This window comes from Castor canadensis, chromosome 4 (genome assembly GCF_047511655.1).
Source record: "Castor canadensis chromosome 4, mCasCan1.hap1v2, whole genome shotgun sequence".
In the NCBI taxonomy this organism is placed as follows: Eukaryota; Metazoa; Chordata; class Mammalia; order Rodentia; family Castoridae; genus Castor; species Castor canadensis.
Window position 1 is genome coordinate 69,288,508 of NC_133389.1, and position 72,089 is coordinate 69,360,596.

Here is a 72,089-nt window from a genome sequence, read left to right on the forward strand (position 1 = left end):
GGGCTCCCCTTTGTGTGTACACAAAACTAAAGGTTCTATCCACACTAGTGTTGGTCATACATGCCTTGATCAAGATTTTCAAAAGGGGTACAGGGACTGGGGAGAGAATTTTAGGCATTCCTGGCATTTTTCTCAGACCTGATCTTCTGTGGGATCTGGTAGAACCTCACTGCATCCCCTTTGAGTGGCCTCTCCCCTTCCAGTACTTCTTTGCTCAACAAAGTACACTCTCTCTTCTTACTTCTTAAAACACACCTCCTGGAAGACTGTTAGTTAGCTGCGACACAGTTCCACAACGGTCTTGGAGGGTAGCAGAGATGGTGATTGCGTAGGTGGGAAAGGCCTTCATACAGAATGTCAGACATCAGGATTCTTGCCCAGAATGGTTCCTTCAAGGCCTGGCTGACCCTGAGGGACTCAGGGACTCCTTTGTCTCCACCTATCCAGCTGGATTCTGTCCAGAGGTCATGCCATTCACAGCAAAGCTTCCCTTCAAGGTTTGTCTTTTTGAAAAGAAATAAGTTCTGCCTTCTTCCTAGGCCACTAAGTTCAAAGTAACACCAAGTTTTCATTCCAAAGCCAAACTCTGATTCACACTCTGGTCTTCCAACTGGAGACAGAGGATGTGACACTCAGTGGTCACCTCTGCTAACACCCAGTTAGGGCCTGAATGGCAGTCAGAGACGAGTGACTTACACAGATGAGTAGGAGAGACGATGAAACTGATATCATCCTTCTTACATTTTGATTTCATTTTTATTTTATATAGGGTGTGTGTGTGTGTGTGTATGTTTGTGTAACATGCTGTTTCAATATACTTGTACATACTGAAATGCTTCCCATAGTCCTGCAAGTAACCTTAACCATCACTCCACAGTCACCTTTTCCGTGAATGCTAGGAGCAGGTAAATCTGTTTGCTGGCATATTTCCAGCATAATCCCGTACTGTGTGTGGATCTGCAGACACAACCATACTGCATAACTTCAGGTTTGGACCCTTTGGCCTCCTTCTCACTGTCTCCTTCATGGCAAAAGTTCTTATAATATATCATAGTTCAATTTATCCCCTCCATCATTCTCCTTTATCTCCTCCCATTCCTGAATAGTCAATAGGTCTTATTTTTCCGTTTCTATGATGAGTACATAATATTTCCACCATACTCACTTTCCTACACCTTTTCCTTATATCCTCCCTGCTCAAACTGGTACCAGACACCCAGTAAGGATGTGTTTTGCCTTCCTCTTCTCTATTATTGTTTAAAAAAAGAAAAGACATTTTTGTTTGTTTAAAATAAATACACAGGGAGAGTCCTCTTGACATTTCCATGTATACACGTATTGTAATATGAATTGGTGCATCCCCTCCATTCTTCTTCTTTCTACCTTAGTCCCTTCTTTTGGTGATTTCAGCAGGTTCATTCCTACAGGAAGTGTATCAACCATATTCAATAGGAAGGGATTTCTACTTTAATGGAGGGTAACTTTAATGGTCATAATAGGCTGCCCTCAATCCCCATCTTCACTCGCCTGGCGTCAGTGTGGGTGCCAAGCTTGCCTAAGTGCTGACAGTCATCTGTTCTGGGAAGCCCGGGTGGCCGGGATGAGACCTGACAAGTGCTAAGAACTGAGCTGATGCCCTTCTCCACAGAGCAACGTTCCAACACGGGAGAGCATCCACCTGTACTACCAGAACCACATCATCAACCTCTCCAGAGAGTCGGGGCTAGACACAATCCACGAGCACCCCGGAGCCGCCTCGGGGACCCCAGCAGCTCGCAGGATGGATAGCTTAGATTCCCAGGACAGTATCTCCAGGTATTTCACTTTCTGAATGGTGGGCTTGCTTTTGACACAGTGAATGAGGTGACGTCAACATAAGAAATGAGGGTGTGAGGTGGAGGTGAACTGAAAACTTGTGCATCCCAGCCGGTTCAGGCTGTCTCCACCTGCACACCAGTGTCCAAGGATCACTGTCCCCTGGGCCAATAAAAGCAGACACCAAAACACATGATTTGAAATAATCATCCACTTTACAGAAACAGGATAGAGGTTTCCAAGCTTGAGGCAAATAAGAAAGGTCCTTCCCATCCCCCGAATTACTATTTGTGTCAAGGACTACATGTTTACTGCCTTTCAAAATGGCTCCTCCATCAAATATCTTCTAGGATCTTCCACCTTCTGTTGTTCTCCTTAATCTTTTTCCTTTCAGAATTGGTACTTCAGGGTTTAAAACAAAAATCTCAGAAATTCTCTGTGAGCATGCTCTATGATCACTCACATGCTTGATGAGGGTCCTGCCTTAAGTGGTTTGAGCTTGGGAAGAATGTCTGAACCCAAGCCACTACCTGTCACAGCACTGGCTGCAATCAGGAAAAACAGATGGTCCCCTTCTACCCACACACCCCAGGCGCTGAGGAAGCCCCCAAAGCCTGGAGCAGTACTTGTCCTTCACAAATACTGACTTTTCAGATGAAGTGGGGGAGGAACCTGAGAACATTTTATTGATGCCAAACCCCAAATAGAAACTGGAAACCCAAATTGCAATGTATGAAGAGAGGTGGTTAAGGAAAGGATTTTTTTAATCATGAAGGTAACTGTGACTGAATTGCTATACTTGAGTTTCTCTAATTGGGCCTGGTCTTCTGCTACTCCATAATTGTTTATTAATACAGATCTATATTTACTGGTATGGAAAGATAATTGTCATATGTATACACATATGTATGAATTTATATGTATATAAAAACTAAAGTTTCAAAATAGCATGTGTATTAAAGTCTCATTTTTATTTTTGAAAAAATATGTGTTCATGCATCTATTGATTTAAATGTAATTTTTTTATACAAATGAAATGTTTGTGGCTATATTCCTTTCTGTCCTCCCAAATAGATATTGATATTTTAAATAGATACTTTAAAGTCCTTCTTTAGATAATAAAATTACATTATATTTTTCCTTTAATTTGAGAACAGTCTTTGCTTATTTTTAATTTCCAGGGTAATAGGTATTTCAGCTAATATGTATTTTTTTGAGAAGAGGAAACATTTGAGACAGAAATCAAATGTTTATTTCCTGAGATTGTTTAAGATGTTTTTGATTCTTAGAATAAAATAATTGATTGTTAGAAAAATGTGGCACAGTACTAAAACTTTCTTTTTCAATCTCTTTCTACCCAAGCATTTGCACATTTCCCATCCAATAACTTTTGAAAAAATAAGTAATACCAAAAATTACAAAGATTAAATTTATATGGTATCCTTCAATTGGTGATTGTTGTGTCTTTCAGAATGCAGTCTGCAAACTAACATTTAGAAAGGGAAAGTTTATTCTCCTCTGAGTCTTTAGTGTTTAGTTTGATTTTCTGCAAACAATTGTACCTGCCCTATTTGGAAGCTGCCAATCTTAAATTTGTTCTAGTTGTCACAAGTCTCTCTACATCTGTAGATCAATGTATTTAAATAGAATCATTTACCTTTTAATTCACTTTAATGCCCAAACTTGAAACCCATTTTACTGCCATTCTTCCTAAGTTCTCACGTATTCCACCTTCTCTCTTGGGAGCTCCTCTTTCTGAGTGGAGACTGGGTTGAGGATGTACGCATTCAGTGACAGGGTGCATGCGGAGTATGAGTGGGCTCATTCCCTATCACCATAAGAACAATAATGCAGCAGTGATAAGAATGGGGATAACAAGACTGTGTGGCAGGTGAGCACAAGTGTGCAGGTGTGTGCGGCAGGATGGTGGGGAAGGCAAGGCAAGTCTGAATGCATTGGGCACTCCAGATGTTGACTAATACTGCTTCCTAGTTACAGGAGTGAATGAAGAAGAATTGAAGGATCTAAAATTCCCCAAATCCATCTGCCTTAGGACCTACTTATGACCAAATAACCATTTTGCAAAGAACAAAGGAATGATCGAATGAGGAAAAATGCTGAGATTCTCTGGACACACATTTCCCAAGTGATGCTCCATCCATCCACCTGTCCATCCATTCGTTCATTTTTGCTTAACATTTACAAATGTCCTGGTGCCACTCTGCATGTATGGAATATGGATGACATCTAACCAAAACTCTACTCTTACTTTTTTTAGTCCTAAAACAAAAACTTCAGATTACTGTGGCTTATTTAGGTGAAGCTATGTTCACTTCCACCTGAAAGTTTTTCCTCTCACATAGTGAAAAATACAATTATATACATGCATAGTACATGATTCAATTACTATACCTTTGCATCTTTTCTTTAAGAAAATATGCTGTCTCTAGTGTGACTTATAATATTTCCTAAAATGTTCTTTCTTTAAAATTTTCTTGCCTTGTTTCATAATAAGAACATATTTTTTTCCCACCTGAATCTGTAAGTTTGGCAATTGAAAAGGGAAATAAATGGAATTGACTTTGTTAATTAGTTATGACTTCCACAGTGATTTTAACATGAACCAATATAGTAGATACTATCTCCAAAAGTGGAAAATGCACATAAAAACAACACTTTTCCATAAACTTTATAGGCATCTTAGACTTCCTGAATATAATACATGAGCCTGGCTAAATATTCCCCAAATTATAGTCACTCAGTCAACAAAGTTTCTAGAAAGCCAGTATAATTAAAGTTAGTCTTTAATGTATTTTGACTGATTTTTAACCCAAAGAAAGGGGAGGTATTCTAAGTCCATTTTGTCGGGAGTCCAGTGGGTTTCTCTACTTCAGAAATTTCAAATCTCCAAGTAGAAATAGGTCTACACTATGGTCTCCAAGAAGCCATAACAGTGCCAAAAGAGAGTCCAGAAGTGAGTCCTTGTGTGGCAACTGGTGCCAGATACTTGTATCATTGGGACAGGTCTGGTGACCATGAGGGTACCCTCCTGTAGTGAGGACAGCCATTTTGTGTAGCTGTCCCTCTGACATTCATGTCACGAATTTTTACCTGTCCTGGGGACAGGGTGGGAGCCTAACAAAGGCATCTAGATGTCCTTTAATGCAATAGTCATGATTTCCTTCAAATACAGAGGGGAAGTGGCAATAATTTTTAATGGTCAGTTTATGAAACCAGCTATCATCTACCTTACAAAAGTTAATATAGCAGCTTAAACTGTTGCAAATTATATAAGTTGATTCTGAGGAGCATGCCAGCTATGAAGGGTGGCTGTCACTCAAAATATGCCACCTCAGAGTTGTTGTATGCACCAACCATGAAGAAGGCTTCTCACTTCTGTCCTCCCAAATTAATTCTTCACTGGTTAGCAGGAAATGCAATTTTAGCTAATGGTTCTCTCCCTTATGACATCTGCGAAGACCTAAAAGTGATCTGAAGCAAAAATTAGGCAAAAATGAAACTATCAGACAAAATGAACCTGGCATGGATAGAATTCCGTTGTTATTTTCTTTGTAGCATTTTGTTTTTTTTGATGCTGTTGACATCTACTCGCATATCAGCCCAGCATCATTTTTACAATTTTATAAAATTATAAAATTTTATTATTGATTAACTGAATATCACTGAGAAAATGGGTGGAAAATTCAGTTTGTTGTGTCTTTCCTGAGCTTCCCATTTTAGAGACTGTGTCAAAAAATAATTATCTTCTTTTGTCCAAATTGTATGAGCAGTTATTTTTGTTTATGCAGTTAGGTTAATAAGTCCTCTTAGGGTGATGACTCCAAATATAGCATATTTTCTTCAGCTACCAAAATGACTTCTACTGCAAACTTATAATGATGTAAGTCCTGCTTTTTGAGAGAACAAATGGGACTTGTTACTCTGCTTCCTCATTCCACACAGGGAGTGCCACTGGGTGGTGTATCAGTAGTCAATATACATTTTAAACTCCAGCCTTCTTGTGTTTTATTATCCAGCTAAACAGGTCCCTCCCTATCCTGGAGCCCCCACTGCAGTGGTCATCCTTGTAGGTGGTGTTGGTGTTGTGTGGTCTGCCGCATGGCAGTGTGTTGGCCAATTGACTGTGTAAGCTGATGGACCAACAGCATTTTAACTCTGTGTTTCTGTAACTGTTTGCACTGTTAGCTGCTACACTGAAGCCACCCTGCTGTTCTCAAGGCAGTCCACCCTTGATGATTTAGATGGACAAGACCCCGTTCCTAAAACAAGCGAGCATGCTCGGCCTAGGCTCCGTAAAATGCTCAGCATGGACATGTCCTCTTCTTCAGCTGACAGTAGCAGTTTAGCATCAAGATGCTTAATTTGTGAATGCTGTGTTCTGTAATTTTATCTCCTATCCCCTTGATGTCATTGCACATATAAGTTCTTGTTCTGTATGTCGTTTTTCTTCTGTGTCTTTAAGAATTTGCATGACTAACAAAAGCATGACCACGACAGCCCTTTCTGAGACATAATGATTCCCAGGACACTGTTCATGAAACTAGACATTCCTCAGTTTTGTCATTAGGAATTTCTTTAAAATCTTTATTTCACATTTTCCATTTTCAAAGACTTGACCATGCTCCCTACATTTAGTTTACACATTTTATAGGCAGCCCTCATGGGGAAAATGCAAGAAAGAATATTTTCTCATGATTTTACCAAAAAAACTCATACTGCACAAAAAACAACCTGAAAATTTGCCATTAAAGAGTCATTTTTTAGTTGATACAGAACAATTCTATCTATGTTTAATGTGCGTGGGCTAATATAAGTCAGAATATATTTTACCATTGACTTTTCAAGAGAATATTATTATGCAGTAGAATATGTCACCCTGTAAACTGTCACTTGTGCTGTTTGGCAAGATTTATTCTGGGCTTAAGTTTCCTCATTGAAACCTATCATAAAGCAATGAAATTATCTGAACACAATCCAAAATCTCTTTTATTAAAATCTGTCTTAGAATGGCCACAGGTGCTAGCTACATAGTGCTTATCTTAACATGAAAGGACCCAATCCAAAATCTGACAGCTTGTGGTGGCAAATTAGAGTGTTCTCTGCATTTTGCTGGTAGTTGTGTGTATTACCACGTGCTACAGGATGCTTGACCCAGCATCGATAAAAATGCCTTGCTATGAATTTGCTGAGTCCTGAAGGTACCCACAGCCCTCAGGCCCTTGAGTGATCCCAAACCTTATAGACTGTGCTCACCATCACTTACAGTCACACAGAAAGTCAGATCTGGTGTGGAGTTGGCTCTGTGACCTGAAAGTCCCCTGAGGCAATGGGCCAATGTCTTGCTCCCTAGGAGGTTATATCTAATTGAGCAAGCTTCTGGTTAGGCCTAGCATTCCCAGAACCTTCTACATGATGTGCACAGCTTAGGTCCAAAGACCTGGGGATGCTCAGCATTTGGGCAGGCATCAAGGTTTCATCCAGACCTGGCTCTTCTGTCACAGGATGCCATGGAGGGTCTGCCAATCTCATTCATCCATCACTCATTGACATGTCTACTCTGGTCTCCATGACAAGTAAATGAATACAACCTGTGACTTTGAGAATCTCAGTGTTTAAGGGGACCTACTTGCTCACTTATGCCATTCAGATAGCAGTAAATACTCAGGGTCTAACAAACCACACTCCCATTCTCCAGATCCCAAATACCCCTCTCTCCTCAGAGACACAATGTTTCTGGGGTACACAATACTGAAAGCATGCCATGAATTTCATGGTGTGGCTGCTGTTTTTACTTCCAATCTTTCCTTCAGGTACCAAACAGGGAAAGCTAGAAATAATGGATAAAAGGAGGAGGACACAGAAAAAAAAAAAAAACACTGGGTGACAAAAGTAAGGAGTAATGACAAAGACAGAGAAGCTTGTAGAAAAGTAAATCCAGAGGAGAACTACAGAAAAAGTAAACAGAAGTTGTTGGGAAGGTAGAGAACAGAACACTCTGGGTGGGGAGCAGGCAACTGAAAAGGAGACCAACCTGGGAGGAAAAGATGAGGGCTGTCCCTGTGGCAGATGAAAAACTCATGAGAAATGGCTGTGAGTTGAAGCAATGGTGGAAATTCAGTCAGATTTGCTACGTACCACAAGAAAGTGGCAAAAGATGAAAAAATCAAAGAGGAGAGCCATACTGACTGCTTGAACCATGCCAGTGATCATTCCCATCACCCCTAGAAGATCTGGGTAGGTCCCTTGTGTGGGACTGAAGGTGGGAGACATCTTGGTGAAAAACCTATGGGACTAACTAGCAAGGCTTCTCATTTCCATATGCATTCTTCTTCAAAGCACTCATAAGGGTGGGTATGCTTATGCTGACTTTGTGTTGATTTATATGTAGACGCTGGAGCTCATGCCTGTGAATATTGATCCTGTTTCAACACCCTTATGTATAGGCGGGGTTTGCTCCTTGCAAGTCTTGCACCTTGCACTGGTTTTAAGGGTGTGTGTGCCTGCTGTTCCCTTTTGCATCTGAAAGGCTACTCTCTGCAGTTTCTGTAGCTCAGGAATGAATATCCTAAAGGAACAAAGCAAATGGAATGTAGAAAATGGAGTACTTTGCTCTCTTCACTTGCTTGATGTTTTCACTTGGGAGTTCTGAGATGGTGTCTTGGGAATTTGGGTCGGTTGTGGATGTGTGGATGCTAAGTGCTCTGTGCTGTCCCTCTCTCCTGGCAGTGAATCAACACAGTGCACCATGTTGTACTCCCACCAGGGGACCATGGAAACCATCAAGGAGGTGGAGGCTGAGGCAGAGGAGGAGGCTGTGGGCCTAGAGCCAGAGCTCAGAGATGCTGAGGAAGAGGAGGAGGAAGAGGATGAAGAAGAGGAGGCTGACTTTGATGCACGGTCAGAGGAGGTTGGCCTCACTCCGGAGGAGGAGTTGCCACAGTTCTCCACAGATGATGGGGATGTGGAGGCCCCACCCTCCTGCAGCAAGGCTGTCAGCTTTGAACACTTGTCCCTCTGCTCTCAGGATGATTCTAGGGGCAAGAACCACATGGTGGTCAGTCCTGATGACAGCTGCACTGACAAGCTGAAGTCAAGCATTTTACCGCCCCTGACTCATAAGCTGACAGCCAGTGAGCTGTTGCTGAACAAGTAAGAGCCCAGTAGGCCCAGCACCCTGTCTAGAATCCATCATATACATGCATCCTCTGATTTCATTAACAGACCACTCCCAAGTAAAGAAAACTTCTAGACATGTAAAGGAAACATACAATTCCAGGACATTTTACACTTCAGTGCTTCTGTGACTCAGTTACAGAACCAGCCCAAACTGCTCCCAGACCATGTGTGGCCATCTCTCTATATAAGAAAGTCTAGATAGGTTGAATATCCCTAATGGGAAAGCCCAAAATCTAAAATATTTTCAGTACCCAAATGATGCGTGAGGTAGATCAACTCATACCATGAAACATGTTTCATGCACAAAATTATATAAATTATTTTTTAAATTACCTTCAGGCTATGTGGATAAGGTGTCCATGAAACATAAGAGAATTTCATGTGAAGACTGGGTTCCAAACACAAGATGTCTCTTTATTATTTTTTTTATTTTTATTTTTATTGTTTTATTATTCATATGTGCATACATGGCTTGGGTCATTTTCCCCCATGACCCCACCCCCTCCCTTACCACCCACTCTGTCCCCTCCCTCTCCCCCCCACCCCCTCAATACCCCGCAGAAACTATTTTGCCCTTATCTCTAATTTTGTTGAAGAGAGAATATAAGCAATAATAGGAAGGAACAAGTGTTTTTGCTGGTTGAGATAAGGACAGCTATACAGGGAGTTGACTCACATTAATTTCCTGTGCGTGTGTGTTACCTTCTAGGTTAATTCTTTTTGATCTAACCTTTTCTCTAGTTCCTGGTCCCCTTTTCCTATAGGCCTCAGCTGCTTTTTAAGGTATCTGCTTTAGTTTCTCTGCGTTAAGGGCAACAAATGCTAGCGAATTTTTTAGGTGTCTTACCTATCCTCACCCCTCCCTTGTGTGCTCTCGCTTTCCTCATGTGCTCAAAGTCCAATCACCTTGTTGTGTTTGCCCTTGATCGAATGTCTGCATATGAGGGAGAATATATGATTTTTGGTCTTTTGGGCCAGGCTAACCTCACTCAGAATGATGTTCTCCAATTCCATCCATTTACCGGCGAATGATAACATTTCGTTCTTCTTCATGGCTGCATAGAATTCCATTGTGTATAGATACCACATTTTCTTAATCCATTTGTCAGTGGTGGGGCATCTTGGCTATTTCCATGACTTGGCTATTGTGAATAGTGCCACAATAAACATGGGTGTACAGGTGCTTCTGGAGTAACCTGTGTCACATTCTTTTGGGTATATCCCCAAGAGTGGTATTGCTGGATCAAATGGTAGATCAATGTTTAGCTTTTTAAGTAGCCTCCAAATTTTTTTCCAGAGTGGTTGTACTAGTTTACATTCCCACCAACAGTGTAAGAGAGTTCTTTTTTCCCTGCATCCTCTCCAACAGGGGTGAGGTGGAATGTTAGTGTGGTTTTAATTTGCATTTCCTTTATTGCTAGAGATGGTGAGCATTTTTTCATGTGTTTTTTGGCCATTTGAATTTCTTCTTTTGAGAAAGTTCTGTTTAGTTCACTGCCCATTTCTTTATTGGTTCATTAGTTTTGGGAGAATTTAGTTTTTTAAGTTCCCTATATATTCTGGTTATCAGTCCTTTGTCTGATGTGTAGCTGGCAAATATTTTCTCCCTCTCTGTGGGTGTTCTCTTCAGTTTAGAGAATATTTCTTTTGATAAACAGACGCTTTTCAGTTTTATGAGGTCCCATTTATCTATGCTATCTCTTAGTTGCTGTGCTGCTGGTGTTTCGTTGAGAAAGTTCTTACCTATACCTACTAACTCCAGAGTATTTCCTATTCTTTCCTGTATCAACTTTAGAGTTTGATGTCTGATATTAAGATCCTTGATCCATTTTGAGTTAATCTTGGTATAGGGTGATATGCTTGGATGTAGTTTCAGTTTTTTGCAGACTGCTAACCAGTTTTCCCAGCAGTTTTTGTTGAAGAGGCTGCTATTTCTCCATCGTATATTTTTAGCTCCTTTGTCAAAGACAAGTTGGTTATAGTTGTGTGGCTTCATATCTGGGTCATCTATTCTGTTCTACTGGTCTTCCTGTGTGTTTTTGTGCCAGTACTGTGCTGTTTTTATCGTTATTGCTTTGTAATGTAGTTTGAAGTCAGGTATTGTGATACCTCCAGCATTGTTCTTTTGACTGTGTATTGCCTTGGCTATTCGTGGCCTCTTGTGTTTCCATATAAATTTAATGGTAGATTTTCAATCTCTTTAATGAATGTCATTGCAATTTTGATGGGAATTGCATTAAACATGTATGTTCCTTTTGGGTGTACAGACATTTTTACTATGTTGATTCTACCAATCCATGAGCATGGGAGATCTCTCCACTTTCTATAGTCTTCCTCAATCTCTTTCTTCAGAAGTGTATAGTTTTCCTTGTAGAGGTCATTCACATCTTTTGTTAGGTTTACACCTAGGTATTGGATTTTTTTTTGAGGCTACGGTAAATGGAATTGATTTCATACATTCTTTTTCAGTTTGCTCATTGTTAGTGTTTAGAAATGCTAATGATTTTTCTATGTTGATTTTATATCCTGCTACCTTGCTGTAGCTATTGATGATGTCTAGAAGCTTCTGAGTAGAGATTTTTGGGTCTTTAAGGTATAGGATCATATCGTCTGCAAAAAGGGATATTTTGACAGTTTCTTTACCTATTTGTATTCCTTTTATTCCTTCTTCTTGCCTAATTGCTCTGGTTAGGAAATCCAGTACTATGTTGAATAAGAGTGGAGATAGTGGGCATCCTTCTCTGGTTCCTGATTTTAGAGGGAATGGTTTCAGTTTTTCTCCATTAAGTATAATGCTGGCTGTAGGTTTGTCATATACAGCTTTTATAATGTTGAGGCACTTTCCTTCTATTCCTAGTTTTCTTAGAGCTTTTATCATGAAATGGTGTTGGATCTTATCAAAGGCTTTTTCTGCATCTATTGAGTTGATCAAGTGGTTTTTGTCTTTGCTTCTGTTAATGTGGTTTATTACATTTATTGATTTTCTTATGTTGAACCACCCCTGTATTCCTGGGATGAAGCCTACTTGGTCATGTTGAATAATCTTTTTGATGTGTGGTTGAATTTGGTTTGCCATTATTTAGTTGAGGATTTGCATCAATGTTCATCAAGGAGATTGGCCTATAGTTCTCCTTTTTGGAGGTGTCTTTGCCTGGTTTTGGGATAAGTTTAACACTGGCTTCATAAAATGTGTTTGGCAGTTTTCCTTCCCTTTCTATTTCATGGAACAGTTTAAGGAGGGTTGGTATCAGTTCTTCTTTAAAGGTCTGATAGAATTCAGCAGAGAATTCGTCAGGTCCTGGACTTTTCTTTTTGGGGAGACTCTTGATTGCTGCTTCAGGTTCATTTTGTGTTATAGATCTATTCAAGTGATTAATTTCCTCTTGGTTCAGTTTTGGATGATCATATGTATCTAGAAATCTGTCCATTTCTTTAAGATTTTCAGATTTATTCAAATATAGTATTTATATAGGTTTTGAAGTAGTCTCAGATGATTTCCTGGACTTCCATGGTGTTAGTTGTTATCTCCCCTTTTGCATTCTGGATTCTACTAATTTGGGTTTTTTCTCTCATCATTTTAGTCAAGTTTGCCAGGGGTCTATCGATCTTGTTTATTTTTTCAAAGAATCAACTTTTTGTTTCATTAATTTTTTGTATGGTTTTTTTGGTTTCTATTTCATTGATTTCAGCTCTTACTTTTATTATTTCTGTCCTTCTATTTGTTTTGGGATTTCTTGTTCTTGTTTTTCTAGAAGTTTGAGATGTATCATTAGGTCATTGATTTGGGATCTTTCAGTCTTTTTAATATATGCACTCATGGCTATAAACTTTCCTCTCAGGACTGCCTTTGCTGTGTCCCATAGGTTCTGGTATGTTGTGTTTTCATTTTCATTGAGTTCCAGGGACTTTTTAATTTCCTCTTTTATTTCATCGATGATCCATTGTTCATAAATAATGAGTTATTTAGTTTCCAGCTGCTTGCATGTTTTTTGTCTTTACTTTTGTTGTTGAGTTCTACTTTTACTGCATTGTGATCAGATAGTATGCATGGTATAATTTCTATTTTCTTATGTTTGCTGCGGCTTGCTTTGTGCCCTAGGATATGATCTATTTTGGAGAAGGTTCCATGGTCTGCTGAGAAGAATATATATTGTGTAGAAGTTGGAGGAAATGTTCTGTAGACATCAAGTTGGTCCATTTGATCTATTGTATAATTTAGATCTCAGATTTCTTTATTGATTTTTTGTTTGGAGGACCTATCTATTGATGATAATGGGATGTTAAAGTCTCCCACAACCACTGTGTTGGCGTTAATATATGCTTTTAGGTCTTTCAGGGTATGTTTGATGAAATTGGGTGCATTGACATTGGGTGCATACAGATTGATGATTATTATTTCCTTTTGGTCTATTTCCCCTTTTATTAGTATGGCATGTCCTTCTTAATCTCATTTGATCAATGTAGGTTTGAAGTCTACTTTGTCAGAGCTAAGTATTGCTACTCCTGACTGTTTTCGGGGGCCATTGGCTTGGTAAATCTTCTTTCATCCTTTCATCCTAAGCCTATGGTTACTTCTGTTGGCGAGATGGGTCTCCTGTAAGCAACAAATTGTTGGATCTTCCTTTTTAATCCATTTCATCAAACGGTGCCTTTTGATGGGTGAATTAAGTCCATTAACCTTAAGTGTTAATTCTGGTAAGAATGTGTGATTCCTGTCATTTAGTTGTCTTAGTTGTTTGAAGGTTTGATTGTGTGTACCTAAGTTGAGGTTACTGTCTACTTTCTTGCCTTTTTCTTTTCCTGTGGTTTGGTGTTGCCTGTCTTTTCATGGTAAAGTTGGGTTTCACTTTCTGTGTGCAGAATCCCTTGAAGAATCTTTTGTAGTGGTGGCTTTGTGGTCACATATTTTTTTAGTTTCTGATTATCATGGAAGACTTTTATTGCTCCATCTATTGTGAATGATAGTTTTGCTGGGTAGAGTATCCCGGGGTTGAAGTTACTTTCGTTTAGTGCCCAGAAGATCTCATCCCATGCTGTTCTTGCTTTTAATGTTTCTGTTGAGAAGTCTGCTGAGATTTTGATGGTTTTACCTTTGTATGTTACTTGTTTTTTCTCTCTTATGCCTTCAATATTCTTTCCCTAGTTTCTGATCCTGTGTTTTGTTTTTTTTTCATAATATATCATGGGGTAGTTCTATGTTGATCTGGTCTGTTTGGTGTCCCGGAGGCCTCTTGCATCTGTAAGGGAATATCTTTCTCTAGATTTGGGAAATTTTCCATTATTATTTTGTTGAATATATTACACATTCCCTTCACTTGCACCTCTTCTCCTTCTTTGATGCCCATGATTCTCAAGTTTGGTCTTTTGATGGAGTCGGTGAGTTCTTCCATTTTCTTTTCACAGATCTTGAGTTGTTTAATTAATAGTTCTTCGGTTTTTCCTTTGATTACCATTTCATCTTCAAGTTATGAGATTCTGTCTTCTGTTTATTCTATTCTGCTGGATTGGCCCTCTGTTTTGTTTTGCAGTTCTGTTTCATTCTTTTTTCTGAGGTTTTCCATATCTTGGGTGGTTTCCTCTTTAATGTTTTCTATTTTTGTCCTGAGTTCATTTATCTGTTTATTAATCATGTTCTCTGTTTCACTCTGGTGTTTATACAGTGCTTCTATGGTTTCCTTTATTTCTTCTTTTGCTTTTTCAAATTCTCTATTTTTATTGTCTTGGAATTTCTTGAGTGTCTCCTGTACATTTTGGTTGACCATATCCAGTATCGTCTCTATAAAATTCTCATTGAGTACCTGTAGAATGTCTTCTTTTAAATTATTGTTGTGGGCTTCATTGGGTTCTTTGGCATAGTTTATCTTCATTTTGTTGGAGTCTGGATCTGAGTATCTGTTTTCTTTATTCCCCTCTGCTTCCTGTACTAACTTTTTGCTGTGGGGAAGCTGGCTTCCCCGTTTTTTCTGTCTTCCTGTCATTGTCCTTGGTGTTGTTACTGTCCCTGTACTGTGTGCAATAAAGTATTTTCTAGCTTGTAATAATAACAATGGTAATGTTTAGAATGGAAGGGTGAGAGGAGATGGAAAGCAAGAAGTTAAAGAAAAGGGAAAAATAAATAAACAGACAAGTAAGAGAAAATGATACAAGGAACCAAGCAAGAAAGTTTCAAAGGTATAAATAAGGAGTGTCAGTGTACTAATCAAAAGTAAGCTGAACAGGCATTAGAGAGACAGAGAGAGGATTGAAAATAAAAAATAAAAAGAGTAAAGATAAGAATAAATATAAAAAATAAGTAAATGAAAGAAAAAATTATATATATATTAAAATAAAATATAACAAAATGAAAAATAGAAAATTAAAAAAAAAACCTCCAAGTTCAAATGCAATGAAGTATCAATCTTAACAATTTTGGTGTCTGTCTCAGTCTCCAATCCTGGAGATGGTGCCTCAGATGTTGTTCTGTAGTTGTCTCATCAAAGGGGACGCATAAAGTAGAACAAAACTTAACACAAAAAACCCCCCCAAAAAACAAAAAACAAAAACCCACAAAGTGTCCCAAGTTCAAATGCAATACAGTTTCAGTAAGTTTTTCAGCATGCAGGTGTAGTTTGGTTGTTTTCTCATCAGTGGTAGGGAGATAGAAAAAAAAAAAAGTCTAGAGACAGTTCTGTGAATGGTATCTGCGGCTGTGGCTTGCCTGCCTGCTACTGTCAGCCTGCTATTGCTGGAGGCCTTATTTATGCAGATCTCAGGGCTGAACTTAGCACTCATCTGGCTCCACATGCTTTGTTTACTCAGAGTTCTCCTGTGCATGAGCCTCTGCTGCAAGCTTTCCCCTTTCCAAGCACACTGGGGAAGTGACAATGCACCTGCTTTCTCAGACCTGTGTGTTTGTTTACAGCTCACGTGGGAAGTAGGTCTTCCCCCCTCTCCTGTGTAGTTTTCCTCCCTCCGCCACTCTCACAAGCTTTCCCACTCCCAGTTGCTGGGGGTGCGCCCCCAATCCTGCCGGCCTGGCTTGTTTATTTACAGTTCTGGGAAGGATTCTCTTCCCCCAATCTTTGGCAATCAGTGCACCCCACCCTCTTTCTCACGTGTCTTTATTGTTCTTATTGCTTATTACTCAGTTTCTCTTTTTTCCCAGGTGGAGGTTGGTCTGTCCAGGGGGCTATGCTGCTCTGGCCCAGGGTTGTCTGTGGGAGTACCATGGTACCGCTAAGCTCACCTTGTCTGAGTCTTCCCAAGCCGTCTGGGTGCGGGCAACTGGAGGCTTGGTAGCCCTCCTGGTTTCTCTGTTTAACGTGAATTGGAGATGCTCTGCACTGGCTGGAGGTGTGGAGGGTCAAAGTTTTGCCTCTTCTCGGTGGTTTTGCCTGCAAGGTGTGTCTCCAGTGTCTCTCCAAGATTTCACTATAGGAGTCACGCTTTCTGCTTCCTCCCTCTAGCTGCCATCTTGAAATCTCCTCATCTGAATGAATTATTTGAAAATGTGAAAAACATATCACCACATGCTTGTAATGTTTGGTCATACCCATAACCACAGCATTTTGATCTGGACATGAACTTGACAGGTGAGAGTAACTTCATGATGTAGTTCACCTCCTTGCAGGTCAGAGACATTTAAAGCTGCCTGTGCTCAGCTCCCACCGTACTCCTGTCCCTGCATCCTGCTCTGCAGCCATGGCTGTTCAAGGCTCCTCTAGATGCTGTTTTGAGAAAAGGTTTGTCACTGTGTCACCCAGGTGTACAAATACAGTAGTATATTTGGGTGTTTTTTTGTGGAAAGTTGAAATTGTGGTGTTAGTAGTTACATTGGTTTTGAGGAAATCCTTAGGTCAATGTGAAAAGATCATGAGGAACAAAGTGAGAATGTTTTGAGAAAAATTGTGTATTAGGTGAAATAATTATTAGCAGTTGGAATAACTTTTTCTGATATTGGCTTTTTTAGAAAATCATTTCAGGAAATACACAAATCAGATTCTGTGAGATGGACTCTTCAGAAGACCTGAGAAGCCAGCTTGGACATTTAAAATCATAACTTTCCATTCTACATGTGCTGAATGGCTTCAATATGAGAGATTCTGCAGGAAGACAAGGACTGCTGACCTCTTAGATGACCAAAATGGGTGAACATTATTTTAATCTGGATGTACTTATGATGCTCACCTTGTTATGCACAGGAACTTGGTTATCATAATGTTGAATTAAGATTCTGCAAGTTCACTGTCATGGTGTACTTGTGCAGTGAGGCATCTTTTGAACATCATATTTTCTCAGTACTTTTTTTTGTGGCTCTAGGGTGTGAACTCAGGCCTTGTGCCAGCTAGAGAGGTTCTCCAAATCTTGAGCCACAGTCCAGTCCCCAATCTCTTAAAAGTCACCTAAGATAAATATTAAAGAACAAAACAGTGTCCTTGAGTACCTTCCTAGTCTAGTAAGAGTAATGTGCTATTTGTGATTTTAACACACCCCAGGGCCTCATGCATGCTAGGCAAGTGCTCTACCACTTGAGCCATGTCATCAGCCTATTTTTATTCTTTTGAGACAAGTTGTGCATCATAGCCTGGGCTGGCTTCATGTTTCAACTACCCACTTGCTGGCATTACAGGTTTGACCAATACACCCAGCATTAATTTATAAATTTTACAATTCAGCACTCACAAGAAAGCTGCCTCACTGTACTGCACTACTCCTAACTGTCATTGCCTATGGTCAACAATTGATCAGTAGCTAAAGCTTTTGCCAGAAGGAAGTGATATGTTTGTAATGATTAAGTTTTATTGTCAAGGATCTAAGGTGGCTTGAGAGGTGAGAGGAAGGTAATTTACTGTTGCAAGTGAATGTGAGGAACTTTGTTTGGACAAGAACAACATTGTTTAGCAGAAATCATTTTTGGAAGTGCTTTCTGATTTTTCTACTGAAATAACTCTTAGAAGAGGGAGAGAGCTCAGTGGGTCTTCGGCAGTTCTCTGCAGGGATATTTTCAGTTCTTTACATAATTGAAGTGATGGAATTTAGAGACTTGAAATGATTTGAAAGGAATAGATGGGATTCAGAAAGTACAGCCAGATTTAGTTTGTAGAGCAACTTGAGGAGTAGAGTGCCTGCCTAGCAAGCATAAGTCCCTGAGTTCAAACCCAGCCCCACCAAAAAAAAAAAATAATGGTGGCCATGTGTGAAACTCTTTACCTATATGTTCATTGGTGGTATTGGGGTTTGAATCAGAGCCTCATATTTGCAAGGCAGGTGCTCTACCACTTGAGCAACTCTGTTTTTCTGTGTATGTTGACTTCTTTTGAGATAAGGTCTCACACTTTCCTAAGGCTGGCATTGAATCACGATCCTCCTGAACTCTGCTTTCTGTGTAGCTAGGATTGCAGACATGAGCTACCAGCACTCAGTTGACAATCTTGAGTAGTAGTCCCCCACCTAGGGTGGGTCTCAGACTTCAACCACCCTCACTTTGCGACCTCATGCAGAAGGATTACAGTCACATTCCACCATGCCTAACTTATTGATCAAGATGGGGGTCTTTCAACTTTTTGGAGTTTTTTTGGTGGTACTGGACTTTGATTTCAGGACATTGTACATGCACAGGCAGTCTGCCACTTGAGCCACACCTCTAGACCAGGTCTTGCTGACTTATTGCCTGAATTGTACTGGAATCATGATTTTCTAATCTCTGCTTCCCAAGTAGCTGGGATTTCTACAGGCATGAACCACTGAGCCTGGCCCCTGTTCTTTACCTTTTATTTTTTCATGATTTCTCAGCACTATACTAATGGGGATCTCTCTTGCATTTTGTCAGCTCTAAAAGCATGTTTAGAAGAATAAGTGCTTTGGCTTAATAGTTGATCATTCTGAACTGCAAATCATCTGGTGTTCATTACTTTTGATAAAAAATACACTCTCACTGTTTAAAAATTTTTTCTAAATTATATTAAGACTATAGATCTTTAAATTAAGGAAATTCAGTGAACCCCCAAGAGAACAAACACAGTAAAACCATATAAAACTAATTGCTATATTGTTTAGGAATAGCTAAAACATGATAAAAAACAAAGAGCAATGTCTGGATTTCCCAAAATTCAGAATAGTGGTTATGTCTGGGGAGAAGAATGGCAAGACTTCAAGTGTATTAGTAAATTCTATTCTTCAAGGAACCTAAGTCGTACATAAGTATTTATTATTCTTTAAATTGTGTGTCCACATTTGTGCATATAATATAGAGATCATAATAAATAGAATATTAATGAAGTCCAACTTTTTGTGTGTTTCGGGAAACAAAAAGTCCAACTTTTTGTGTGTTTGTGGGAACCCAGAGCCTTCCCCAGGTTAGGCAAGTACTCTCCCAGTGAGCTGCATCCTCAGCCCTCCATCCTTCTTCTGTTACTTATAAGTGTAGCAATTCCTAGTTACACTTCTTCTTCATTTAAAAAAAACTTCTGGGGCTGGTGGAGTGGTTCAAGCAGTGGGCGTGCCTACCTAGAAAGCATGAGGCCTTGAGTTCAACCCCAGTGTCGCCAAAAAAATCTGTGTTCAAATTAACAAGTACTGACATTACAACTTGGCACACTGTTTACCTTTACAAGCAATTTACACATGGATTTTATACTTCCATAAAGAAAAGAAATGAAGCCTGTACCTCAGACAATTCAGAATATCGCTATGGATCTGAGTTTGTTGTCTACAATATAAAGAGGTCAAACTGGGTTATTTTCACCTTCATCCAAAATACCATGTTTATTGCATTTTGACATATTTGTTTTCATGCAGAAAGCCCAATGTCACCTAGTTTTCTTCTATGTTATTTTCTATGAGTTCTATAGTTTTGTTTTACATGTATGTCTGTCACCAATTTTGCATTAATTTTTGTAAAAGTTGTAACTCAAGTTTACTTACTTATTGCATGTGGATGTCCAGCATCTTCTGTAGAATTGACTGTCCTTTCTCCATTGAACTTCCTTTGCTCCTCTGTCAGGAATCACTTTATAGCCAGGAGTGGTGGCTCTTGTCTATAATCTCAGCTGTTCTGGAAGTGGAGATCAGGACGGTAGTGTTCAGGGTCAGTGGGGGCAAAAATTTAATGTGAGTTCATCTTGACAAATAAGCTGGTTGTGAAGGTGCATGTTTCTAATCCCAGCTACATAGGAGAGTGTCCATAGGAAGATCACTGTCTCAGGTCAACTTGAGTGAAAAGCACCAGACCCTATGTGAAAAATAACTAAAACAGAAAAGGACTGAGGTTGTGGCCCAAGCTGTAGAGTGTCTGCCTAACAAATGTGAGGCCCTGAATTCCAACTCAGTACTCCACACTGCACTGCCAAAGAAAATCAGTTTGCTGTACTTGTGACTCTTATTTCTGGACTCAATTACACCACACTTTTTATGAGTGTAAATGGTAAGTCTAAAAATTGGGTAGTGTCAATACTCTGACTTCATTCTTCAGTATTGTGCTGGCTGATCTGCATCCTTTGCCTTTTTTCTTCCTGCTGTGCTGTGATTGAACGCAGAGCCTTGTGCCTTCTAGGCACGCAGTCAATCTCTGAGATATATCCCCATCTTCTGCCTTTCCATGTAAACTAGAGATTCTCTTTTTTCTTCCTCTTATTTCTTTACTTATTTTTATTATTAAAAAACTTATTGGAAGGTGTTTGTTATACTGGAAGCAACTCATAGTGATAGTTTTGATTAGGATTATATTGTACATTAGTTAGATTGCCCTGATCATCTCTCCCTCTAAAAATCACCTGACTTAAAGCATTTGCAAGAGATTTCTTTGTTCTATTTCATATAAGTGTATGAAGTCCATCTAAGGTATATGCTCATCTTAATCTCCTTCATTCACTGTTCCTTCTCCCAGTAGTACTCCCAGACACATACTGTAGCTATTTTATTGTCCTTCTTTCATTATTAATATTTAAGTTGATGTTCAAAGGTGTTTCTGTACATATCCCCTCTGTGGGCACACTTTATTTTGGTCTGTTCAGTCCATTCCATTGCTCTTCCTTACTTCTTTACCTCTGAACCCCCTTTTTCAATAGCTTTAAATACACACCCTTATATCCTCTACCTTCACAGATGTTTTATGATATTACTGATGCTCTATCATTCTCTATCCTTCCCCTCTTTCCCTGAGTTCCATGGAGTAGTTCTACTATGATAAATATGTTCTACATCTGAGTTTGTATATGATTACAATTGTTTTTGTATGTATGTTTATTTTTTGGATCTATCTTCCATGTATGAGAGAAAATATGTGGCCTTTGTGTTTCTATATTGCCTAACTTCACTTAACATGAAGTTAAGTGAAATTGTATCCATTTACTTCCAAACCACATGTCATTATTCCTTCTGGTTGAGTAAAACTCCTGTGCATATATACCACATTTTCTTATGCATTCATCATTTGTAGGGTACCTGGGTTGTTTCCACAGCTTGGCTATTTTGAGTAGGGCTGCAATGAACATAGGTGTACAGGTGACTCTATTGTATCCTGTCTTATGTTCCTTTGCATAGGTGCCCAGGAGCTGTATCAGTGGATCATATGGCAGTTCTATCTTTACCTTTTTGAGGAATCTCCATACTGGTTTCTGAAGTGGTTGTACTAATTTGCATTCCCACCAGCAAGTATAAGGGTTCCAATTCACCTCATCCTCACCAACATTTGTTGTTATTATTGCCCTTGATTATGGCTATTCTAACTGGGGTGAGATGAAATCTAAGTGTTGTGATTTGCATATCTTTTGTAGCAAGGGAAGTTGAACACCACTTCTTGTATATACTGGTCATTTGTAGCTCTCCCTTTGAGAATTTATTCAATTCATGTGCCTGTTTTAAACTCTTGAGTCTGCTTGTCATTATCCACAGAGCATCTTGCTGGGATTTCAGTTGGGTTTTGTTGAATCTATAGGTCATGTGAGGAAGAACTAACATCTCAATTACATTGAGTCTTTCTTGACATAAAATCATAATCAGGCATTCCATTTAGTTGTCATGTTTCTTTAGTCTCCTTTAATCAGGTTGATCCTTCTTTGTCTTTTGTAACAATGACTCTTTTGAAGTTCACTTACATTGTACATTGTTATTTTTTGGTCCTTTCTCTTTTCCTTCCCCTTCCTCTTTCCTTTCCTTCTCCCTGAGTAGTCCAGGCTACACTTGATATATGATCCTTTGGCTTCAGCCTCCTGAGTGCTGGAATTACAGGTATGTGCCACTACACTTGACATCTAAATTCACAATCATCTTAGTGGAATAAGTTGTTTCTACTAATTCTGAGCACCTTTCTAGCATTCTATTTAAATTGATTTGCCTCTGGGCTTTCCATATTGCTGTCTTAGGTTTAAATTTTCCTTGCTATGCCAGGTCAGTTCTACTTGTCCATGTATTATACAATTTATCCCAATGAGTTCCAGCTTCCAAAATTAGGTTGCTCTTAACCCTTGTAGAATTGTGCCCTTCTAAAAAATAATCTCCTTCACAAACTGCCTGCCAACCTAAAGTCAAAATTGTGCTTATGGTGTACAATACATTTCTGTTTCATGATCTGGGTGGTGGTTACATGGGTAAACATATATGTAGAAAAATGAGTCAGCATTGAACTGCAGAATAGGGTATGTTGACTGGCTGTGGTTGCAAATGCCTGTAATCCCACCTACCCTGGGGATGGAGAAAAAGATTGAGCCTCAGGCTCAACTCAAGTAAGAACTAGCAAGACCCTATTTTAAAATCAAGCTGGGTGAGGTGGTTCAGGCTGGCAATCCCAGCTATTCAGCAGATAGGAATAAGGAGGACTGAGGTACCAGGTTGGCCCAAGCAAATGTGCAAGAGTCTAGTTGAAAAAAATAAACAAAACTAAAAGCCAAAGAACTGGTGAGTCTACCCACATTGGGCATACATTGAGAAACCGCTTTGAACACCAACTTAAATATTAATAATGAAAAACAGTACTGTAAAATAGATACAGTGTGTATTGCTGTACTAGTGGGAGGAGGAAATTGAATGAAGGAGATTAACATGATGGTACATGGTTGATGGACTTAATGTACCTCTATGAAATAGAACTAAGAAAACTTGCAAGTGCTTTAAGTGGGATGGGGAGAGGGTTAAGGGGAAGAGATAATGGGAAGAATGTAACCAATGTACAGTACAAGTTTATTCAGAATTGTTATCATTAATTTCCCCATATAATGAATATCCTAATAAAAAGTTTATAAAAAATGAAATAAACCTTGTTAACACTTCCCACATAAAAAAAGGAAAAGAACTGGCTCAAGGGGTAGTTTGCTTGAGGTGTTGAGGTAAATCCTCAGTGCTGCTAAACTAAATAGATGCATAAACAAACAAACAAAAGGCTTTCTGTATATTTAAATGCATGCATGCTTGCTGGGCACCAGTGGCTCATGCCTGTGATCCTGGCTACTGGGAGGCTGAAAACAGGAGGGTCATAGTGTGATGCCAGCACAGGGGAATACTTTGTGAGATCCCATCTCCAAAATACCCAGAGGAAAATGGTCTGTAGGTGTGGTTCAAACAGAAGAGCATATTGAATTCAAACTCCAGTTCCATAAAAAAGTATGCACATTATATTTTGAAAATAGCATTCATATTAGTGAAATTTTGAGAAGTAACAGAGCTAAGCATATGGGTTCCATTTATTGTACTTCAACCAAGTAAGAGTAGAATTTATTGGGGGGAGTTACTGCTAGAAGCATAGCTCTGGGTGGCAGCAAGACCACTTGGATTCCCTAAATATGGGTTAGAAAGAATGGCATATTTGTGAGTTAGGAAAAAATTGACTTCATTCTGGCTGGAATGCTCTCAGTTTATCTTAATATTGAGGGTCAGGTGCATCAGGGAACCAGGATCAGTATTTAAAGCTCCATGAATGTCTTTAATGGTTTTGTCTAATAGTGTTTGTTGGAAAAACTGACTAGGGTTACTCTGGGGCTACTATTGTGGTTATGAAACAGGATGGCTACAGTCATGTCAACCCAAATCCATACAAGAACAACATAATGATGAAAAACAGAAAAGAAAGAAAAACATCAAACAGTTAATATGATTCAAACTTACCTAGTGTTTTATATGTTTACTTCTGTTTACCTTGACTCTTGGTATAATTGAGAACTACAAAGTATAAATTGATACTGATCCAATTTTGTAAGGCTAATCAACTTGATATAGATTCTTCCAGATTTTTAAATACAATTACTAATATGCACTTTTATATTTCTATGTATGTTATAGATATTCATACAAAATAATAGATACTTGAAGAAAATTGTTGTTTGCATATAAAATGCTTGTTTTTATAATTTATAAATTATGGAGAATGTTCTAAAGAGATACCAATTATCAGAAAATTGCCACATGGCAATCTTAATATTGAGAGTCTTAATATTAAGATTAGCTGGACATCCAGCTCAATTAAGAAGCATGTTGAAATAGCAGAGATCTTCTTCTATGAGAAAAACAATTCCCACACCTCAGCTTCTAGCCATGACAAGCTGAGGGGGAGTCCATGAGCCAGAGCTCCCTTAGTTCATTTGTATCAGTTCAGTTTTGTTAAGTATCAACCCCCATCAGATGCACGTGGTATGGTTGTTGCTGAAGCCATAGATGCTTTCTTACAGAGCAGGTATCACGATGCTCCTAGGCTCCCAGTGTAAGACCCTGAGGTTGCAGAACAGTGCTGGATGCCACCAGTAGTTAGCATATGGGCCTGCCATCTATTATCTGTAAGTTTCCTATAGCTGTGTAAGAGCTTTCTCTAACATTTAGCATAGTGAAACAAGAAAAAATACTACTTTACTCATTTTCTGTGGGTCAGGAATTTGGAAACAGCCCATATGGGTGTCTTTGTTCAGGGCTTCTCATAAGCTTGTAATCATCTAGGACCTTAGCCATCCATAGGCTGCTTTCGCAGGATGACCCCACAAGTCGTACTGGAGTGCTGAGATGCAACACAGGGAGGGAGACCACTTTCGTTAAGATTTTAATAGAAGATGATGAGGCAGACAGAATGATAACATGTACCCTACTGATCAGGGATGGGCAGTGCAGGCTGAAGCATCTTCAAAGGCTGCCTTCAAGAAGGGCAGGATTGAGGCATAATTTTGAGAACTGACAACATTTGATAGCTGAAAGCAAGTTTCAACCAGTAGATTTTACCACTTGGAAATGTGTGCAAAAAAGAGGAATAAAACAAGTCCAGGAATGCTGACTTGTCTTCATCTCTTCAAATGAATATAAGTGTAGAGCAGAGGTTAGTCAACCCTGTGGACTGGCTGCATTTTTGCTCTCAGGGAGCCAGAATTCCTCATCCTCATTGTCATTGTGTCTGCTTGTGAGACTGTATTCACACACATGCCCATGCATATCTGTGAGTGCATATGTGATTTTCTGTAAATATTTAGATGTTCATAATAAGCTTTTGTGCGTCTGTACATACACATCCCTATGTGTAAAGTTGTGGTTTTCTCTAGATAGCACTGTGGTATTGAGGCCTGTGTTGAGTTGTGTTTCAGTATTATTTTTCTAAGAGGTAAGGACTGGTTATTGATTTTAACTTGAGCTCTTCCCTTAGCCTCTTACATCTGGGCACCACCACACTTGGTCTGCATTATATTATTTTTCTCCTTCTTGTCATTGTCCCATCTCTAAGTTCTGCATGTGTATCAGGTGCCAGCTGTCTCTGAGGGTTCCAGACTAAGGCAGGTAAGATAAGCATGGCTAACTGAGGCCTTTCTATGAGACAAATACTAGGATGCTCCTATAACCTTACAAGTAGTGAAACGAGGAAAGGCATGAAAGTCAAAATAACCTGTCTGAGGTGACATGCCTTGTTGGAAAGAGGCACTAGGAGTGAACCTAACTTGATCTCCTCAAAGTTGGGCACTGGAACATTCAGACCCCTGTGGAGATAGTGCTGGGAAGATTGTTAGTGTGACAGTATCTCATTTTCCACAAGCACCAGTCCAAGAAGCATTCAGCAGAATATTGGACTTAGGAGATAACTTCTCTGAGACATAGTGTCAGTTATGGAGATTTTCAGAGATGACCTTATTTCCTGGATATGTGCCAGAGAATTTAGAACCCTGTTGGCCAGGCAGCCACTGTCTTGATCAACTGTAACAAACTCATATCTCTCTAAACCTTATAAAGCAAATGATGTTTTCTTGATGTCTCCCATTGTCAGAGGCTCATGCCCCAGGAGAACCAACCCTGAAGGCCAGTCTATGTCTGGAGAAACTATGTCAGTACTTGGCCACGATGCCAGTGGACATGTTTCAAGAGGACCCCAAAGGTGACAGAAGGCAGGACAGGGCAGTTGGGGGGGCACCCAAGCCACTCTAATCTCCCAAAGAACAAAACAGATCACTCCTCTTGTGGGTGTGTTTGTGTGTGTGTATCTATGTGTGTGTGTCCTTATATAGAGGAAAATTTGATCCTCCTATTTCACTTGACTCTATGGCAAAGCCTTTTTTCCAGTTAGCTACTGTCTCCATGCTTGAACTGTCCCTCTTTGGTCCCAAATCACTGAGAACAAGTGTCTGCCCACTTCCTCTGTAATGTCTCCAGGGAGAAATTCTTCAAGGCAGAAATTCTGGAGAAGATGGTGACTTCCATGCAATTCAGGGACTCCCCTCTTCATCCCCCCATTTCTGGGCAGCAACTGAAGGTTCCTTCATGAGGGTCTATGCGGCCTTCACCTCTGGCCATAGAAAAGGTTCTGATTAAGTATAACACTCAACTCTTGACATTCCAGCCCCAATTGGTGGCAGAACAGTTCATCCTAACAGATGTAAGTGGCTGTGCAGATTATAGTGGAGGCAGGCATTCATGTGATCCCTTCTGCATAAATTTGGCATTCCCTGGTGCAGTTATTTGTCCCATTCCAATCCATGGAGCAACATGAATAGGGCCATTTTCTTAACCTGAAAATTCAACTCCACTTAGTACAGAGCACAAAGGCCAACCCAGTTACTATGTAGGTTCAGGGATGGAACAGAAAATCCTAGCCCTCACTGATCACCTGTCCCAGAACTTTGAGTGGAGCCTGAGGGCTACTGACCTCACTCCTTTAGTGAGAGTGTGTTTAGAATCTGAGTGTTTTTGTGAGAGGATAGATTGGTTAATAGGTGCCCAAGAGGCTGTGAGCATGACCAGAAGCTTGACAGCTTACTGAGGGAGGAAAGGATGACATAGAGTCACCATAGTAAGGCCTTGGATCATGAATGTGAAGGGCATATCACTGATTTGGCACTACATGATCCCCAGGATCAAGGACAGCAACCTAAACATTAATGCCTAGTGGTAGCAGGTCATTTTAGCTTCCAGGAGGATCGGAATGATAAGGGGAACCTGAATCAAAGAAGCCATATCCCACACAACTGCCAACTTGGCCTCACAGCACCTTCCATGGAAGGGTGGGTGTGGGTAGCATAGGTGCCCTACTCGGTGACACACCTCCTTGGAATATTTTAGATCAATGGCCTTTCACAGTCTGCTCAGAAAGAGTTGAGTGTTGAATGGCAGGTTCATGACACCATGTAATACAGTACTCACTGAATGACCACAATTAGTGTTTAATGACACATCAACCCCATCTCTGTGTTCTGTGACTTTGCCCTTGTCATTATTCCTCAGTCTCTTACACATCACCCTGGCCTTGCTGGGTGATGACTGATCAGTCTGTGGCCATCAAAGCTCATGTCAATTTTTAGTCAAGAATTGGAGAAAATATATGGTATGAAGGAGAGGGACATGCATTAACATTTCATTGTTAATAAAAATTATACATAGAACTATATGTGATGAAGAGAAAAACTCTTCTCTGGAGACCAAATTTGGGCAAGGAGAGGAAGCAGGTGTGTGGGTGTCAGGGCTGGCATGATTTGGGCCACTTACACTCTGTTGAACCCTCCTTATTGCAGCCTTTTTTGCTCTCTCAGGAGAGGGAAAGCAAATAGGTGGACCCTGGGGACCACACAGCAGCTCCTCCTTTGGCAGGCAGACCCAGCAGTGCATACCTACCTATGACTATCTGTAGTATTGCTCCTATCCATCATTCTGAGATTCTCCCCCAGGACAGGGCTCTGATATTGGAATCCTGGGTCCTAGAATCACTCCTTTCTAGTGTTGTCACCTCCTCTGTGAGGGCAGGAGGAAGTTTAGGCAGTTCATGTTGCACAAAGAGGGCAAACTCATCCCTGCAATGTATGAGAGCCAATGACTTGTTCTCTTTGCTGTTTCTGGGCATTCTGGGCCTGTAGTTCATTCTGCTCTGTGGAACTGGAGGCAGGATTCTCACTCACCTGCATGAAAGTCCATCCTCCATTGTGTGGCTATGTATGTAGTTTTGTTTGGATGGCATTATTGTGTGAAGTTAGACATTCTCAGTTGCCTTGATGCTCTGTCAAGTGACCTTGAGCAGAGGAGAGGTTATCAGAGTGGGAAGTGCACTACCTGGGAATCTGGTACCACAAGGATAACAGGAAGGGTTTCTTGTGCTCCCTACCTCTCCTAAAGCCAGTATCAGCCCTAGTCCTGACAGACAACCTGAATCCCCTTGTCTACCCAGTAACTAGTTCCCACCATAAGGATGGTCTCCATACCTCCACATTCCACACAAATTTACAAATATCATGTAGTGTCCTGAACATCACCAAACACTTGAGGGATACACAGAGCTGTGGATGTACATGCAAATATGTGAGTTTGCATAAGCCATCATATGTATCCATTTCTATACAGGAACTTGTGATATTCTCTTCATACCATTTTGGAACTCAGACTAGGGTAGAGTTGTTTCATTTTTTATTCATTTGAGGGACAGCACCTGGCTATGTGGCTCAGTACAGCCTTGAACTCGAGATGCTCTTCCCTGAGCCTCCAAAGTATGGCAATTGCAGACATGTACTGTAATGCCTGCATTTCATTTTTTGTTGTTTCTCTTATCTACCCTTCTAATTGTCCCTTTTTCATATTAGTGCATTAGCTACATCTTCCCACTGTCCCTGAGTGCCATGAGTAATACAGATAGCTATGGGCATGTAAAAGCAAGGATTTCCTAGCTAACAGATGCTATGGTGAGTGCTCAATGAGAAAAAGGGGAGAGTGGGAAGAATGTGAGAAGCACAGTGACCTGTCCAGGGTAATATACCTGGTCAGAAGGAGGGGCCAATTATAGACTCTTCTTTATCACTTCAAATTTGGATTACTCTCTTGCCAGGCATGTCCAAGGACAGTGTGGGTTAGGGTTTGAGTGTGGCTGTGTGTAGCTTTCAACATGGTCTGGGCAGGCAGGTGGATCAGAATACCAGTGCACTTTGGGGAAGTTTTCTCTGAGGTGCAGGTTTAGTGGAGTAAACCTTAAGAGATGACCTCACTTATCGTATGGAAGATTGACAAAAATGCAGGACTTTGATGGCCAGCATGCACAATGAAGAGCAACTACAGTAAGCTGATTGCTCTGGAGACACTACAGAGTGAATGATGTCCTCTTTGTGTCTCCTGACTGGCATATGGTCAGTCCCCAGGAAAGGCCAGAACAGAGGCCTCATCCACATTTTGAGACACTTGATCAGCCCAGGCACACAAAGCCTTGGGTTTTTCCCAGAGGATGCCAAAGGTGATACAATCCTGGACAGGATAGGTAATCCCAGCCATCAAACCCATCTCTTCCCCCACATAAAGCAACAGATTACTATTGATGTGACTGTGGGTGTATATGCCTGAGTGTGTGCAAAATTCTTTTTGGCAAATTTCACTTCACTATAGGGCAATTCTTTTTCAGTTGCTACTGTTGTATTTAAATTGTTCCTCCTTATTCCCCACCTAGAATGAAAGTACATCAGCCTCCATGTGGAATGAGCCCTGCAGTGAGCTGAAAGTCAAGGCAGGAACTCTGCATCATTTCGTAAATGAAATCTTGAACTCAGCCTTATTGTGTCCATGACTCTCTAGCCAGCTATAGATGCTTCATTACCACTGAGCAGGTGACAGATGTGCTTTCCACTTGGTGAGCACTACTTCAATACCCAGAGGATAACCCAGCTCCTTACTGTGACTTGGCAATGCTCTGCCTTTCTCTTGTCCTGATTTAATTGTGGAGACTGGGGAACTCAGTAGAACCCCTTCATAAGGACCAAGAAGAATGAGTCCTAGAAGTGCCTCTCCCAGGTCTGAGCATATGGAGTAGGCCACTTAGTTCTGTTGACAACACTGAGTGTCCACAGCCCTCCTTGGAGAATCTCTCTGACTTGGTCCTCACTTACCATTGTCCTCACCACAGCAGCCTCTGTATTTTTAAAAGAAAGTTTCCCATTTCCTGTAACAGATCAGGACCATTCCAGGAACCTAGACACAGTGAGGTATCTATCAAGGAGGTAGGTGACCTCATCCCTTGCATAAATAGACATGAATCACCTACTGTAGGGGATTGTGTTTCCAGGCACATAGCACAATTTGGTAAAAAAGCAGTCAAATCGTTGATATCCTGGGCTCCATTTCCTTGGTAAGTCACCCAGGAACACTCAGTGAAACAACAGGTACAATAGATGTGACACTTTCATGGACTCCTCTAGGTTTGACTCCAACCAAGATGAAAGGCCAGAGGAAGAACTGAAAATGTAAGCAGATGTTGGGTCAAGTGAGTGGGCACCTGTCTAAAGAGGGGGCTGGGTTTAGTTAGGAATGGACACACCATGGGCCCCAAAACTCTTGTGATTCCAACTGCAGGGCTTAGGTCTAGTGATTCACCTGAATACAATGAAGCCAAAAGAGCTGTGGGTGTCATTCTGAACACTTGATTGCTAGATGAGCTGTTAGAATATCATAGCAGGACCCTGTGTTAATCCACCATCCAAAACACAGCCCATCCCTGTAGGGCTTGCCCACCATGTTGCCCTCAGGGCCACAGAAAAGGTTTGATGTCCTCATTCTTCAGTAGTGGGAGCTTAGCTGATACCCAGTGCCCAATGCATGCTCAGAAGCAGGCTTTGACAATCAGGAGAAAAGAATTATGGGCAGACAGACAACACACAATGTTCTCAGGGTATTGAGGCAGCCAGAACTAGAATCCGAGGGTCCCCAGAGCCCTGTGGATGCCAGGCAGGAGTACATGCTCTGGTGGAGTTGACATTCCCCAGAGACACATGGAGCTGTATGTGTAGAGTCCCTGGACAAGGAAGAAGTACTAAAACCACTTAGCTTGGGCTCCTTCCAGTAGAGGATCCCTGCAGCTCCTGGGTTTTTTTTTTTACCCTGCCTGCCATGGCCTGGAGAGACAAATGTCATGGTCTAGATTGTGCAGTACTCTGGATAAACAGGCACAGGCACAGGAACAATGCACTATTAATCTGCTGTTGCAGGGAAGGGAAAGATAAGGCCAGGCCTGTGATTCTATTGCTCTTCCATCTGCCTCCATGGCCTTGTCATCAATCCTTGACACCTGGCTGGACCTCTTCATTGAGGATTTCTGTGTACCACCATACTTTTCATGCCTGAAGTTACTACTGAATTACTTGGCGAATTATATGCCAGGTTCAGAAGTGGAGGTACAAGTGTTCCTTCTGTTGGACCAGTGGGAGGACATGGAGCCTAGTGAGATGGAAGCTAAAAGTGAAGAGCCTGGGGATAGAGAACAGAGAACACATTAGGAGGGAGGCATGCACAACCCCAACTAGTGTATATTCCCAGTCTGGCACTGGAGCAGGAGTAAGGATGAGCTACAGGGATTGGACCACAGTTTAAGAGGATGTCCTCCGTGGGTTCAGGGCTCTGACTTCTCAAGGAAGCTGAGAGTGAAAATCTCTGAATTTCCAAAGCTTCAGGACAATGTGGTCATTTGGGTTCTTATCTCCTCTTGCAGATCTATCTACAGCTTCAGTTTTGGCTTTACAATCAAGTCCAGAGCCTAAGCCAAATTTCTCAGGAGCACCAAAGGTGGAGCTGCCTCCTATGGAGACCCCAGAATATGAGTCTGTTCCATTTGGAGAGCCTTCAAGGCCTTCATCCTTGGACATGGAACTTGACATGATCAGTGAGGACCTTTCTATGTTGGCTTCCCCTCATGACCTGGTGGATTACCACTTCTTCCTGATGGAATCTGTGAGTGTCTGCAGGGCAGAGTGGTGGCAGATGTCCTTCTTCCTTCTTCTGTCCAGACCTGGTATTCCATGGCTCAGAGCCATTTTTCCCATTCAGATTCCAGATTCTTGGATTGACATGACTATGGCCATTTTCTTAACCAGACCTCATTTAACAACCCCCAGTGCCTGAAATTTGGCCCTCTGCAGTAATAAAGTCAGTGTGGAGAAAGAGATACAGCAGAAAGTACTTCATTTGTCCGTGTGCATTTAGGTGAGTGCTGAGGAGCTGACCCCACAGTCTTTGAGCAGAACATGGAGGTTATACTCTAGAGGTTTGTGTTAAAAGTTAGGGTTGCTCAATTCACCAGAGTCTGTGAGCCTGACCAAGAGCTGGACACCACCCTGAGCAGGAAAGGACCATTTAGAGTCATAGTGGGAAAATCTTGAGATCAGAATTTAAAGGGCCAGGTGCACTGGAGGGCCCCACAGTTTCTCAACAGCATCCTTGACCTTGAACTCTTTTTGACACAAGGTCAGTTTGGCCTCCAGGAGGAAGAGAGCAATGACAGTGGAATGCATATACAGAAAGCCATATCCCACACAGATGGTGTCAACAAAGCATCTCTGAATCTGTGATGCAAGGAAGGTGCTGGGCAGAACAAGGACCCTCTATGGTGACAAACCTCCTTGCATTAGTAAATAACAATTGCCCCTCACAGCCTGCTGAGAAGAAGTGAGAGCTGAATTCCAGAAACACACCATAAAATACAGGACTGAATGGACCACAATCAGCATGGTGTGACAGGTGAATCCCCATCTCTATCTTCTGTGGCTTCTGCTTTGCCTGCCTGTCTCACCCTCTTATACCTCAGTGATGAGGACTGACACTGTGAGGGTTGATCTCTCTGGGGGCATCAAAGCTCATTGAGATTTTAGCTGAAAACCTTGGAAAATCCATTGTTTCTAAGAAAGGGCCAAATGTGGGCATTTCATTTCTCAATACAGTCCTATCTGATGAAGAGCTGACAAGTGGGCAGAGTGAGAAGCAGGTATGTTGGTGTCATGACTTGCAAGACCTGGACTAGGAACATTCTGTGGATACCTGGTGATACAAACTGATTTTTCTCTCCTAGTGGAATTATAATCAATATGTATCATTTGGGACTAACTCAGAAGATTCTCCTCTGTCAGGCTGACCTGGTATCATAATATATGTCATCCTACCTATATTTACCTGTGGATAAAGCCCAGCAGACTGATATTATCACAGAGGACAGGGCCCTGACTTTGGAATCCAGGGTCAGATGCTCATTCCTTCACTGGCCTCTCACCTCCTCTGAGAAGATATGGGAAAGTGGAGGCAGCATGGCTCACCTACAGAGTGAAAACAGACATACAATCAGAAAGAGCACTGCCTGGTCACAATTCTATCTCCAGGCCTTTCTGCAATTGCCTGCAGTTCTTTCTGCTGTGAGCAGGACATTCCTTCACCTGTACAAAAGTGCACCCTCCATTGCTGGCTGTGGGTGTAGTTTAGTTGGAATGGATATGAAAAGAGGGCCCTGTTTTGTGGAGTTGGCCATCTTGAATGACTTTATACACTCTAAGATGTCCTTGAACAAGCAAGAGATTTGTCAGATTTGTCAAAGTGCCCTACCAGTGAATCTGGCACAAGGAAGGTGTGCTACATAACACCTGACAATGCAGGTTCAGTGCTGGTCCTGAACAACCTTTTTGGAGGCCCTGGTCCAATCTCAGGCCCAAGTCTGACCATCAGTGAAGGTCTCACCCTTCCCCAATCCTTGAAGATCTTCAAGTAACAAGCACAGAGCACATCTCCTGTCCAAACACCTCCATCCATAGCCAGCCATATGAATGCATGAATGTTCATGTTCAATTGAGGTAGTTTGACAATATATACATACATATTAAGTATACATACACACAGATATCGATAGATCTATAGATCATAGATAGATAGATAGATAGATACAAAGATAGGTAGATACAGGCCCTTATCATTTTATCTCAATTGCATTGTGGAACTTAGGCTTGGTTTGAGTTTTGTGCCATTTTTGTAGTCGAATCAATGACATGTTCTGAGTGTGTGGCCCTGGCTGCCCTTGAAGACAGCATTCACTTCCATTAGCCTCCAAAGTATGGAAATTACAGGTAGGGATCACCACAATCTGGTCTGCATTATATTCTTTGTTTTTCAACTTACTCCTGTTGTTCCTTCTCTGTGATTGGGCATTAGCTACATGTTCCACATGTCCCTAAGAGTCACAGGGAATACAGCCACTGTGGAATACATAAAAGGAAGGACTTTTTTGGTAGCTGACACCAGGATCATCTACAGTAAATACATGGGGACAGTGTCACGGACAGGAAATATGCGATACCTGGCCATAGTCTTACACCTGCTTAAACGAGGGTCCAGGTGTAAACCCAGCTCTGGTTAGATCTGCTCATGGAAGATGTGGCATAGTGTGGGGGTGTTACTGTGTCCAGTTTTCCACATGGACTGGGTAAGCAGGTGGGCCAGCATACCAATAGACCTTGGGGTTATTTGGTCTAAGGGCAGACACTCAGTAGAGTAAAACTTCAGTGAATAAACTTCTTACACCACCCAGGACCAATAACATTGTAGAAACCAGGGGGACCTGACACCTATATTCCAGAGCAACGTCAGCAAACTCATTGCTCTGGAGAACCTCCAGGGAGAAGGGGATTCAATTGGTGTCTTCTAAACTGCAGATGCTCAGTACCCAGGAACACCCAAAAGGAGGCTTAATCCAAATGTTGAGACTCTCGTTCTCCCCAAACCCATGGTGCCTCTCAATTTTTGCAGGTGACACCAAAGGTGACTCAGGGATGGCCAGAATAGTTGGCAAGGGACAACCCCAACCTAAATCAACAGATCCCTATCAATGTGTGTGTTTTTGTTGAATATCTTTGTGTATTTTGTCAGTGCATTCTAAGGCAGAACATTTTGCTGCTTGATATTGATTTAGTGTTTGAGTTTTTGGTCATATGTCCCAACCTAGATTGAAACTCCACCACAGCCTCTCCAAGAAGTGTCCTATCACAATGAAATTCTTGAGGCAGACACCCTGGAGTATTTAATGGACCAGATTTGGACTGCCCTGCTCTGTGGAGACACCCTTTTTGTTTACCCTATCCTGGGGAATTATGGATGTTTCACTATCACTGAGCATGTGCTGGATGTTCTTTATACATTGAAGAACTTGTCAGCAGTGCTTCAAAACCTAGAGGAATCCTTAACTCTTGACTGTGACTTGGCAAGGCATCATCCTTCTCTTTTCCCATTTGATTGTGGAGACTGAACCAATCTGTGAAGAACCCTCTTAGGAGGTGTTTCTAGGATGCTGAAGGATGAGCCACAGAAGCTCTTTTCTTGGGTCTGATGTGTAGTCAGTTAGGAAGGGCTTTGGCTCTTCTGTGTGCCCCAAAAGTTTCTCCAAGAGAATCATTCTGTCTTGGTCTTCACTTACCTTTGGCCCTGGCAAAGCACCTCCCCATTTTTAAAGGAAGTTCTCAATTCTATGGAGTAATCTTTGACCTGTCACATACCAGGGATGTCTTGGAGATGCAGGAAAACAGGCCAGCAAGCTACCTAGGAAAGGCCCAGGCAGCTTCATTAATTTCTGAAACATAATAGGAGGCTTTACTGTGTTTGGGCAGGTTTCTAGGCACATAGTGATTTCAGTAAAAGAGCAGGCAAATCAATGATTTTCTAGGCTCCATTCACATGCTAAATTACCACATAACACTAGGTGTCATCTCAGGTACAGTAGAAGTGACAACCTCATTGACTCCACTAGGTATGATTCCAGTGAGGAAGAAAGACCAGAGAACAAACTGAAAAAGTGACTAGCTATTGGGTAAAGAGGATGTGCACTAGTCTTTTTTTTTTTTTTTTATCCCAATGAATAGCATCATTATTATCCCATTAGGGCTCCTGATTGGGAAACTTTACATCTGCAGAGAGAACATTAGGACAAGGAGGATGCTCTCATTCTCAAGCCATCCTGGCTGCCCCCCCTGTCATTCCTCTTTCCTCCTGGAGAACAAGATGCTAGAATGGACATAGTTCAGCCCATGTATAAACCTGTGGGCCAGGGAATTGGTCAAGTTGATCCATCACCCCATGCAGATCTTCTAACAGAGGCCTCAATTCTCTTTAAATTTCTCACCTCCAAGCTAGTGAGAAGGGCGTTAACAAACCCAGTTTCCCCACCCCCTAAGGGAACCTCTGAGAGGATATATGGTCTGCGATCGATTTTCTTTTTTTTTTTTTTTCATTTTTCTTTTATTATTCATATGTGCATACAAGGCTTGGTTCATTTCTCCCCCCTGCCCCCACCCCCTCCCTTACCACCCACTCCACCCCCTCCCGCTCCCCCCCTCAATACCCAGCAGAAACTATTTTGCCGTTGTCTCTAATTTTGTTGTAGAGAGAGTATAAGCAATAATAGGAAGGAACAAGGGGTTTTGCTGGTTGAGATAAGGATAGCTATACAGGGCATTGACTCACATTGATTTCCTGTGCGTGGGTGTTACCTTCTAGGTTAATTCTTTTTGATCTAATCTTTTCTCTAGTTCCTGGTCCCCTTTTCCTATTGGCCTCAGTTGACTGGGGACATTTAGGGGCTGGGTTTGGGTAGCACTAGGCACATCATGGGTGCCCTAAACTCATGACTCCAAATAGAAGTCTGAGGTTGGGCTGGGGGCACCTGAATTGAAAGGACTCCGAGAGAGCTGTGGGTTGGGTCCTGAGCACTTGAGTTTACAGTGGCTGCTTGGGCCTCAGTGAAAGGCCCCTTTGAGAGTCCATCATACAAAACAGAGCCTATCCCTGTGGGGCTTGCCTACCCTGTTGCCCATCAGGCCCCAGAGAGTCTGTGAGAGTGGTCTCCTCACTAGTGAAGAGTAAGCTGTTCTCCAGCTGCACTGTAAGTGCTCTGAGGGAAACTTGCACAGCAATGGAACAGTGTTCTCTCAGACAGCTGACACACATTGCTTAGAGAGATGAACCAGCTGGAACCACAATGTGAGGGAAACTAGCCTCATAGAGAAGCCAAGAAAGAGGACATGCCCTAGTGGAATTGACATCCCAGAGGCAAGGGGAACAAGGCACACACAGAGCAGTATGTGAAGAATTACTGATCAGAGAAGATGACTTAAGCCATTTAGCTTGGACCTCCAGCCTCCTCCCCATGCAGACTTTCTGCACCTCTCTCCCCTGTGCCTTTCCTGTCACTGCCTGGATAGACACAACATTTGGTCTGCTTTTTCTTGTACTTTAGATAACACAGTAGCAGGCACAGAGTCCTAGCACTTCCAAGTCTAATGGGAAAGGACAAAGAAAGTCAAGGTGAGTTCTCTCATTATGCAGCCCTTTTCTCTGCATCCAGGGATATCAGCTATATCCTTGGCAGATGGCTCTAACAGTACTGGGAGAATTTTGACAATTCTGCCAAGTTTCCCTGCCTCACACTGACAACCACATACATGCAGCTACAAATGCCTGGAATGCAGGATGAGTGCAAGGCCCAACTTTTTCTGGTTCATTGGGAATACTGGGTGCCCAGTGGGGCAGTATATGAAGGTGAGGAGTGTGGCATGAATCTTTAGCACATGAGGAGTTGTCTATGTAGACCCCACCTTGTGCTATTTCTGGAGTTGGGCAAAGTGGAACAAGGATCCTGCAACCCAACAGCATTGGGACCACAGTCAAGTAAGGTTTCTTGCTATTGGTTCAGGGCTCTGGCTCCTCAGGCAGCCTGGGGTTATCTCTTATGTTCAAAAGAATCAGGCCTAGGTGGTCTTGTCTCTTTTTGCAGCTACATTGATAGGTCTGGTGATGGATCCCCAACCAAATGCAGAACCTGAGCCAACTTCTTCAGAGGCTCAAGTATTTGAGCCAAATCCTATGACAGGACCAACAATAAATTCTCCCAGCCCTATGCCTGAAGACATGGATATGCAATGGATCAATGAGGGCACTAAAGTCTTTGCCATATCTCAAGACCTGGTGGTGGAGCACTTCATGGTAATGGATGATGTGAGTGGCTGTGTGGGGCAGTGTTTGCAGGTGTCTTTCAGTCCTCCTCCATGCAGACCTGGCATTCCCTGGTCATTTTAATGACAAGGGGCACCATGAAAAGAGCCAATCTTTAACCCAAGACCTGAATTCTACATTTGAGCACTGGATATAGTCCACCACAACATGCTGTATACACTGGCTGGGCAGCCAGGCATACATTTGTTTTCTGAACCAGGACCTCAGGACTTTGGGTTAGGTCTGAATTGGGTGGCTCCAATCAATTTGTCAATTAGATAGGAGGTTAAACTCTAGAGGTTTGTGTGAAAGGGTAGAGCAGGTTGCTGGGTTTTCCAGGCTCAGGCATCTCTGAGCTTGACAACGAGGTGGAAAGCACACTGAAACAGGAAAGGAGAAGCAGGAGTCATAATGGAAAAACTTTATATCCAAGAAGAAATTATATCGAAGGTGCATGATGTGTCACTAAAAATGCCCACAGTTTCTCAACAGCTTCCTTGACTTTAAGCCCTGTTTCACACTAATCAATTTAGTGACTAGGGGGAGGACAGCCATGATAATGGAACCTGGATCCAGGAAGCCATATCCCACGCACATACTGTCAACTCAGTTTCTCTGGATCATGCGTGGATGGGAGGGGCTGGGCAAGGGCATGGGGACATGGGGACATGTCACCTTGGTGACAAACTCCACGGAGTAGTAAAGATCAATGGCTGCTCACAACCTTCTAGAAGAAGCTGAGAGCTGAATGGAAGGCAAGGCACACACACCATTGAATCCAGAACTGAGTGTATCACCATCAGCATGTTGTGACAAGTGAATCCCCATCTCTGTCTTCTGTGGCTTCTGCTTTGTCCTCCTGTCATATCCTCTTACACCTCAGTGATGAGGATCTGTTGAGGGCTGATCAATCCAGAGCTATAGAAGCTCACCAAAATTGTAGGTTCAAAGTTTGGAAAATCCTTTGTTTCTAAGACAGGGCAAATTGTGGGCATTTGATTGGTAACGAAAATTCTCAGTAAAATCCTATCTGATGAAGAAAAAGCATTTGGGCAGTTTGAGAAGCAGGTGTGTGCGTGTCATGACTAGGAAGACATGGACTAGGGAAATTCTGTGGATACCTGCTTATGTAAATCATTTTTTCTCTCACAGTGTAGTGATAATTTTAGTGTCATTTGGGGATGATTGAGAAGATACTCCTTTGTAAGGCTGACCCAGTATCATAACACATGTCATCCTACCTATTTTTATCAGTGGGTAAAATCCAGCAGGCTGATATATCACAGAGGTCAGGGTCCTGACTTTGGAATGCACAGTCAGACCTTTATTCCTTCACTAGCCTGTCACCTCCTTTGAGAGGACTTTAGAAAGTGGAGGCAGCATGGACCACCACAGAGGGAAAACAGACCTGCAAAATGCTAGAACAATGTCTGGACCCACTTCTAGCTCCAGGCCTTTCTGCCCTTGCCTGCAGTTCATCCTGCTGCATCATTCTGGGAGCAGGACACTCTTTCACCTCTACAAAGTCCACCATCCATTGTCTGGCTATGCATATAGTTTAGCTCGAATGGATATGCAAAGAGGGCTCTGATTTGTGTAGTTAGCCATCCTTAGTGCCTTGATACACTCTTTGGAGTCCTTGAACAAGGGAGATATTTGTCAGAGTGTCAAGTGCTCTACCAGTGAATCTGGCACTGGGAAGATGATAGAAAGGGCACTTTGTACCACTTAACTCCAAACAATGCAGGTTCAGGGCTGATCCTGAGCAACACTGTGGAGGCCCTTGTCAAATCCCAGGTTCTGTTCTGACCATTGTTGAAGTTCTCACTCCTCCCCAATCCTTGAATTTCTTGAAGTAACAGGCACAGAGTCCATCTCCTCTCAAACACCTACTTTAATACCCGGTGGTACAAATTTTAGTGAGAAGGTTTGTGTTCACATGAGGTATCTTGACGGTATATACACATATGTATATACATAAGCCTTCTCAGCCATTTTATATATATGGTCTCTTCACGTGGTGAGCACTCTTTCCATACCAAGTGGAGTCCCTCACTCCTGGCTATGATTTGGCAATGAAGTGTCCTGCTCTTGTTCCAGTTTGGTTGTAGACACTAGAGTGTCCAATAGAACACCCTTATGAGGTGTTTCCATTGCCTAGAGGAATGAGCCATAGAAGCAGTTGTTTTGAGCCTGATGTTGTTTAGGCAGCTACTCAGGGCTGTGGCTCCTCTGTGCATCCCCCATCCCCCTCCGGGAATCATGCTACCTTGGGCCTCACTTACTCTTGGCCTTAGCTAACATTCTTCCCAGTTTTAAAAAAAATTCCCAATCTATGGAGTAATATATGACCTATCTTAAGCAGATTGGTAGCTCTCAGGTTCTGGGGAACATAGCCCAAGGAAATTATCTGGGAATTAGCCAGGTGGTCTCATTCATTGCACAATGTAACATGAGGCACCTACTATGTGTGTACAAGTTTCTAGGAATGTAGTATATGTTACTAAAAAAACAGGCAATTCCCTGATATCCTGAGCTCCATGCCTTTGGAAAGTCACTCAGTAGTGCTATGTTTCAGCACAGGTTCAGTTCTTTTGACAGCTTCTGTGACTCTGCATGATGTGACTCCAATGATGATGATAGACCAGAGAACAACCTGAAAAAGTGAGCTGCTGTTGGGTAAAGAGGGTGGGCAACTGTGTCAAGACTGAGTACTTTTAGGGGATGCTGTCTGCAGGAGTAGGCACACACGGGGCCCCAAAACTCTTGCAATTCTGACTACAGGGCTGTGGTCTAGACCTTCATCTGATTAAAAGATATACCAGAGAACTGTGGGTGGGACACCCCTGTGCACCTAAGAGGGAGAAGCATTTCTAAAGCCTCAGTGAAGGCCCCTTTGAGAATCTATCATATACATCATATCCTAACCCTGTAGGCTTGCCCACTCTCTTGACCAACAGGCTCCACAGAATCTGTGAGGATTCTCTGGAGAGATTCTTTAGTGCAGAGTCTACTGGATTCTCTATTGGAGAGGCATCTGACCCAAGAGTTTCCTAGAGTTCTCACAGTCATGCTGGGCATGTCAATTGAATAGTGTAATTGTCAGAGAGCCAACACATATTGCTTAGGGAAATGACACATCTGGAACCACAATATATGAGGGACACCAGGGCTAAGGGGAAGCCATGCAGGTAAACATGCCTTAATGGAGTTGACTTCACAGAGACAAGGGGGCCCAGAAACACACACAGCAGTATATTGACATTCCCTGAACAGGGGAGATGTTCTCATACCATTTAGCTTTGGCACTCTCCCATGGTGGCTTCCAGCATCTCCCTCTTCTTTTCCTTCCCTGCCACTGCCTGCAAAGACAAAAGCTTCGGTCTAGTCTTTCTGTCTTCTGAATTGATAGGGATGGGCACAGGATGCCATGTCCAACAAATTCACTCCGGCATTGCAGGGAAAGGAAGACCAGTTTCCTGATCTGTTCCCCTTCTATGTGCCTCCAGGGCCCCCACATACATCCTTCACACATGGCTTAACATGTACTCAGAGGATTTCTATGAACCTAGTGAGTTTCCTTGCCTCACAGTGATGGTTGTATACTTGAACCTCCATATGCCTGGTTCAGAGGAGCAGTGCCTGGCCCAACATCTCTTGTTCTAGTGGGAGTTTCTGGAAGCCTGGGTTTGAATGTCCAGCACATGAGGAGTGGCCCCACCATGTGGAACTTCCATTTTTTGAGGTGGGCAAGAAGGAATGAGGAGCCTGTGCCTCCACAGCATTTGGACCATAGTCTAGGCTGTCTTGTTCTATGGGGTCAGGGTTCTGGCTTCTCTTGCAACTTTGTTATTTTCTGATTTTTGAAAGCATCAAGGTAAGGTGTTCATATGAGAATCTTGTCTCCTCCTGCAGTGCTTTTAACTGCTCAATTGCTGACTCTTCAACCAAATGCAGAGCCTGAGCCATATCCCAAATAGGCCCAAGGTTTTGAGCCAAATCTTATGCCAGGACCAACAATAAGTTCTCCCAGGCCTATAACTGAGGACATGGAGCTGAAGTTGATCAACGATGACACTCACTTCCTTGCCACATCTCAAGAACATGAAGAGAACTTCATGCTAACGGGTGGTGGGAGTGGCTGTGCAGGCCAGGATGGCATGTGTTCTCACCTCTTCTGTTCAGCTGTGGGATTCTTTAGTTCACAGACATTTTTCACATCAGAAGAACCTTTCTGCCCTTTCCTATTGCCAGAGAGGATGAGCCAATTGAAGAGGAGCTTTACTTCATTTTTTCTTAGTTTGTTTTATTTGTTCCTTTTGTAATGTAAAAAATGAGTCTATGGAAATTACTACTGTTCACATATTTACTGACTCAATAATACATTATTGTACTTTCATCAAGTAAATTTTCCTAGTTTTCAAATTGCATAACATCATTTGCCATAAATAACCATAATTTTCTTTACTCTTTGACATTAGATGCCTCACATCATGGCATTTCCTCCAGACCTGGTAGCATAGCACTTCATGCTGACAGATGCTGTGAATGGCTGTGCAGGGCATGGTGTTGTAAGTGTCCTTTAAACTTGTTCTGCACACACCTGGCATTGCCTGGCTAAGACCCATTTTCCCATTCAATTATAGAAGCACCCTGAAGAGGTTCATTTTCTTAATGCAAAACTTCAGGTCAGCCTTTGGACTGTTGATGTGGGCTCCCTCCAGTTACTATGTGAACTCAGGCATGGGCTAGAGATGCAGCTATGCCCACATTTATCTCCTGTGCCAGGACCTCAAGCCTTTGGTTGAGGCCAGAGATGGCTGACCCACAACTTTTGGGAGTATAACATGGAATTTAGAGTGCAGGGCTTTGTGTGAAAGTGATGGGTGCTGTGTTCACCAGGCCCAGGAGTCTGTGAGTATGACTGACAAATGGACAGCTCCCTGATTGAGGAAAGGACTTTTGAGTCATATTGGGATGGCCTTGATATCAGAATTTATAAACCAATGAGTTGCATTTGTCATTAGAGGGAGTCACAGATTCTGGACAGCATCCTGTTTGGCATGAAGTACAATTAGGCTTCAGTAGGGTGGACAGCAATGAAAATTGAACCTACATCCAGGAAGGATGCCCCACATACCTACTGTCAATTCAGCTATTCTGTATCATCAAGGCGTGGGAGGGTCTGGGCAGACAGGGAACCTCCTAGATGACACACTGCTTGGAAAAGCTCAGCTCAAGGGCCCCTCACTGGCTGCTCAGAAAGAGTTGATTGATGAATGGCAGGTACACATACCATCTAATCTAGGAGCCACTGGATGACCACAATCTGCACAGTATGATACGTCAATGTCCATCTTTGTATTCTGTGGCTTCTGCCTTGTCCTTGGAGGACTGGATAGTGGCTGTTCTCTCCAGGGTCATGAAAGCTCATGCCAATTTTTAGGCAAAACTCTTAGAAAATTCATTGCTTGAAAGAGATTGAGATTCATGAGCATTTTCTTGGTAATTAAAATTCTGAATAGAATCTGATCTGAAGAAGAGAAAGAAACTTTTCTGGAGCCTACAATTGAATAGAGGGGAAAATCAGTGTGTGAATGTCAGGGCTGGCAGGACTCTGACAAAGGTTACTCTGGTGAGGCCTCCTTAAGCCAGCCCTTGTTGCTCTACCATGGAAGAAAAAATAAGTATGTGTCTCCAAGGGACCACCCAGCAGCTCCTCTTATGGCAGACCTACACAGTTGTCAAAATACTGGACATTCTACCTATGTCTATCTGTGACTCCTATCCACCAGCCAGAGATTATGACTCAGGCAGGTTTCTGATACTGGAATTTCAGATCCCACCCTCATTCTGTCCTGGGGTTGTCACCTCTTGGTGAGGGCAACAAGAGTTGGAGGCAGCATTGGTTACACACAGAGGGAAATCTCAGCCCCACAATCAGCAAGAGCAGATGCCTGGTCCCAACATAATGTCTGGGTCTTTCTGCTGCTGTCTGCAGTGCATGTTGCTATGTGGCTCTGGGAATAGGACCTCCCTCACCTGCACAAAAATCCACCCTCTATTGTATGCCTGTGTATTTATAATTTTATTTGTATGAGTATGAGTTAGTTGTCATGAGTGCTTTTGACACTGTGTTAGGATTCCTTTTGCAAGGGAGAGGTTCATAAGAGTGGTAAGTTCTCTACCTGTGAATCTGGGACCAGGAGGATTATGGCAAGTGTTCTTTGTGCTGAATCCCTCCCTAGTAGCCAGGAGAAGCCCTGGTCCTGAGACATACTCTGGAGCTCTTTGCCTACTGCCAGGCCCTAGTTTCCAACATTAGAGATATCTCCACACTTCCATGTTCCAGGTCTTCAAATCCTAAGCAGCTTTTCAAGCCCCTCTCCAAAAACCTCCACAGGAACCCAGTGTTATGAATGTGCATGTACATACATATTTTCATATAGACCTTTGTGTGAGTGGATAATTTTATCTCTATGGATACACTAGTGATTTTCTCTGGATTCCATTGTGTTACTCAGGCTTGTGTGAGCTGTATTTTATTACTTAGTTTGTGAGAGTGGGTCTGTCTTCATGGTTCAGGCTGGACTTGAACCTGAGATGCAATTCCCTTAGCATCCAAAGTGTGGAGATTATAGGTGTGAACAACCATACCTGGACTGCATTTCATTCTTTGTCATTCCCCTTCTTGAAATTCTCCCTCCTCTGTGATAATGTGTTAGTTTCATGTTGCAATTTTCCTCGAGGTTAATACAGCTCATTAGGCAAGTAAAAGTGGGTAATTCCTAGGTGAGAGATAAAAGGATGATTCCTAGTGAGCAAACCAGGAGTGTGGGAAAGAAACAGGATGCCCTATGACCAATGCACTGTCAAACAATTGGTTGGAAGGAGAGGCCAGGTGTGAACCTGGTTCTGTATTCTTAAAGGTGGGGCACTGGTGTGCCAGGCCGGGCTTATGACAGGATGGTGGCAGGTGTGGACCCAACTGTGGCTAGATTTCCACCTTGAGAGGACAGGAAGGTTGATCAACATACCAGTGGACCTTGAACAAGTTTTTTCTGAGGCAGAGGCTCAGTTGAGAAAACCTTTACAGATGACCTCACTTTAGGCATTAAGGACCACCGACAACATAGAACCTTGGTGCTCAGGCACCTTCAATCTCAAGCAGGTAGCTCATTTCACTCTACAGCAGTCTCTTTCAAGTTTCCTATTTTTCCATGTTTGAAATCTTTTCTTGGTCCTCATCCATAGTGGCAAGGAGATCCTCAAGGCAGGCACAAGGACAATTTTTTGGACCACCTTTTGCCTTTGCTGATGTTTGAGGACATCCACTTTGTCCCCACATTTATAGGCATCTATAGTCCCTGGCAGTGATGGATATGCTTTTCACATCATGAGCACTATCTCAATAACTACATGGCTCCCCAACTAATGGCTGTGACTTGGAAATGCCCTGCTTTGCTCTTGTCCTGAGAAGAGAGTATATATCGTGTGCACAGTAGAAACCTCATATACTGTGTTGCCAGGACAAAAAGTGATGAATGCTGGAAGTTCTTCTAATGTGTGTAATCCTCTGAAGTTGGCTGCCTAAGGCTTGGCTCCTCTGTGCTTTCTGAGTCTTCCTTTTAGAAGCTCTCAGCCTTGGTCCTCACTTACTGGTGGCCTCAGCAAAGCACTTTCCTGATTTTTAAAGGATTTTCCCCATTCCATGGAGAATGTCATCTCGAACCTAACTCTAGCAGATCAGAGAGCTCTTAGTTTAGTGAGAATCTGAGGCCCAGTGAAATATGTGGGAAGGAGCCAGGTGGCCTCATTTTTTGCACAAATATATATATTTGAGACCCTTACTGTGTTATGGCAAATTCAGGCCAAGTGTGGTATTACACACCTCTAACCCAAGTGCTCAGGAAACAGAAGCAGGACAATCTCTATTTTGAGCTAGTCTAGGATAGTAGAACAGATAAAAGCAAGAGCACACAAGGGAGGGGTGAGGATAGGTAAGACACCTAAAAAATTAGCTAGCACTTGTTGCCCTTAACGCAGAGAAACTAAAGCAGATACCTTAAAAGCAACTGAGGCCAATAGGAAAAGGGGAACAGGAACTAGAGAAAAGGTTAGATCAAAAAGAATTAACCTAGAAGGTAACACCCACGCACAGGAAATCAATGTGAGTCAATGCCCTGTATAGCTATCCTTATCTCAACCAGCAAAAACCCTTGTTCCTTCCTGTTATTGCTTATACTCTCTCTACAACAAAATTAGAAATAAGGGCAAAATAGTTTCTGCTGGGTATTGAGGGGGTGGGGAGGAGAGGAAGGGGGTGGAGTGGGTGGTAAGGGAGGGGTTGGGGGCAGGGGGGTGAAATGACCCAAGCCTTGTATGCACATATGAATAATAATAATAATAATAATAAAAAGCTGAAACTCAACTCATTACCTAAGCTGGAGGCATGGCTCATGCAATAGACCCCCTGACTCAAAAGAATGAAGACCAGAGTTCAAACACTACTTTCACAAAAGCAAAAAAATCCACAGAATGACAATAACAAAACAACTAAACATGTAGAAGACTTATCTTGGGACTACTTGAAGAAAATTGAGCATTGGAAAGAATATTAGATAAGACTATGTGCTGGTGTACAATTTTGTGTGTATAATAATGATATTATGGTTATGTAGCTAAATGCACTTTGTCCTTAGGAGATAGCTTATTCAATTATTTAGGAATGTTAACCTTGGTTAAGTCATGTTGAAAGATCAATTAGTTAACCAGATAAATAGTTAATTTTACTATTTGTGCAACCTTCTGAGTGGTTGAAGATTTTTAAAATAAAGCATCAGAGGCAAAAATAAGGCAGGGCAGGGAGGCACACTTCTGTAATCTCAGCTACTTGGAAGGCTGACATTCAGAGCATTATGGTTCAAAGCCAACCTAGACAAAAACTTATCAAGCCTCAACTCAACCAATAAGCCGAGTGTATGGTGGTATGCTCTTCTCATCCCAGCTATATGGTAGTCATAAGTAAGATCACTGCCCTGGCTTACCTGGGAAAAACTGGAGACCCTATTCAGAGAAACAACTATAGCAAAAGGACTGGGGGCATGGTTTAAGTAATAAGATCGCCTGCCTAGAAAGCTTAAGGCCATGAGTTCAAACTCCAGTAGTGCCACGTAAGAACTAAAAAAAAAGGAAGGAAAAGTTTCCAAAATAATCCCATCTATTCAAACACATTGCAGAAATGGTTTTGCATTTTTAGAATGCAAAATAGAGCAAATTTTAAAGAAAAAATTATTTAAAATGGCAATGTACAGTATAGACAAAGCTCAAAGCAAGTAACCCATGTGTGCAAGTAACCCAAACCACCATGGTACCCATTATTGTTGAATCAGTGGTCCTCTCACAGACAAAGGATGAGAACAAAGCCTGACCTTGGTTTATGGACCACTACTGTAGCTGAAGGGAACATAATGTGCAGAAATGTTTAAATAGGACTGGCTCTAGGACCTATGCTTTCTGCTCTAGCAGGGTAGGAAGCTTGTGGCAAGAGGGTGAAGGTAGCAGAAGGGAAAAGGAAGGAAAAGGCAGAAGGAGGAAGTATTAAGGTATTATGACTGTCTGCATTCTTTGCTTCTGTTAATTTGTATGACTTCTAGGAAGTGATCCACAGACACAATGAAACATAAAATCCCTTTGTTCATCTCTGCATGGGGCTTTATTCTCATTTTTGGGACATGATTTTGCCTCTTTTGTTTTTTCTTTTACAAAACTCGAAGTTCCCACCATAGAGCAAACAGAAGATCTAGGATCATCCTTTTTTTCTTAAATCATAGGTCCAGGAAGTTTGTTTTCTCATAAGCCTGAAGAGAAGTTCTGAGATAATGGCTGTGTGTGAATTAATGTTTGGGACAAATTATTGAAAACTCAGCATTTCTTAAGCAGTGAGAGGTGGAGTTTCCTAACTACAGAATTAAGTTTTGGAAATTCATCTATCTTCCTCTAGACAGGAAACAAATCATGATATATTTAGCATCTAATTTACTTTTTTTCTGCTGCATAAACATTCCATTCTCCTCAGCATATTATTTCTTTCTCAACAAATGAAGGAAAATTTAACAACATAAACCTCTGTTTTTGCCCAAGATTTGGCTACAACCTCCTAATCACAAGCATGTATTTGGTTTCAAATTCACCTGTTTCCTTTGTGATTTCATATCTTTATTGTAGCAATGTCTGAGTTACTACTGGTGTGAAACTCACATTTTAAATTTAGTGTTAAATGATAAACACAGCTTGCACATGGGACACTATTACAGCATATGACACAGTATAACAAAGTCAGGCTCACATCTGTACTGTTTCAGTTTCCTGTACTTGGGGGTTATGAGGTGCACACAAGCTCCTGTTTATGCAAGTTCATGTTCAGTTTTAATGAAGTTGGGTCACTTTGTTTAAAAACATCAGCAAAGGGATCATGACAATCTACTCACAAGCAGCCCAGACCCATCTCTCCTGAGCCCCTCCCTTTTCTTTCTAGCTCATGCCTAAAACCTTGTCATGAACACCACTGCCTTGTTCTTTCACACAGAATATGTGAGTGTCTCCCAAATATGGATGGCTCCCCAACTGCTTTCAGATTAGACCTGGCCTCTCTCGTTTAACTAGCCCCATCCTATTCTTTGGTTCCCACCAATTATCTCCTGACTCCTAGGCTTGAGTCAGAGGTAGGGGCCTACACTGTTCCAAATGAGTCAAACTTTGCCGTGCCTTTGTGTACTTGCCCAGGCTTGTCTGTAAAGAGTACCCACCCTGCCCCTCACTTCACCAGTCTCTCCTTTCACAGTGAGTGAAGTCTTCACCTCCAAGACCCTTCCCTTCCCTGGCATTCCTAAGACATTCTAAACTTCATTACAAGCCCTTAGACTGTTCTGAAATCTCTGGAAGAGAGGGACTGTGACTTGGAAGCATCCAATGATAAAGACATTAACTCAATAACATTCTGTGAGAATCACTGAGCTGAGTTTAAGCTTTCTTATCTAAGATATAACATAAACAGTTCACATAATGTTTAGTAAGGTCTACTTATGACAAGGAACTGTGCTAAGGGTAGGGAATGTGGACAATATGAAGAATAGTCATCAAATTCTTCAACTAACTATACAGTACTACCCAGAAACCTTGACTGTAATAACAAGAGTACACAGAGAAGTCCAAGGAGGTAGGCAACTCCTGCTAAAGAGCTATGAAGAACCTCTTTGCATTAGGTTTCAAATGATTAAGGAGAATTTCTTCATTAAAGGACCTTGAATATTCATAACCATGGTGTTGAGGTATGAAAGTATGGGAACTTAAGATTATTTTCCTTTAATTAGAAAAATAAAATGTACTTGGTCTGGTGGAGTGCCTCAAGCAGTAAAAGTACACTGAGATCAAACCCCTGTGCTGCCAATATATAAATAAATAAATAAAATACACTTGTAAAAATTAAGAAGTTGAGCTGAAGTTCCAACTCAGTGGTAGAACATTTGCCTGGTGTGTATGAGGCCCTGGGTTTGATCCCCAACACCTCCTCAAAAAGCCAGTTTTTTACTTTCATACTAAGTAAACACTGCAATACCTGTTTCTGGTGGTTGGGAGGTGGTTGAGATGTGAACTCAGGACTTCAGCTTGCAAATCAAGCACTCCACTGCCTGATTCACACCACCAGTCTGTTTTATCTGATTATTTTGGAACTATTTGCCCAGGGCTGGCTTTGAACCAAGATCCTTCTGATCTCAGCCTCTCAATCCTCTTGGCTAAGATTACTGATGTGAGCCACTGGCAAGAGGCTAAATAACAGGCAAAGGCTTCTCAATACCTTCATGTAAAAGGCTCCTCTGAGGGGTAGCATGCAAAGTGGTTCAAATGGCAAAGCACCTGCCTAGCATGTAAAAGGTCTTAAATTCAAACCTGAGAACCACCACCAAAAAAATTTAAAAAGAAAATTATAAAGAAACAGGGCTTTCAAAAGGCTTAAGTGTGAAGACACAGTGGGTATCGGTGTACAGCACATACCCAGAATGAACTTGCTCAGCAATACCACAGCCATGGCCTTGTCTAGACATAACTGCCCTGCTCAACCCCTGTACCCCCAGGTTCACAATGAGCCACATTTCCTGTAGGTAATTGTATGGCTTTCCTGCACCCCTTACAACTCCCTCTGCATGCTCATGCCACTTGCTGCCCACATCTGTGCCCCAAATGCACATTAATAGGTCGCCTTCTGCCTTCCAATTGGCTGCAGACCAGATCCAGCCAGGGCAAGCAGGAAACTCCTGGGTCTCCATTGCTCTAATGAAGAAGGATATCAGATTTTGGGAAGGGACATTTCCCAGTCTCTCTTCCTTGGGAATTCACCCTTAGCCGGTGTTTCCTTGTACTTTCTGGTAACATTTTTTATGAAAGCTTAGAACTAGATGATACTATGATTTCCCTGTTTAACCCACAGTGTGATTTCATTTTAATTGGTGGATCCAACTAATGGGAATGCCCTCAGATCCTATGACCAAGGAAAAGTGAATGTGTGCTAGTAACATTTCTATGCTGTTATTATAAATAAGAAATATGTTTTCAATGTATCAATGGCTAAAAGTAACCTAAAAGCAAACATTCATTTGTGTGTGAGGGGAGGTACAAAGGTTTGAACTCAGGACTTTAAACTTGCAAAGCAGGCATTCTACACTTTAGCCATACTTCCAGTCTATTTTTCTCTGGTTATTTTGGACATAAGGTCACATGAACTATTTGCCCAGGCTGTTAACTTCCAACTCAATGGAATCACTGGGTATCACGTGGTTTAAGAATTCATCTTTTTGGAACTAAGACTCAAGGCTGGGCATGGTGGCTCACACATAGGATTCTAACTATTAGTGATGTGGAGATCATGAGGATTGCAGTTCAAGGCCAGCCTTGACAAAAGATTAGCAAGGTCCCATTTCAACCAATGGCATGCATCTCTCTTCTCATGCTACATGGGGAGACAGAAATAGAAGGACAGAGGTTAAGGTTGGCCTAGGCAAAAAGGGAGACACTGTCTCAAAAACTAAAGCAGGTCAGAGGCTTGGCTCAAGTGGTAGAGCATCTGCCTAGCAATTGTCAAAGTCCTGGTACCACCGGGACTTTTTTGGTGGTCCTTGGTACCACCAAAAAAAAAAAAAGCAAACAAGAACTTAACTAACATAAAAATAATTGATGTTGTGTCTCAAGTGGTAGAACATCTGCTTAGCTATACAAGGCCCTTGTATAGCAAATAGGGCTGGAGAAATGGTTCAACTGGTACAGTGCCTGCCTAGCAAGAGTAAAGCTCTGAGTTCAAACCCCAGTTAAGAAAAATAAAAAACAAAACAAAAACAAGAAAAATAAAGCTGGGTGTGGTGGCACATACCTGTGGTCCCAGTTACTCAGGAGGAAGAGGATCAGAGGCGGTCTGAGAAAATGAGAACTTTTCTGAAAACAAACAAAATGTAAGGACCAAGAGCCTGGCTTTATTTGCAGAAGCCTTGAGTTCAATCCCTAGTATAGCCAAAAAGAAAGACAGAAAACAAAACAACAAAAACCTAAGACCGCTAAAGCAGCAGAGCACAAGGTCAAGGGAACAAGAAGCAAAAATTTGCCAGTAGATCACAAGGGTTAATAGGGAGAGGTACAATTTCCATTTCCATCCCTTTAGTCTTGGCTATGGGAGACACTCCACCACATATTGGATACAGACAGCCTCCTGGAGAACTTTTTCCCAATACAGCAAAGTTCTGTCTCTGATTTTTGTTTTCTTTTTTTGGTAGTACTCATGCTTACTAGGCAGGCACCCTACCACTTGAACCACTTTGACAGCTCTTTTTTTGTGTTGCCTATTTTTGAGATACAGTCTGCCAAAGTATTAGCCTGGCAATGCTTTGAACCTCAGTCTTCCAGAGTTCTGCCTGCCGAGTAACTAGGATTACAGGTATGATTATTGGCACTCAGCTGTTTGAATTTTCAAAAGGCCATTCCTGTATTGAAGATGGTAAGGAACATGGTAAAATGGTGAGTTCAATGAGAATGAGCTGTTGCCACAAGTCATTTGCAGAAAAGAGAGTTACTGGACCAGTCACTATGCTGTGCAGAATACCACAAGGACAGGTAAGGCACTGTGTAAATCCACAGATGATAGCTTCAGCAGAAGCAGTATCTGTAGGGAAGGCAAATTTTTTCTTTATTCATATATTCAGATGTACATACATTGTTTGGGTCATTTCTCTTCCCTGCCCCCACCCTCCCTCCTATCACTCCCTTGCTTCCAGGCAGAACCTGTTCTGCTCTTTTCTCCAAGTTTTTGAAGAGAAGACATAAAATAATAAGAAAAACAACACATTTTTGCTAGTTGAAATAAGGATATCTATACAGAAAGATTCCTAGCATTGCTTCCATGCACAAGTGTATTACAACCCTAACTGATTCATCTGTATCTGACCTCTTCACTACTTACAAGTCACCTTCCCATACTGATCTCTGTCATTTTAAGGTTACTGTATTAGTGCCTCTGCAGTGGGGACATCAAACACTTTCAAGTCTTGGGTTTCCTGCCTATCCCCATTCCTCCAATATGTGCTCTCCCCTTAATGTGTGACCCAAATCCAACAACATTACTGCCATTGCCCTAGATCTAAAGTCTGCATAGGAGGGAGGACATATGATTTTTGGTCTTCTGAGCCTGGCTAACTTCTCTCAGGATGATGTTCTTGAGTTCCATCCACTTACTTGTGAGTGATAAGAGTTCATTCTTCTCCATGGCTGAGTAAAATTCCATTGTGTATAAATACCACATTTTCTTAATCCATTCGTCAGTAGTGGGGCATCTTGGCTGTTTCCATAACTTGGCTATTGTGAATAGTGCTGCATTAAACATGGTGTGCAGGTGCCTCTGGAGTAACCTGCATCGCATTCCTTTGAGAATATCACTAGAAGTGGGATTGCTTGATCATATGACACATCTATGTTTACTTTGTTAAGAAGCCTCCATATTGTTTTCCAGAGTGGTTGCACTAGCTTGTATTCCCACCAGCATCATATCAGGGTTTGGGAGGGCAAATTTTTATGCAGAGGAAGTTTCAATTTTAGTAACAATAAATCACTGCCCCTTCCATCATCAACTTGCCACCAGGTAGTAGACCAATCACTCCAGGGAATTGTGCCTTATCAGGGGTTCAATGGTGGTTTCTTCTCATCAATTTGGACATTCAAACAGTGACTATACCCATGTTGACCATGACAAATGAAAGTCCATTTTGTTGAGTCGGTGCATAACCCCTATCCTGCCAGTATGGCCACTTTGTCCATGAGCCCACAGGTCTGCTAAAAGAGACATCATGGAACATCTTGTATACTTGATTGTTAAAAATCCTTCACAGTCCTCCACTCTTTCTCTCCAACCTCAGTCTGGCTAGCTTGTAGACAGGGCAAGTATGAATTCATGCTCTCAGAATGATCACAAAAACCATCCCCTGAGAAAGTGAATCCCAATGAAGAGTCCACAAAAGACAAAATACTCCTCATGCAACTTACCCTTTTCTTCCAGTTCATGACCAAGTCCAGGTTGCCTTGGGGCTCCTGAGTTCTGTGACTCAACTTTGAACCTTGGTAACAAATTTTCCTCTGATTTAAGCAGATTCTGTGTTTTTCTACTTGCAACAAAACATGTTTTAACTACCTAGAAACTTCACTGATTCTATGGATTGTGGTAACTTTTGTCACCTAGAGGTAATTCTGAAGGAAATTGTGTCCTATAGATTGTTGTCTATAGGCCAACCAAATAATTTCCTTCTCCTGAAGACATCTGGCTTTATGTAAGGAAAAAGTGAAGTCAAGATTTCCCATCTCTGTTGGTTTTTGAACATAAGGATTGGAAATGACTAAAAAATAAAGTCTAATAATGCATGAATGTATGTGAAATGTGTGGAATGATGGAAAAAATTGAATAAGAATTTTTATTATATTTCATCAATTAAGAGGATTCATTAAACCAAAAGTTAAAAGCCAATGTGATAAAGAACTGTCTTTTTTGTTTGTTTGTTTTATTATTCATATGTGCATACAAAGCTTGGGTCATTTCTTCCTCCTGCCCCCACCCCCTCCCTTATCACCCACTCCACCCCCTCCCTCTCTCCCCCATCCCCTCAATACCCAGCTGAAACTATTTTGCCCTTATCTCTAATTTTGTTGAAGAGAGAGTATAAGCAATAATAGGATGGAACAAGTGTTTTTCCTAGTTGAGATAAGGACAGCTATACAGGGAGTTGACTCACATTAATTTCCTGTGCATGTGTGTGACCTTCTAGGTTAATTCTTTTTGATTTAATCATTTCTCTAGTTCCTGGTCCCCTTTTCTTATTTGCCTCAGTTGCTTTTAAGGTATCTGCTTTAGTAAACTAGTACAACCACTCTGGAAAAAAATTTGGAGGCTACTTAAAAAGCTAAACATTGATCTACCATTTGATCCAGCAATACCACTCTTGGGGATATACCCAAAAGACTGTGACACAGGTTACTCCAGAGGCACCTGCACACCCATGTTTATTGCAGCACTATTCACAATAGCCAAGTTATGGAAACAGCCAAGATGCCCCACCACTGATGAATGGATTAAGAAAATGTGGTATCTGTACACAATGGAATTTTATGCAGCCATGAAGAAGAATGAAATGTTATCATTCGCTGGTAAATGGATGGAATTGGAGAACATCATTCTGAGTGAGGTTAGCCTGGCCCAAAAGACCAAAAATTGTGTGTTCTCCCTCATATGTGGACATTAGATCAAGGGCAAACACAACAAGGGTATTGGACCTTGAGAACATGATAAAAACGGGAACACACAAGGGAGGGGTGAGGATAGGTAAGACACCTAAAGAAATGTCTTTTATCTGGAATTGGCAGATACTTCATAAATAAATAATTTCACTGGAGAAGTCACCATAGGTATATAATAGATGTTATTATGTTAAACACATTATTATATAATGTATATGTCACATTATTATGCATTATAAATACAACTTTGAAAACTCATTTATGTGTTGTTTTTTTGTAGGAAAACGTTGTCCGAAATTGGATCCCTGAAAAGACCTACTTCCTTACCTGTTAATCATTCCCACTTTTGAAAACACATATCATCCAACATCATCACTCAGGTCTGATAGCAAAATCATCAACAAAGCACAACAGAGTCTCATTATTCCTGGAAGACATGATTCTGGCATGATCATGTGGGCATCAACACGCCATGTTAGATTCTAGTAATATGCCATTCATAGTGATAGACTTGCTCCCCTGTTGAAAACTGTACTTGCTGACAACACTGATCCTGTAGTGTTTAGTAATCTTAATCTTCATTGCCTTCAATTTAGGAAACAATATTTGTCTTAAAAGATGTACTATACAAAGAAAAAAGATGTGCTATAATAACTTCTTTGATTTTGGTAGGACTAGGAATTTAATTGTGGGCTTCATACTTGCAAAGCAGGTTCTCTACCTGCAGACACACCTCCTGTCCATTTTACTCTGCTTATTGTGGAGATGGAGTCTCATGCACTATTTTCCTGGGCTGGCCTTGAACTTCTATCATCTCAGTCTAAGTCTCAGCAATAGCTAGGATTACAGGAATGAACCACCAGTGCTTAACTATAATTATTTCTTACCAAGAAGAAACAAGGCATCTCATTTTGAATTACATCCTCTAGGATACTTTGAGATTCAAATTAAAGATATAGATTAACTGAAATGTAGACCTTTCACTTTGGTTGTACTTTTAGTGGAGATAGGATTTTCAGTAATTGTTTTTTTGGCAGCACTGAGCCTTGAGCTCAGGGTGCCACTCTGGCTTGCTAGGCAGGTGCTCTTACAGCTTGAGCTACTCAGTCCATCCTTATAGTAAATTATTAACTGTATTCATACATGTCATGTATATAGTTATACCCTAAATGAAGATTTTTCTCTCATTTCTTTTAAAGATTAAAATGTGCACCCACAGACACATATGGAAGTGACACCAACTATACTACATGTTTTATTCTATCCTTCTGAGTTGGGCCTAGAACAGATATATGTTTGCCTTTCTAGTCCATTTCTGCAAAGAGTCAGAAGAAACTGACATTAGTTTCCTCTAGGGAATGACGCACACAGTGGCTATGAGACCAACTTATCTCTATACTCCTGTGTACATCTAGAATATGATTATATACCACATTAGTAAATTACTTGCATTAAAATTAGATGTCATTAAACAAAGATCTCTTTAAGAGGAAACAAGTAACAAAAAGCAGAAGGAATATGTAGACCCCATCACCACCCATCCATGAAAGGACCAAGATTCTCACCTCAGCAAGCTGGCTTCAACTCCTACAATGCCACCCCTCTACCTTGGACCCTGGGCACATGACATCTATGGACAGGAATGTAGGGGCATCCTGTCCTTGTCCTCATCCTTCCTCAATTCTCTTCCCTCTACTCTCACCTTCTTTTAAAATGGTCCTTTTCAAACTGTCATCAACCTATAGTATAATTTCTACTAAGTTTCTGTGTTTGTGCAACCCCTTCCTAAATTTACGTACTTACCACCCCATTCTTCCTGGTTTATCAAAGGTTAGAAGCAGAAAACAATTTCTAAAAACCCCACACAATCCACAGAAAACTGCAAATTCCTTTTACATGGCAGAGAGCTACAGGGTGACAAAGCATTCCACATACATCATTCCACAGAATTCACATATCCACACCAATCCTGGCAAACTCAACAGCAGCCAAACTGGATTAACTAAGTCTTCAAGAATTGCACAACCAGCACTAATCAAACCACTATCTTAGGTTGCTTTTCTACCTGCTCTGACTGACAGGCTTGCATTTATCACAAGTGACAACTCTGGGCATTCAGCATGCTGATGGTGCAAATGCCACCAATGGGACACCTTCTTTCTTGGAGCAGGTGAGGGGGCATAGATTTCCCCAGGAATTATCCAGAGAGTACAATGTGTGTGCTGGGGAAAGAAGAAGGACAGAGCCAGGTGGCTCCCACTACCAAGCCTGGCCTGGGACATGCAGGATTCATTCCCATGGAGCAGCAGGACTTAGGCCACCACCAGAGAGAGTAGCTTTGGTGTCAGGCATGCTCTGCACCCTGGGGAATTTACGATGGAGGATGGAGGGTGAGCAGATTTTTGGCTCAGAGGCACATGAGGGAGAATGAAGCATGCGTGCACAAGTCAGGAAAATGTGCAGAGAAGAACTGTACTTGTGATGCTTTCAATTTAGAAAAGTGATCCTGGGGCCCACCATCAGGAAGAAGAAGGTGTACAAAAGATAAAGTTATAGATCTCTAGCAAAGGCAGCTAGAAATTCCAGGAGGTGGAGGAGTGTGCTCCAGGGATCCTGGAATAGGAAAGGTGCCTGGGGCTCCAGGTAGGGTAGGGGTGATGGGTTTACCAGTGATGTCCACTTACAGGTCATCCTGGTGCTCCAGGTGGTTCAAACCCCAAACCTACCAATACAAAAAAGTGGTATATCCATACTATGGGATATATTCAGCCAAAAAAGTACCGACACATGCTACAACATGGATGAAATTTGAAAACATGCTAAATGAAAGAAGTCAGACACAGAGATCACATCTTATATTGTTCACTTTATGTAACATTTCCAAAGTGAAATAAATAGAGAAAAAATAGATTAGTGGTTGATTAGGGCTCTGTGAAAAGAGGAGTAACTACAGGTGATAGTTTTGAACAGAGGAAAGTGTCTTAAAATTTACTGTGGTTGTGGCTGCCAAGCTCTTACAATATGTAAAAAGCAACTGAACTTACTTTAAAGGATTATTTATCCCAATAGAGAAGTTTCCAAGGGGGAAGGGCAGGGGAAGGAAAGAGGAAGTAAAAGTCCTGGAAGTGTATTTTATCTCTAGTTTGAGGGTTTGTGAGTCCATGTTAGATACTGGCTTCTTACCCATTGAGATGGACAGATCACCATTTTAACCCGAAGTCTGAGATGTAGTGTGGTGTTCTCCCCTCTGCCTGTAGGTTTTACATTCTCTTCAGTTCCTGGAAACCTGATTTCTAGATACTGTTTCTCCATCTCAATCCTGGCTATTGTACTAACAGGTCGCTACTCCCTTTATACACCCTTACATCAAAGCCCTTGCATGAGTATTAGCTCCTTCTTTTCTATCACAGTCCACTTAAATTAAGCCTACAGTACTCATTCTTCTCCACAACTTAATAATTCAGAGCAAAGATCTTTAAGAAATAGGGTCGTATTACATTTGCAAAATTTATATACCCTTCATGAAGCACCCTGAATTGAGATTTGAGCATTTTCACTCAAATGTCATAACAAGAAGATTATCTTTGGAGTCTTTAATAGACTCTCTCTGAATTAAAATGGTCCCATTTTGGGGTCATGCACAGTGGCTCATGCCTGTAATCCCAGCTTCTAGAGAGGTACAGATGGGAAGATCACAGTTCTAAGCCAGCCTGGGCCAAAATTTAGGAAGTTCCCATCTCAAAGAACAACTTGGGCATGATAGTCAACACCTGTAATTGCAACATATTAGAGTCAAGGTAGGAGGATCATGGTCAGAAGGTGTCCAGGGAAAACATAAGAACCCTATCTGAAAAATAACTAAAGCAACATGGGTTGGGGGCATGGTGCAAGTGGTAAAGTGCTTACTTAGAAAGCTAGGGCCCCTGAATACCAGGCATAAAACAGATATGCAGATTAAAACTAAGAATCAGAATAGAAGATGTATATAAATCAACACAGTTATGCCCACCTGATTAGTGACAAAGGTACCCAATGCATATGATGGAAAAGAGACAGCCTCTTCAAGAAATGTTGCTTTGGAAACTGGTTATCTGCATGCACAAATTGAAACTAGATCCATGTCTTTCACCCTGTACAAATATCAACTTAAAATGGATTAAGGACCATAATAAGACCTGTAACCCTGAATCTAGTGCAAGAAAGATCAGAAACTACAATGGAATAGGCATAAGAAATGTCTTTCTAAATACAATTCTAATAGCTCAGCAAATAGAGAAAGGATTGACAAATGGGGCTGCATGAAACTAAAATGCTTCTGAAAACAAAAGAAATAGTCACAAGAATGAAGAGGCAGCCCATAAAATAGGGGAAATCTTTGCCAGCTATACATCTGACAGGAATTGATACCAAGAATATACTCAAAAACTAAGTTCCCAAAAATCAATGACCCAATTAAGAAATACACAAATGAACTGCACAGAGCTTTTTCAAAGGCAGGAGTCCAAATGACCAAAAACTACATAAAGAAATGCTCGCCATCTCTGGTCATAAAGTGAACACAAGTAAAAACCATACCAAGATTCCACCTCACTCCAGTTAGAATGGCTATCATCAAGAATACAAGCAACTAATATTTTCAAGGATGTCTAAAAAAAGGAACCCTCATATGCAGTTAGTGGGAATATAAATTAGTACAATCAGTATGGAAAAGAGTAGGGGGCTACTCAAAACTACCATTATCATTCATAGGGATATCCCTGAAGGAATGCAAGTCAGGTTACAATAAAGACATCTGCACATCCATGTTTACTGCAGCACTATTCACAACAGCTAAGATATGGAAACAGCCAAGATGCCTCACTACTTCTACATGGATCAAAAATTGTGGCATTTATCACAATGCAATTTTATACAGCCTTAAATAAGAATGAATTTTTGTTGTTTGCAGGTAAATGGATGGAACTGGAGAATATCAACTTAAGTGAAATTAGTTGGGTTAAGGAAACCAAAGGCCACATGTTTTCTCTCACACATGGACTAGAGACCTGATACACATACAAGAAATATTATTACCAACAGGTCTTACTAAGGGGAGCTTATTTACGAGAGAGAGAGGGTAAAAGGAGGAGGTTAAGGAGGTCAATATGGTTGTTATACTTTCTGTACAAGAATGCAGAATTTTTAAACCTTTTGAAACTGCCATAAGAAGGGGAACAAAGTAGAAAGACAAAAAATAGAGGGAATGACCCAATATGTGTTATAATACATATATATATTTATATGTATTATATTTATATTTATAATTATATTTATAATATAAATATAATATAATATAAATATAATATAAATATATTATAAATATATTTATATTTATAAATATATAAATATAAATATATAAATATATAAATATATATTATATTTATATTTATATATATATAAATGTCACAATGAAACAAAAATGTGCTTGGCACCAGCAGCTCACACCTGCAATCCTTGTGACTCAGGAGGAAGAGATAAGAAAGATCATGGTTTGAAGTCAGCTTGGGCAAATAGTTTGCAAGACCCTATCTTGAAAACACCTATCACAAAAAAAGGGTTGGTGGACTGGCTTGAGGTACAGTCCCTGAGTTCAAGCCCCAGTTCTGCCCCCCACACCAAAAAAACAAAAACAGAAATGGCTTTTTGTTTTCAAAAATGGAGAACAGAAATGGAAAACAAGTCCTGTACAGGGAGGTGGTACTTGTGGGAGGGGTGAGGATATAAGGAAAGGGTGTAGGACATGGTGTAAATGCTATATATTCATGTATGAAAATGGGAAAATGAGACTTGTTGAAACTGTTCCAGGAATACGGGGAGGGAGGATAAAGAAGAATGATGGAGGGATGAATTCAACTATGGTTTATATGGTATATTATAAGAACTTTTGCAAAAGTCACAATGTACCCCCACTACAATAATGTTTTAAAAACTGAGTAATGTAAAAAAGTTTTTTAATCATTGTGTTCCTTTCACTGAGCTTCAGAGGAAGAAGTTATACAACCTCACTTAATCTGCCAGTTTTCCTACAAACTAACACCCATGACTTACTATGCATGTTAGTTCTGATGACCTCGTACATCCTCACAAACATTATAGCACTGATATCATCCAACAGCAGATGTGAGGAACAGAGCTCTATGTGCCAAACACCTCTGACAATAGCTGCACCAGCACAGGTAATCATTCAAACCCTCTGTATAGATTTCCCTATAAAATAAGAAGTTTGGTCTAAGTGACATATAAGGTCAGTTTGGGTTCTAACATTCTATTAACATTTTGGGTCACTTTTGCTCAACTGGGCAGTTCTCAAATTCCTAATCCATAGAAAATGAGTGAATCTTTTTCTTGTTTACTATGCTAAATGTTGGACAAATCTGTTACACAGATATAGGTAATTAATAGATTGAAGATGACAGGCCCATCTGCTTACTACTGGTGGTATCCAAGACTGCTCCACAAACTCAGGGACTTGCACTGAAAGCAAAGGGGCATCTTGATACCTGCCCTGCAATAAAGCATCTATGGCCTCTGCAAAATCCTACCAGTGCATTTGGTGGGGTGTTGACAAAAAATTCTTAAGTGATACATACATGTTAAGGGAGCTGGGGCTCTCAAACTCGTCCTCAACTCAGTCACTGCTAGAGGCTGGGGTATGGGAATTGTTTATCTCATAGAAGAAAGACCTCTTATCACAACATGCTATTTAACTCACCTGAATTTGTAGAACCTGAAATCCAAGTTGAAAAGTAACCATGTGGTACTTTCCTGATAATCTGTGTCACTGTACAACTTTTATATCTGTAAATTAGAAAAACAAGAATTTTCAATGGAATTTTATTCAGCCACAAAAAAAAAAATGAGATTTTGTCCTTTGTAGGAAAATGGATGGAACTGGAGATTATCTTAAGTGAAATTAGCCAGGTTCTGAAAGGCAAACATTGCATGTTTTCTCTCAGATATAGAATATAGGCCCAATAAAGATATAGAGAATATTATGAAAAACAACTCAATCTATGGGGAACTAACTAACAGGAGAGAGAATATTGAAAAGAATGAAATTAGGAATGTGAATATGGTTGATGTATTTTCTATACAATAATGAATATAGAAGGAGAATAAAGTACAAAGGACAAAAGGAAGGTATGAAACAATTCAGGTTATAATACATATGTACATGGAAATGTCACAGTGAAACTCCTTATAGAGCTATCTTAAAAAAATATTTTTTTTTCAAAAAAAAAAGAGAACAGACACAGTCCCAGCAAAAACAAAGAAATAAACAAACAAAAAGTACACAACAAGAAAATAAAATTTGTCCTGTCTGGGGATTAGTTGCAGTGGAAGCAGGGAGGATTATGAGTAAAGGGCTGTGAGGATGAATAGGATAGAAGTATCATGTACTCATGTATGAAAATGGAAAACTGAGACCTATTAAACTATTCCAGTAATAGGGAGAGAGGAAATAAAGGAAAAAAATGAAAGGGATGAATTTAACTGTGATATACTGTAAAAAACTTTTCTAAATGTAACAACATATACCCACTGCAACAGTACTCAATAAAAAATATTTAAAAAAATAAAAACAAGTACCACTCCACCAGACCCTTTGTGCATTGAGTATTTTCAATATAGGGTTGTGGAAACTATTTGCCAGAGCTGGCTTTGAACTGCAATCCTCCTGTTTCTACCTTCTGAGTAGAGAGAAATGCAGGTATAAGTCACAGGCAAACAGCATAAATTTCATTATATTACTATTGGTTTTTTATCACATATATATCTATTCCTAAACAATATAGTGATTGGTTTTGGATGGTTTTCCTGTGTTTATTCTTTTAGGGGTTCACTGTACTTCTTTAACCTAAAGACCTATAGACTTGGACTGGAGGTGTTGCTAAAGGGGTAGAGCAACTGCTTTGCAATTGAAAAGCCCTGAGTTCAAATCCCAGTATGACCAGTCCCAACAGTCCCAACAAAAACACAAAGTCTATGAATATCTATAGTCTTAAGGAAATTTAGAAAAAGAATATAAGCATTGAGTATATTTTCAACAAAATTAGTGAACACCACTAATTTCCTTCAAAATGATCAAATATGAAGCCTACACATTCATGCTTTACAACATAATTTTAGAACCCATAAAATGGTTAAGAACAATCCTCATTACTACAGTGCTGAGAAATCATGAAAAAAAATAGTTAAGAACACAGGCTGGGCAGAGTGATTCATGCTTGTAGCAATACCAGCTACTTGGTAGGCAGAAATCAGGAGGATCACAGTTCTAATCCAGTGAAGGAAAAAAGTTAGTGAGACCTGGGTTGGTGATATGGCTCAAATGGTAGACTGCCTGCCTAGCAATTACAAGGCCCTGAGATCAAACCCCAAATCACAAGATAAAATCCCAAAAGTTAGCAAGATCCCAACTCAACCAGTAAGCTAAGCATGGTATTGTGTGCCTGTATTCTTATCTGTGTCCCCAGTCCCACCACCCCAAAAATAATCCCATCTGTGTGACATGGCATAGGGAGGAGGATCAAGGTCTGAGGGCCCACCCTGGGTAAAAACTGAAGAGACCACACCTGTAAAATAACTAAAAGAAAAAAGGGCTAGGGGTGTGGCTCAAGTGGTAGAGCACCTACAATGGAAGTAAGAGACCCTGACTTCAAACACCACTATTATCAAAAATTTTAAAAAAGGTAAGAACAGAATCTGAGTATGCATTGCTTTCCTAGTATAGTCAAGGAACTGGGTTCAATCCCCAGCACTGAAAAAAAAAAAGAGAAAAATTAATTGAAAAACTATTCTTACATTCTTAATACTTGCAGGCACACTTAATTTTGAATTTGAAACTCATTATTTTGTAAACTAACTCATAAGGAAACAAAACAGAGGATATTCAAAACAATCATCATGTGCAGTAGAGGAAATTCCAAAAGAATTCTAACAATGTTTGGAGAAATGAAAACATAACCACCTCAAAGGATACATCCTTCAAATACCACTATTTGATTGATTGGCTTCTAATGTATTCATTAATAATCCAGAGGAACTGTAACAGCACAATTATTTCAATTGAAAGACATGACTTCAAATTATTGACTTTCCAACAGCACCTGACCCAGTGACTCAGGCAGACACAGTATGCATTTGTTGATTAAGTAAACATGTGATGTCCTCAAGTCCAGATCAAGCTTTTTGGCTGTCAGTTTGCTCAGTATATCAAAAAGCTGTCAAAAATAAAATTATAAATAACATTTTGAACAATGCTGTATCACTTGGCCTCAGGAACTGTCACTTTTACCTGCCAATCTTTTCTTCTGTTTTGTAACAAAGCATAACCCATGTAAATATAATCTTCAATCTCAGGGCTGTCAGGCAATTTTATGCTGTGAAGCTCATCAGCTGTTCCACTTTTTGTGACATCATCTAAGAATTTTTAAAGTGCCGGCTCTTTTATGTGAAAAAAGAAAAGAAAATCTGAAAACAAGTGATACAAAGCACTGTATAATCACATTGTTTATTCACATATAGATTCCACTTGCATACTTGCATCAGACTGCATTCATTTACTGTTCAAAATGCTTCTCTTCCAGTACCATTCCTCTTGCCAAATTATATCACTAATCACTCCCACAACTATTTTGATTTATGGCTTTAAAATATTACTTCTTGGGTCAGAGATGTAGCTCAGTTGTAGAGCACTTGCCCAGTATGTACAAAGGTCCTGGGTTTAATCCTCAGCACAGAGGAGAAAAAAGTATGTGAGTGTGTATATATATTCTCTATTATAATTTTTATTCTTTTTCAAGTTTGCTAAAATAAGTACATGTTACTCATAGAGAAGAAAAGTATTTCATCTCTAGTAATATCTTTGTCTGAAATCTCCTTTGTAGCTACAGGAGTTTTTTCAAGATCCTGAAGTTTTATATCTGGCTAGCCTTACTCTATTTCTTTTTGCAGTGGTAATGAAATTTGAACTCAAGGCCCCATGCATGGTAGTCAGGCACTCTAAATGCTTGAGCCACTCCACCAGCTTATAGTCTCTGTACTTTCAGTACCCATCTCTTCCTTTCAAGTAATTAAGGTCTCTAAATTCCATCACTCCATTTCTTTTTTTTTCTTTTATTATTCATATGTGCATACAAGGCTTGGGTCATTTCTCCCCCCTGCCCCCACCCCCTCCCTTACCACCCACTCTGCCCCCTCCCTCTCCCCCCAACCCCCTCAATACCCAGCAGAAACTATTTTGCCCTTATTTCTAATTTTGTTGTAGAGAGAGTATAAGCAATAATAGGAAGGAACAAGGGTTTTTGCTGGTTGAGATGAGGATAGCTATACAGAGCATTGACTCACATTGATTTCCTGTGCGTGTGTGTTACATTCTATGTTAATTCTTTTTGATCTAACCTTTTCTCTAGTTCCAGGTCCCCTTTTCCTATTGGCCTCAGTTGCTTTTAAGGTATCTGCTTTAGTTTCTCTGCATTAAGGGCAACAAATGGTAGCTAATTTTTTAGGTGTCTTACCTATTCTCACCCTCCCTTGTGTGCTCTCGCTTTTATCATGTGCTCAAAGTCCAATCCCACTGTTGTGTTTGCGCTTGATCTAAGGTCCACATATGAGGGAGAACATACGATTTTTGGTCTTTTGGGCCAGGCTAAACTCACTCAGAATGATGTTCTCCAATTCCATCCATTTACCAGCGAATGATAATATTTTGTTCTTCTTCATGGCTGCATAAAATTCCATTGTGTACAGATACCACATTTTCTTAATCCATTTGTCAGTGGTGGGGCATCTTGGCTGTTTCCATAACTTGGCTATTGTGAATAGTGCCACAATAAACATGGGTGTGCAGGTGCGTCTGGAGTAAAATGTGTCACAGTCTTTTGGGTATGTCCCCAAGAGTGGTATTGCTGGATCAAATGGTAGATCAATGTCTACCTTTTTAAGTAGCCTCCAGATTTTTTTCCAGAGTGGTTGTACTAGTTTACATTCCCACCAACAGTGTATGAGGGTTCCTTTTTTCCCGCATCCTTGAAAACACCTGTTGTTGGTGGTGTTGCTGATGATGCCTATTCTGACAGGGGTGAGGTGGAATCTTAGAGTGGTTTTAATTTGCATTTCCTTTATTGCTAGAGATGGTGAGCATTTATTCATGTGTTTTTTGGCCATTTGAATTTCTTCTTTTGAGAAAGTTCTGTTTAGTTCACTTGCCCATTTCTTTATTGGTTCATTAGTTTTGGGAGAATTTAGTTTTTTAAGTTCCCTGTATATTCTGGTTATCAGTCCTTTGTCTGATGTACAGTTGGTGAATATTTTCTCCCACTCTGTGGGTGTTCTCTTCAGTTAAAAGACCATTTCTTTTGATGAAGAGAAGCTTTTTAGCTTTATGAGGTCCCATTTATCTATGCTATCTCTTAGTTGCTGTGCTGCTGGGGTTTCGTTGAGAAAGTTCTTAACTATACCTACAAACTCCAGAGTAGTTCCTACTCTTTCCTGTATCAACTTTAGAGTTTGTGGTCTGATATTAAGATCCTTGATCCATTTTGAGTTAATCTTGGTATAGGGTGATATACACGGATCTAGTTTCAGTTTTTTGCAGACTGCTAACTAGTTTTCCCAGCCGTTTTCGTTGAAGGGGCTGCTATTTCTGCATCGTATATTTTTAGCTCCTTTGTCAAAGACAGTTGGTTATAGTTGTGTGGCTTCATATCTGGATCCTCTATTCTGTTCCAGTGGTCTTCATGTCTGTTTTTGTGCCAGTACCATGCTATTTTTATTGTTATTGCTTTGTAATATAGTTTGAAGTCAGGTATTGTGATACCTCCTGCAATGTTCTTTTGACTGAGTATTGCCTTGGCTATTCATGGCCTCTTGTGTTTCCATATAAATTTAACAGTAGATTTTTCAATCTCTTTAATGAATGTCATTGGAATTTTGATGGGAATTGCATTAAACATGTAAATTACTTTTGGGAGTATCGACATTTTTACTATGTTGATTCTCCAATCCATGAGCATGGGAGATCTCTCCACTTTCTATAGTCTTCCTCAATCTCTTTCTTCAGAAGTGTATAGTTTTCCTTGTAGAGGTCTTTCACATCTTTTGTTAGGTTTACACATAGGTATTGGATTTTTTTTGAGGCTATCATAAATGGAATTGTTTTCATACATTCTTTTTCTGTTTGCTCATTGTTAGTGTATAGGAATGCTAATGATTTTTCTATGTTGATTTTATATCCTGCTATCTTGCTATAGTTATTGATGATGTCTAGAAGCTTCTGAGTGGAGTTTTTTGGGTCTTTAAGGTATAGGATCATGTCATCTGCAAATAGGGATATTTTGACAGTTTCTTTACCTATTTGTATTCTTTTTATTCCTTCTTCTTGCCTATTTGCTCTGGCTAAGAATTCCAGTACTATGTTAAATAGGAGTGGAGATAGTGGGCATCCTTGTCTGGTTCCTGATTTGAGAGGGAATGGTTTCAGTTTTTCTCTGTTAAGTATAATGCTGGCTGTAGGTTTGTCATATATAGCTTTTATAAGGTTGAGGTACTTTCCTTCTATTCCTAGTTTTCTTAGAGTTTTTATCATGAAATGGTGTTGGATCTTATCAAAGGCTTTTTCTGCATCTATTGAGTTGATGAAGTGGTTTTTGTCTTTGCTTCTGTTAATGTGGTTTATTACATTTATTGATTTTCGTGTGTTGAACCACCCCTGCATCCCTGGGATGAAGCCTACTTGGTCGTGGTGAATAATCTTTTTGATGTGTTGTTGAATTAGGTTTGCCATTATTTTGTTGAGGATTTTTGTGTCAATGTTCATTAAGGAGATTGGCCTATAGTTTTCCTTTTTGGAGGTGTCTTTACCTGGTTTTGGGATAAGTGTAATACTGGCTTCATAAAATGTGTTTGGCAGTTTTCCTTCCCTTTCTATTTCATGGAACAGTTTAAGGAGGGTTGGTATCAGTTCTTCTTTTAAAGGTCTGATAGAATTCAGCAGAGAATCCATCAGGTCTTGGACTTTTCTTTTTGGGAGACTCTTGATTGCTGCTTCAATTTCATTTTGTGATATACATCTATTCAGGTGATTAATTTCCTCTTGGTTCAGTTTTGGATGATCATATGTATCTAGAAATCTGTCCATTTCTTGTAAATTTTCAAATTTATTTGAATATAGGTTCTCAGAGTAGTCTCTGATGATTTCCTGGACTTCCATGGTGTTTTTTGTTATCTCCTCTTTTGCATTTCTGATTCTACTAATTTGGGTTTTTTCTCTCCTCATTTTAGTCAGGTTTGCCAGGGGTCTATCGATCTTGTTTATTTTTTCAAAGAACCAACTTTTTGTTTCATTAATTCTTTGTATGGTTTTTTTGGTTTCTATTTCGTTGATTTCAGCTCTTATTTTTATTATTTCTCTCCTATTTGTTTTGGGATTTGCTTGTTCTTGTTTTTCTAGAAGTTTGAGATGTATCATTAGGTCATTGATTTGGGATCTTTCAGTCTTTTTAATATATGCACTCATGGCTATAAACTTTCCTCTCAGGACTGCCTTAGCTGTGTCCCATAGGTTCCGGTAGGTTGTGTTTTCATTTTCATTGACTTCCAGGAACTTTTTAATTTCCTCTTTTATTTCATCAATGATCCATTCTTCATTAAGTATTGAGTTATTTAGTTTCCAGCTGCTTGCATGTTTTTTGTCTTTACTTTTGTTGTTGAGTTCTACTTTTACTGCATTGTGATCAGATAGTATGCAACGTATAATTTCTACTTACTTATATTTGCTGAGACTTGCTTTGTGCCCTAGGATATGATCTATTTTGGAGAAGGTTCCATGGTCTGCTGAGAAGAATGTACATTGTGTAGAGGTTGGATGAAATGTTCTGTAGACATCTACCAGGTCCATTTGATCTATTACGTATTTTAGATCTTGGATTTCTTTATTGATTTTTTTGTTTGGATGACCTATCTATTGATGATAATGGGGTGTTAAAGTCTCCCACAACTACTGTGTTGGCATTTATATATGCTTTTAGGTCTTTCAGGGTATGTTTTTTGAAACTGTGTACATTGACATTGGGTGCATACCCATTGACAATTATTATTTCCTTTTGGTCTATTTTCCCTTTTATTACTATGGAATGTCCTTCTTTATCTCATTTGATCAATGTAGGTTTGAAGTCTACTTTGTCAGAGCTAAGTATTGCTACTCCTGCCTGTTTTCGGGGACCATTGGCTTGGTATATCTTCTTCCCGCCTTTCATCCTAAGCCTATGCTTATTTTTGTCAGTGAGATGGGTCTCCTGTAAGCAACAAACTGTTGGATCTTCCTTTTTAATCCATTTTGTCAAGCGGTGCCTTTTGATGGGTGAATTAAGTCCGTTAACATTAAGCGTTAGTACTGATAGGTATGTGGTGATTCCTTTCATTTAGTTGTCTTAGTTGTTTGAAGGTTTGTTTGTGTGTACCTAAGTTGAGATTACTCTCTACTGTCTTGTTTTTTCTTTTCTGTGATTTGGTGCTGCCTGTCTTTTCATGGTTAAGTTGGGTTTCACTTTCTGTGTGCAGAATCCCTTGCAGAATCTTTTGTAGTGGTGGCTTTGTGGTCACATATTGTTTTAGTTTCTTCTTATCATGGAAGACTTTTATTGCTCTATCTATTTTGAATGATAGTTTTGCTGGGTAGAGTATCCTGGGGTTGAAGTTATTTTCATTCAGTGCCCGGAAGATCTCACCCCACGCTCTTCTTGCTTTTAATGTTTCTGTTGAGAAGTCTGCTGTGATTTTGATGGTTTTAACTTTGTATGTTACTTGTTTTTTCTCTCTTACAGCCTTCAATATTCTTTCCTTAGTTTCTGAGCTTGTAGTTTTAATGATGATATGTCGTGGAGTGGTTCTATTTTGATCTAGTCTGTTTGTTGTCCTGGAGGCCTCTTGCATCTGTATGGGAATATCTTTCTCTAGATTTGGGAAATTTTCCATTACTATTTTGTTGAATAGATTACACATTCCCTTCACTTGCACCTCTTCTCCTTCTTCGATGCCCATGATTCTCAAGTTTGGTCTTTTGATGGAGTCAGTGCATTCTTGCATTTTCTTTTCACAGGTCTTGAGTTGTTTAATTAATAGTTCTTCAGTTTTTCCTTTAATTACCATTTCATCTTCAAGTTCTGAGATTCTGTCTTCTGTTTGTTCTATTCTGCTGAATTGGCCTTCAGTTTTGTTTTTCAGTTCTGTTTCGTTCTGTTTTCTGAGGTTTTCCATATCCTGGCTGTTTTCCTCTTTAATGTTCTCTATTTTTGTCCTGAGTTCATTATCTGTTTATTCATCGTGTTCTCTCTTTCACTTTGTTGTTTATAAAATGCTTCTATGGTTTCCTTTATTTCTTCTTTTGCTTTTTCAAATTCTCTATTTTTGTTGTCTTGGAATTTCTTGAGTGTCTCCTGTACATTTTGGTTGACCCTATCCAGTGTCATCTCTACAAAATTCTCATTGAGTACTTGTAGTATGTCTTCTTTTAAATTATTCTTGTGGGCTTCATTGTGTCCTTTGGCATAGTTTATCTTCATTTTGTTGGAGTCTGGATTGAGTTTCTGTTTTCTTTATTCCCCTCTAGTTCCTGTACCAAATTTTTGCTGTGGGGAAACTGGTTTCCCTGTTTTTTCTGTCTTCCCGTCATTGTCTTTGGTGTTGTTACTGTCCCTGTACTGTGTCAATTAAGTATTTTCTAGCTTGTAATAATAACAATGGTAATATTTAGAATGGAAGGGTGAGATGAGATGGAAAGGAAGAAGTTAAAGAAAAGCAGAAAACAAATACACAGACAAGAGGGAGAAAGCAGAACAAGGTATCAGACAAGAAAGTTTCAAAGGTATAAACAGGGAGCGTTAGTGTACTAATTGACAGTAAGCTGAACAGACCTTAGAGGGACAGAGATAGTATTGAAAATCAAAAATAAAAAAAAATTAAGATAGGAATAAAAATAAAAAATAAGTAAATGAAAGAAATATCTATATATTAAAAATGAATTAAAGTAAAATGGAAAATAGAAAATTAAAAAAAAAACGAAAAAACCCTCCCTCCAAGTTCAAATGCAATGAAGTTTCTGTCTTAATAATTTGGGTGTCTGTCTCAGTCTCCAATCCTGGAGATGGTGCCTCAGATGTTGTTCTGTAGTTGTCTCATCAAAGGGGATGCATAAAGTAGAACAAAACCACACACACACACACACACACACACACACACACCCAACCCACCTAGTGTCTCAAGTTCAAATGCAATACAATTGCAGTAAGTTTTTCCACTTGCAGGTGTAATTCGGTTGTTCTCCCATCAAAGGTAGGGAGAAAAAGGAAAGAGTCTGGAGACAGTTCTGAGAATGGTATCTGCAGCTGTGCCTTGCCTGCCTGCTGCTGTCAGCCTGCTGTTGTTGGAGGAGTTATTTATGCAGCTCTCTGGGGTGAGCTTAGCACTCACCTGGCCCTGCAGGCTTTGTTTGTTCAGAGTTCTCCTGTGCGGGAGCCTCTGCTACAGGCTTTCCCCTTTCCAAGCACTGGGAAAGGTGACACTGCACCCGCATTGTCAGGCCTGCGTGTTTATTTGCAGTTCACATGGGAGGTGGGTCTTCCCCTCTCTCCTGTGAAGTTTTCCTCCCACTGCCACTTTCACAAGCTTTCCTGCCCCTTCTTACTGGGCAGTGCTGCTGCTCCTGCAAGCTGCCATGTTTGTTTACAGTTCACGTGGGAAGTGGGTCTTCCCTCCTCTCTTGTGGAGTTTTCCTCCCTCCGCCACTCTCACAAGCTTTCCTGCTCCTGGTTGCTGGGCTTGCGCTGTGCCCCCACTCCTGCCAGAGGCTCTCCGGCCCACCCGGCTTGTTTATTTACAGTCCTGGGAAGGGTTCCCTTCCCCCAATCTTCAGCTCTCAGGGCGCCCCACCCTCTTTCCTGCATGTCTTATTTGTTCTTATTGCTTATTACTCAGTTTCTCTTTTTTCCCCGGGTGGAGGTCAGTCTGTCCAGGGGGTAAGCTGCTCTGGCCCACGC